The sequence below is a fragment of the Aptenodytes patagonicus genome, chromosome 4 (assembly GCF_965638725.1).
Source record: "Aptenodytes patagonicus chromosome 4, bAptPat1.pri.cur, whole genome shotgun sequence".
Lineage (NCBI taxonomy): Eukaryota > Metazoa > Chordata > Aves > Sphenisciformes > Spheniscidae > Aptenodytes > Aptenodytes patagonicus.
In genome coordinates, this window is record NC_134952.1 from 85,312,750 (window position 1) to 85,382,771 (window position 70,022).

At 48.0% G+C, this 70,022-nt stretch overlaps 2 protein-coding genes across 4 annotated transcripts; both read left to right on the forward strand.

Moving 5' to 3' along the window:
• The first annotated feature begins 5,992 nt into the window (after window positions 1–5,992).
• Window positions 5,993–27,055, forward strand: EREG (epiregulin). 3 transcript variants are annotated; one of them, XM_076337481.1, is made up of 12 exons: window positions 5,993–6,201; window positions 6,973–7,044; window positions 9,506–9,577; window positions 12,725–12,825; window positions 13,106–13,185; window positions 14,512–14,602; window positions 16,762–16,865; window positions 17,792–17,841; window positions 24,621–24,704; window positions 25,152–25,275; window positions 25,859–26,005; window positions 26,655–27,055. In XM_076337481.1, exons 8-12 carry the CDS (start codon window positions 17,796–17,798, stop codon window positions 26,713–26,715), a joined length of 462 nt encoding a protein of 153 aa, XP_076193596.1. In that variant the 5' UTR covers window positions 5,993–6,201; window positions 6,973–7,044; window positions 9,506–9,577; window positions 12,725–12,825; window positions 13,106–13,185; window positions 14,512–14,602; window positions 16,762–16,865; window positions 17,792–17,795; the 3' UTR covers window positions 26,716–27,055. The 3 variants fall into 3 exon arrangements, with proteins under 3 accessions (XP_076193596.1, XP_076193595.1, XP_076193597.1); XM_076337480.1 differs by lacking the exon at window positions 9,506–9,577; XM_076337482.1 differs by lacking the exon at window positions 9,506–9,577 and having other exon boundaries at window positions 5,993–6,170.
• Window positions 27,056–44,788: 17,733 nt separating this feature from the next.
• Window positions 44,789–52,807, forward strand: AREG (amphiregulin). Its single transcript, XM_076337484.1, has 6 exons — window positions 44,789–44,867; window positions 45,085–45,267; window positions 47,927–48,110; window positions 48,561–48,719; window positions 50,501–50,603; window positions 51,564–52,807. Exons 1-5 carry the CDS (start codon window positions 44,825–44,827, stop codon window positions 50,586–50,588), a joined length of 657 nt encoding a protein of 218 aa, XP_076193599.1. The 5' UTR covers window positions 44,789–44,824; the 3' UTR covers window positions 50,589–50,603; window positions 51,564–52,807.
• The last annotated feature ends 17,215 nt before the right edge of the window (window positions 52,808–70,022 follow it).

A 70,022-nucleotide genomic window follows, 5' to 3' on the forward strand; every position in this document is an offset into this window, starting at 1 on the left:
GTCCTGCTGTTAAGTCCACGTAAAAGCAACAGTTCACATCACAACATAGAAGTTGTTGTATAGCTGGTCCAAACCGTTTGTTAGGTTGTTTGAGTCAAATTAAAAAACTAATTTCATTTTTTTTAAATATAAACATAAAAATAGTCTGTGAGACAAAATTTCACATACTAATGAGGGTAAAAACTGTTTTAAATGCCCATTCTCTGGAGCAGTTCGAGATGAGCTGAACTTGGGATTCGAGGCGTGTCTTGTATAGCCATTTTGGCGGAGTTTTCCATCTGATAGTTTGGGGGTTTTTTGCCCTATAACGCCACCTGTGAAATTAAGCTGTAGCTCTGGGCTCAGTTTTCCAACTCGTAAAAAGGTCAGAGGTATCCAAATGCGAGGTTTTGATTCCATGTCTAACATTGACCTACTTAGACACTAATTTTTAATGAAAACTTCATGTTGAATTTATCTGGGGAATGTTGGGAAACAAGTTTCCTTGTAAAGATTCCCTAGTGATGTTTCTTTTTAACAGAATTTTGTCCTTTAATGTGCAAAAATACAGTTCGCTGTACTTTCAATACCTGATACTCCAATGTCAAGCTATGTTTCCTGGTCATGACTGACCAAAATGCAGCACGGCAGCATTGCCGTTAGCTGATTAGAGACAGGCTGATGGAGAGCTAGCCTAAGGTGGCCAACATGGGAAAGCTTCGTAGGCAGGGTACGTCGGTAAGCCCAGAGTTGAGTGCCCATACTTGCTGCCTCAGACCTGAAATGCTCCTGGAAGCCCAGTGTTTGGAGTGGCTGTTGCTGTTTGCAAATTTATCTGCCGTCACCTTCAGCTTCCCAAGGCAAGGAGCCACGTTATGATCCAGGGACTGGAGTGTTAGAGCTTTGTCACTGTCACTACATGAAATATGTTATGCTCATTGCTTTTTTTTGGATTGTTGTTTGGGTTTTTTTGTTTGCGGGAGGAGGGTGGGGAATGCAAGAACCCTTCCTCTGTCTTCCATGTTCAAGACTGGTGTGCAAAGATGTCACTCCATAGCTCCATCTGACAAATAGCACAATCAGGGTTGAGACATGAGAGGACAGGGCCGTGCTTTGCAAGAGCATCTGACTAACTTGGGCAAAGCTAATTTGTTTGACATCATTTCTGTACGTAAGACGAAGTCTGTTTGTGTCCCATTGTTATGGCCAGTCCCATGATGAACTGCATTTTAGTGACTTCTGCCAGCCGTTTGACAGGGCCCGGCAGCACATTTGAATATGAGCACTGTTCCAGGAAGCTGTCTTAATAGATACTAATTCAGAATTTAAAGGTTGCGGGGCAACAGATCGGCCTCGCAGGTAGCTGTGACAGCTTTATGTAACAGGGAGGACCTGGGCACTTCAGTGCATCCCTGCTTTGCGAGCCAGGCAGCCCAGCAGCCACCCATTGGGTGGGTGAAGCAGGCTGAGATGAGTCAGTGGCAGGCAGGGACAGCAAGGGGGGACCTCGAGTTACAGGCCACGCCACGTAGCCAGAACATGCAGTATTTGGCTAATAGTTTTGTGCCTTTTCCCCTCTATTCAAGGCTAGATAGAGCATCACATGTTCGTGTGTGTTTATTGGAGGGCTGCTGTTCAGGAAGAGAAGCACAAGGAGGACCCCCAAGTGGCCTTATCTGTGTTTGTGATTTTTGGAAACTCGTAGCATCCACAGTGTTGGTTTGTTGGGCACAAGTCTTCGTAGCTCTGGCACGACAGTTGGTGGACTTTGGCAGCTTAATCTGCCTTCTGTGTCTAGCAGTGCAAGCACTGAAGCTTGGCAAGCTGGGATTTATCATCGCTGTAGACGTGGGCAGGGGAGGGAGAGGAGCTGCTGGCAAGGGTGGGAAGGCAGATGCTACAGCTGGTCTTGTGAACGGGACATTGTGTCTGCCGTGTCCAGATGAACACGACTTAGGTATGTGTTGGTCCCAATCTTGGCTGCTTTCAATGAATGCAGCCTTACTGATGTTAGCAGCGTTGGTGTTGATCTGTGAGTGCTGAGGATTTCCCTTGCAATGGATAATGCAGGTCTAGAACAGCCAGCCTGTCTTTATACTATTATTTTGCTTATGCAGCAAGGGGAATAATTGAATGCACAATTCCCGTTTGATTAGGCTATGGGGCCTAATCTTTCTGTTCAACTTGAGATCAGACCTGGGTCCACACATAGGAGCAAATCCTTTGGTGCCTGATGGCTCTAACAGAGTGGTGGTTGTGAAAACCTTCAAGTAGGATTTTCTGCTAATTTCTCTTGCTGCCTTATTCTCAGGGTGGTGGTGAGGTGTGGAACCGTGAATTTCAAGATAAGTGTGAACGAGAAGATGAAGGCAAGTTGAGCCTGGCAAAAGGCACTGTGCTTAATGAACCTGTGAAGTCAGTCACTTCCAACCTGATTCTGTAAAACAAGTCAAAAGAAACAGGACAGAGTATTTCAAAGCAAAACAAAGTTCAGGATCCAGAACTACGTTAGGGGACAGTTGACTAGTTCCACTAATGGCAGAGTAAGATCTGTAGAAAGTCACAGGAGATGCACATCTCACTGCAGCGGCTTCTGGTTTAGCTGTGTTCTGGTTTCCCGCTTAGACTTTTACAGCTGAAAAGCTTGGCATAGCCCCTACGCGAGCGGGAGCATGCGCAGCTCCACTTAACATAGCCTAAAACAACAGCGTGTAACTTTCCCTACTGGATGTGTGGACCCCTGTTAAGTGAATGCAGGTGCCAGCAGTAGAGCTGGCTTTCCTAGTTGTTTTGCAGACCCCTTTTCAGTAGTTCATGGGCTGATGGTGTAAAGGATCTGATAGAACAAAGGCACATCTGATTTTGCTCTGGTCCCCAAGCAGGCAGAAAGTTAGTCCTGTTACAGCAGTGCCTGTAGCTCTTTATGTACTCTCATAATTGGGTATCACTTGCATGACCTCCTGTGTGTGTCCAACAGCTAGGGGTTAAAGCATGGTGTTTTCTCATTTTCCAGCTAAAAATAATTTTATAGCTCTAACGGCCCATGGATGACTTCTGTGGGGTTTGCTGCCACTCTCAGAGCAGTACCCTTTCAGGCTGTCCGGGTTTACCGGAGTGAACCGGCACACTGAAATGCAGGCAGGACTCCCGAGGAGCTGAAAGACAGGAAGTTCTCTTGCCCTTTCCCCTTGCCTTGTTAATACTTCTCTTGACTTTTTTGATGGCATGTTCATGACTTCTCATGTGCAAATACATTTGAAAGTGCTCCTCCCTCAGGCACTTCTCAGCCATCTCCTGAATTCCTTCTTCCATCACTAACTACTTTTTCCATCAAGATTACAGCAGCAAAAAAAATGTTCTCTGTGGGCTAGGTGCTCCCCTGTGCATGAAAAATGTGTGCAGGAGCCAAGAAGCAGCACGTGTTTCTTCCTGATAGTTCCCAAAAAGAATGGGGAGTGATGCAGGCAAAGGACATGACCTTACACCGGCACACACGCTCTCTGAGGCCTGCACAGAACTGGCCGTGACCTCAGTGAAACAATAAGGAGTTTGGGGGTAGTCAGACCGAGTTGTGTGGCCCCTCACATTCCTCCCTGACCCTTTCCTTCTGGTCCAGCACGGTTCCTTTCAGGTTTGTCCTTCGTGGCCTACCCACAGCAGGTGTCCCCTCTTCCCACCAGAAGCAAATGCCTCGATACAGAAAGCAAAAACCTAGGTTTACTCTGTGTGGAGGCTATTCCCTTGAACGGGTCACAGGGGAGAGCTGCAAAGGAGCATTTTAACCCCGGCTCTGAGCTCTGCCAAGGGCTGAGCTTCGCCCCACTGAGAAGAAACTGCGAGAGGTCTCATGGGGTTGGGAGGAAAGATGGAGCCTGCTGTCCTTGCTTTCCTCTCCCGTTACTCAGGGCACGTTCGTGCTGGTTTGACCTCCTCAGTTCATTTGGGCAGAGGGAAGATACTCCTGTGTGGGGTGCAACTATAAACTTGTCCAGTGCGCTCTTGTAATTCAGGTGCTGTATTCAAACTGCAGCCTGGAGAGTCTTTAAAGGGGTATTTAAGATGATTCCAAGTAGTGTTAGTTTGATTGCTTTTTAAACCATTAAGTATTTGTGAAATGCCGCAATTGAATGTCTCCACTGAAGGCTTTTCAAGAGAATTAATCATAAAGTAGGGATCTGTGATTTTCCCAATTAGCTCTGGCCTGTCTCCAAGCCCTGCTGCAGGCTATAGTAAAACATAGGTTGACTTCAGTGGATGCAGACTTAGGCTACTTCCACCATCTGAGTCTGTGGGTATTTAGGCGTTTGTCTTTGGAGTGCCGTGGGATTCTTAGAAGTCCCCATTTGTTTGTGGTGTTTTCTTTAGTAGGAGGTACTGTAAGAAGAGCAAGGTAAGAGATACAAGCCAACGTGCTATTCAGTAACAGCAACTCATAAATGTAAGCGTGCTTTGAATATTACTAGAAGATTAAAAAACCCTGGGTGGAGGAGAAAACTCGGGGGCACTTGACTATATATGGACACAGTTTGGACAGAGCCTGTTGGAATCCTGGGCATTTTTCCATCAGCTTCATGAGGCTTTGGAGCAGACCGCAAGTGGCTCGTGGTTCCTGTCACACAGGAGAATCTGAGGGCATCTGTCACGTTTGGGTCGATTCTACCTCTCCTGTTCATGCAGATGAAACCGTAGCAGAATTAACGTTGTCGATTTTGAGCTGTGACTTGTGAAGTAACACCTGACAGCGGTGGAAATGAGACTTTGTGTAGTTTCATGGGATTTTTATACCAGCCGTCCATCAGTTCTTCATGTCTACCACAGGACTTCTGGAGACTGTGTGCACTATCCATAATTTAAGTGAATTAAGGTGAGAGTGCTTATCTTCTTCAATACAGATAGTTGTATCTGTATTGAAAGAAAACATGGTGCAGATATGAGCCAAATTCCCTTTGTCTTCAAAACATTTGAATAACGCCTCATAGAAAACATGCCATTATCCTTGGAAAAACTCAGTTAGAAAATAAGAAAATGAACCCAAAACCCAGCGATGTGGAGGAGAGTTGGATCCCGTGTGCCCACTGCCGTGTCCTTCCTGAGCCCCATATGAGTGGAGCGTGGGGCTCTGCCGTGGCACAGTGGCAGATCTGTATGCATAAAGATGCAGACCAGGGCCTGCGTATGAAACATCTCTTGGCAGACCATGGCCCCAAGTGTTTCGTACATGCGTTAGGCTGGTTACAGCCTTTGGTGGCTGTGGGGTGGCTCGGACCGGTCGGTGTGCAGGAGCTCTGCACTCGTGTGTGTAAAGATACTAGTAAGGGATGCAGGGTAAAGTAGCACAGAGACTTGGTGACGCTGAACAGAGGGGCACAGAGCTGTACATCCCAGACGGTGTAGAAAAGTTCTGGACTTCACATGGAAAAGCTTTCAGAGACTGTTTATGATGAGTAACTAAAAACTGCTGACTGCTACGGTAAAACCTTTTCTGTTTCCAGACAGCATGGAAGTTAGTGATACTGACAGGTTTTTCTTCATATTCTGCACAAAATCTTTAGTCCAGTCCGTTCCACACATTAAATTCCCCCAAGGTCCTATGCAGAATGCAAAAATGGTAACTTAATAGAAATAATACAAAATTACAATTCCATATGATTTAATGCAAGCGACTGCCGAAGGTTTCCACATGTCACAAGGAATTAGATGGTGCAAAAGAAGCTTGCATCTGCTTCAGGAGGCCTGTTATTTCAGAAGCTTGAGCTCACGTATGGGTCCATCTCAAACGGTAGACCTTATAAATCTCCTGTCGCTTTTGTAAAGCAACAAGCTACCTGGGTACAAGACATGAGCTAACAGTTTATTTAGCCTGTGCTAAGGGTGAGGAAGCAGCAAAGGGAAAAAAACGTGGGTTGATTCGCTGAGACCAGCATGCACAGGATCTGACATGTCCCAACTTGCAGAGTACGTAGGCCCAAGGGACAAAGTGGTGGTCACATTTGAATATAATGATGAGACAGTTTTGCCACTCTTAAATCTCTCTCCTTGGTCAGCTTTAAATTTTCATTCTCCCACAGCGTGGATCGGGGCTGTAACATCAGGAAAAGGAGTCTGGGAGGCAGCCAGTGCTACTCCACCTCACCCTCCACGGAGGAAGCAATCTGTGAGAAGGACAGGAGTCTGGATCATGGGAGATGGAGGTACGAGTGTCTGCCTCCGCGTGTGCATTCGGTAAGTTGCAGATGCTGTGCGTGCCTCGGTGCTACCATCAGAGAAATATCAAAATAACTACAGGGATGCCGTGGGGATGAAAGTATTACAGACTGTGAAGGTAGTTCGTAGGTGCTGGGGGATGGTAAATCAATACTTAGTCCTGAAGTAACGCTTTGCATCTGTAGATCGCAAACCAGTCTCACCCTCAGCATGCACTGTGGGGGAAGCAGGCAGGATTTCAGCAGCCAGCTGAAATGATACGGAGACTCCCCAGGCCCGTCACGCTGCGGAGAAAGTCAAGGCTTCTCTGTGTCTTCCTTGGCTTTTGCTGCTTGCCTCCTTCAGCCTTGCCATCCATAAACAACTGGGGGGAGTTTCGGGTGTTACTAATTTTAATAAAGTGGTTTTAGGAATGTTTTGCCTCTCTGGGGCTTTCATAACATATACTAATGGAGGCTTTTGGCAAGAGCAGTAAAGCAAATTGCTCCCACCCTCTCTTAGCATGCGGTAAGCATGCATAAGTCTATCCCAGCAGCCACGTGACTGAAAGTCTGAATACAGCACAGCACCTGGTAAGCTGGGAATGCCCTTGTGAACACGCAGGCCTCTGTGTCCGGCACAGAAGCGCCAGCCTCTGCCCTCCCATGCTCGCTTTGCTCACGATCTCTGCCAACTCGTGCAGTGCTCCGGAGCCGCTTATTTTTGAGCTGATGGGGAATGTTCTGTCATTGGGGTTGCACATCCTTGTACCGTGATTGCCTCTAAGCCTTAATTTCTTTTGCTTTTGAGGGCTTGCATCTGACTTTCAGGCACTATTGAACACAGACGTTTGTGTTTATCTGCCTACCTGGTAAGGGAAAGGTAAGCAATTTTTATGCTTTAAATGCCACTCATATCTCCCCAAGGGCATTTAGTTATCTCATTCCTTAGCTGTAGATACACTTGTAGTGGGTGTAAGTTACAGTTTCCTCCTGCTTTATCTGCAAAGCAATCTGAAGCCCAGCTGAGTTCATAGTGCAAGACGCAGTGATTTACCTTAGAACAAGTAGCGTCAGGACTTCACACCACTGCCTTTTCCTCGTTGTTTTAAGTTAAAGAAAAAGTTTATGATCCTTTCATTTACAGCGAACACCTTTTTCAGCTGTGGTTGTCTGTGTTCAGGTGGTGCTAATGATGGGTTAGAGGTGTGAAAAACAGGCCCAACATTTCCCACTTGTGGTGGCAGCAGGAATGACACCAGAGCAGTCTGTGCCCCCACATCGGTACAGCCATGGCAGCTCTTGCAGCCAGAGCAAAGGCTGCTCTCAGTATGTCAGGCACAGAGTATGTCAGGAGCGGTCTTTCCTGCCCGCCCCTTCCTTTCACCCAAGTGACTGGCATAGGAGGAGAGGAGAAGAAAATGGGGTCCTGTCTAAGAAGGTTTTGGTGATATCGGCCCCACTGAGGTTATTCTGGGAATCAGACTGAAGTGAGACATGTTGTAGGTTTTTCTTGCTTGTGACACAGCATATGACTCGGGTCCTTTTTACCGAAGTCTGGGGGAAGCGTGTGTGCAGGGCTGAGGAGATGCGGAATGGGAAGGTCATGAAACGTAGGAAAGCTTATCTGAGTCTCCCTGGAGTTTTGTGCAGGATGAACAAGACTTGCACGTCCAGTGCCTTTTTCTGATATATACTGAGGGCTATTGGGAAGAAAAATCATTGCAAGACCACCAGGTGCTAGTGTGTATTTTGTGCCAGGCAATCCTGGTTTTATGCGCTGCTGTTCTGCCCAGTTGCTGTTCAGGATTGTGATCAGACCAAGCAGCAAATGAGGGTGATGGCTGTAGGGGACTGGAACTGGGAGACGGGAGAGGATGGAAATGTGCTGGTGACAGAGGAGATGTGCCTAGGAGATGACCTATGCGGCATCCAGCTGGGAGCAAGGGGAAGAGACAGGCTGGGTTTTAGAGTGGGCCCAGCTAGTAGCCAACGGGGATTGCTACAGGCCGCACATGCCACTAGAGGAATGGGACTGCTTTGAGAATGAAGAGCCTGTAAGGCTGGGGAATACAATACAGCCACAATTCAGGGACAGAGATGTAGCTAGGGGGCTGTCACGGCCCTCTAAAGAGGCCAGGATAGTAAGCTGTGCCCTCTTTACCTTCAGAAGCATCTTCAGCGAGGACAGTAAGCTGGATTGGCTCAGACAGACAGCTTTTACTGCAGTGCGTAGCTTGACTGAGTATCTCTGTGTGGGAGATAGCATCTTGGATGGGAGGCTGTATATGTTTTCTGGTCAAGGGTACGACAAAGATAGGTATGTGGGAGCTAGGGGAAATCAGCTTGAGTCAGAGAAGCATTAAAGTCCACGGGGACAGCGTTAGGATCTGTGTAATGTGCAGACCCCAGGGGTTTGCTAAGAAATAGCTCTTAACTTCAAAGGGCACCAGGTAGCTGAGACAAGATCTCTTTTAGATGCAACATGTTTGGAGACAGCAACGATATACGTTCTTACGAGGACTCCCTCGCCTGCCCAAATAGTATTTAAGGTTGGGTCAACTATTATTTCTTGAATGCTTTACTGGCATCTGACCTTATGCTAGCACAGTTGTAGCCTGGAGTTCTTTAAGGCACTTGTTTTGGAGCTAAGGACATACTCTCAGACTGCTTTGCATCAGTGCGCTCCCAGTAGTGGGTTAGTCACATGTGGATTAGGAGTGACACAACTTGGTGCTTCTGCTTCTCCTACACCAAGGGTTCATACTGTTGTTCTTCTGTTAGCTTCCAAGCTGGAGCTTCCCTCTGCATGAAGGCAACTCCTCCATCCTCCAGAGCTAGCTACCTAGTCAGTTAAATATGTGCCAACCTGGGTAGGCGTGCATTGTTTTTAATACAGTATTTAGCTTAGAAGGAACTTTCACCTTCTCTCTAACTCTGCTGAGAGGATATGTCTTGAGGTGGACTGCTAAAACATGAGAGGTTAGAGTTATGAATTCTTTTTGAAAGGTATTTTTAGATTCACTGCAGAAAACTTGCAGGATTATGGACAGATATCTAATTATTGACCATCAAAACACTCTATTTTGCAACACTGAAGGAACTCCCAAGAAAATTTTAGATCTTTCTGTGTGCGTGTGTCTGTGTGTGTGTCACCGTCTGCATTGAGCTGGAGTGGAAGTTTATATGAAGGGGGAAAAAAAACCCCTACCTCTAGGTGAGATGTAGCAACAAGAATTGAGAGCAGTGCAATTCCCTTGCTTTCTCTACCTGAATGAAAACTACACAGTATAAGCCTATGGAAAATGATGACAACAATAATGTATGATTTCTTTGATTTATAGTTCCCCAGCAAATGCTCTAAAGATGTAGCAACTCCACAAACAATTTGTAGAAGCCATGAAGTAGAAGCATTGGTACGTACAATTAGAGGCAATTGTTGTGGTCAGTAACAGTTGTGCAATGTTACCAGTGAAGTTTTAGTAGAGAGAGACTTATTGCAGATGGGCATAATCAAACTGGTCTATTGTGAGCTTGCAAGTACAGCTGAGGGATTTCCAACAGGATATTTACAAATTGTTAATATCCTGTTTATGAAAACCGTGTAAACAATCGAAGGCCATTGCCCAAAGGCTCTGATGTTATTTAGATCTACGTAAAAGACAATTCCAACATTTGCAATGCAGTCGGCAACTCTGATAATACGTGACATGGTAATCAAAGTTGCCCCAATGTAATCAAATGCACGCAGTGGTGCACAGCGCGTTGCATAAGAATGCTCTAGGAGAGCGGGGAAAGAGACTTGCATAGAGACGTCCCTTTTAGTTTAGTTAACCTATGCGCCCTTTGAAGTGGTTGATTTGGAAAGATGGGTAATTAGCTTTGCGTACAGCATCCCTTCCTGGAAATCTCTCTCCTGCTTCACAAAGGGGAATGTTACAAGAACAAAACAGGGGGAAGGGATGAGAAGCTGGGATGGAGACAAAAGAGCGGGGCCATGTTCTGCACAGGCTTTCGCGTCTGGCATGTTTCACCTTAGGCAGGCCATCTCCTGCGCTAACTTAATGGTCTTTGTTTTGGTTGATACCAGGCTGCTTGTGTGCTTGGTTTGGGCAGGGTAGATTAATCTGGGTGTGGAGCTGGAACGCGAGTGTGTTATGTACGAAGGGGTGACCTCTGCCGTAGGCATGCTGCAAATCAGTGGCCTAAAGTGTCATTCTGAGCATCTAATGTGCAGCCTTTATTTGGACTCTTACAAAAAAGTAGTTTTCAGGGGTGCCTGTTTTCTTTGAAAGCCCTGTAGAGGGACTGTTGTTATTGAGGAGTTTAACTAGATTCAGAGACCTAACTTGTGTTTGGCAGCTTTGGCTAATTGACCCTTATCCGTAGCCCTGTTTTTTCATGTATGAAGAACAAAGACCCTGGCTGCAGGAGCATTGATCAAGAGCTGCCAGCCCTAGCTTAGTGCTGTTCTTAATTTAATAACCGACACGGATCTATTTAAACCCAGCCCTGGCCTTTGTCCTGTCCCACTTGATTTACACGCATGCACTTCAAGTGTCATAAAGGAAATCTCCTGCATCTCTCAAATAATATCAAGCTGCAGGAACGAGGACGAGGGGGTGGATGTGTAGATACCACGCGGAAGTGTTATCCATGGAAGTGTCACAGTCAGCTGACCGGCTGCTGGCACCTCTCCCCCAGGACATCCAGTGGCAGATTCCTCTCCTCGTCCCATCTCCCATGCTCACAGCAGGCGACCAGCACCCTCCCTACCCATGGGGATGGAGACGTGGGGATGAGTTCCCAGGGGGATTTGGCCTGGGGGGTAGGCCTAGACCTTTGCCTCCCCTTGGCCCTTGGGCAAACCCACAACTCCTTGCTGAGAGAGCAGAGAAGTATGCGGGGCCTGAACACATTTTGTTTTGCTTTTTAGTCAGGTTGGACGCTAGGGTGCACTCCCAGGACGGGCTGGGTAACAACCAGCTCTGACCAGAAAACTGGGGTCTGTCTCCTTTCCTGGTGGCTGATAGCAGCCAGACCTGCATATGTGGGAGGAAAACTCAACGTTGCAGGCAGATGGTTTCCACCTGTGCTGGAGCTGTGTCTGCCCTTCTCAGCCCCACAGAGGCCTACGGTCTTTCCCTGGGGTTCCCTGCTGGTACCCGGTCTGTGGCTAAGCTAGCTAATCCATTTCTTCAGTCTGTGACCTAGGAACGGTGTCTAGGGAGGCCTGGATACCTGAGGTGATGTTCAGACCATGGGAGGGTCTGAATGGATGGTCCATGGATGGGAGGAGAAGGTGACTAGAAGATGATTTCACATAGTCTTGGTCATTCCCAAACCAAACCCCAGAGGTTTCCGCATACCATGTGACTCACGGCTCTCAGGAGCTGGTAGTACTAAATTCACTGGAGATCAAAGAATATGGAGTTTTATAGCAGGTTGGGCCCACACAGGGAAAACACAGAATGGGAACATTTTGTTGAGTGTTGCGACCCCAAAGTATTCCTCATCAGCTTCTTTCCCTTCTAGCTGCATCTCAGGAGACAGCATGGTATGAACAGCCTGGCTCCAAGCTGATGCGAGCCAGAGGGACTACCGTGGCTTATTTTTGCTCGAGTTGTAGGGGAGCTTCATTGCGGACCACAGTGTCCTAGTTTGAAATACGACTGTAGTGATGAATTGGGCACCCATGTTTATAGTTTCCCTAGGGCAGGCTGTCTCATCACCTCTGCGTGACAACAGCCAGCACAATAAAGATCTGATCCTGACAGCCTTTTTTTTGGTCACTTCAGTAATAGTAATGATTAACAGTAATTATCAGAACAGTAATGGGAGTGTCCCATAATGCTAGTGGATGGGGGAATTCCACTAAGTGCATCTGCTGCCATGCTTAGCGCTAGTTACCAGGCCAAACAAATACACCGTGGACCTGTGCCTCTTTCCTAGATTTGGTTTCTGGAATGTGTGCTGGCTAAGCTGGTTTCAGGTGAATTGCTGTTTACTCCATCATCCCTAATGACACATTCCTCACGTCGAGGGTGCCCCAGCTCCCCGTGCGCATGGCTGGCATGCAGGTGACAGTCACCACTGAGTTGCAGCCAAAATGTGGAGTCTGCGGGTCGCTGAAGTTCCGGTGGCAGTGCAGGGCCTGGAGCACAGGGGGAGTCACAGCTCGGTGCTGCTGCTTCCGATTGAGCAGGCCAAGCACAGGAGCTCTGAGGCTAGGAAATAGCCTGCAAGTCGGCCTTTCCTCTGCTCTTGCCCTGCTTTTATCCCCTCACCCGCTGCAGCAATGAAAGGGGCAAAATATGCTTGCCAAAGGCATGGAAGCCACTGTAGCTGAGGCCTGCGTAACCACTCAGCTGATTGCCAAGGTTCCCAAATTGAGCAGGTGAGAGGCAGAGGGCTCTGCTGATCATGTGCGTGCATCATGTATTCTTTAGGCTTTGGCGCAGGCCTTAGAGGCTGGCCCTGCTCCAGCCCAAGGCGGGTCTTTTCTTCCCTCTGACAGCGGCGCTCGTATACAGAATGTCCTCCTCTTGTCTTCCCCATGCTAGTGCCAGCTGTCCAGATGGAAGATACAGGAGAGGGATGGAAGGCAGCTGTGGAGAGCCCATAGCCAGGACTGACTGCTGTGGTGAAAGCCCAACAGGAGCCGGTGAGTGCCTGCTGAATCACACCAATCCCCACAGTGGTGGTTCTTGCTGTCATTTCACTGTCCCGAGATGGATGTCGCTGTCAGGGCAGAGCTATCGAGCGGATGTGCCACATGGTCAGCTGGCAGGAACACGCTTTGACATAACTATTTCAGTTATATTGGCCACTGGTCGGGGGTCTAAATGCTGCGCCCATGTGTACACGTGGTGAACCATCAGAGACGGCAGTTCATATTTGCATGTGTTCTCTCTCTCAATGGTTAACTCTCATTCTTCCTGGAGGATGAAAAATACTGTTGAAGAGATGACTTTATGAACTCGAAAGAGGTGGCAATGGACAGATCAGCACACAGGACTGATGGGTAAGGGGTTGATGTTCTGCCAGTTTGCTTGCAACCTGCTACATGCTGTGGGCAAAAACACTTTTCTTCCACCTTGGTCCTTCTCATATTCTTAACAAATCACTTGGAGTGAGGAAAAACAATTACTAGGTATATGGGCAGTGATACGGGAGGGACTTGGTTTGATAACACCCTTTACACGGGTACAAATAAAATGCTCGCACAGGTTTATTTAGCAGCAAGTAAAGGCAGAAGCCATGAAAAGATTCCACAAATGAAAAAAGCTACAAACCCCTCGGAGGCTAGGAAATCACTTAGCATGGAGCACTGAGCTGTAATTAGGAAAGGGAAAACACCAGCTGAGCATTATGAAGCTTTTCCTGCCAGTGAGATGTGTTGAGCCATTCAGGAGTTGCCCAGGGGAGAGTAATGGAAATGTCATACAAGCCAGAAGAATGAAGCTTTAAGAACTGCCCTGTAGGGAGCAATCCAGCATGAACTGGCAGATCTGTCTGCCTTTTCATCTCCATCTTCTGAGACACGTTGAGATGGATGTGGATTATCTGTTTGGGTTTTTTTTTCTTTCTTTTTTCAATTGCTAGTTAATGCTGACCCAAGAAGTTGGCTAAGAAATCAGTGAATTTGGGGGATTGTTTTTTTAAAACAGCAAAACATCTGTGTTGTCCAGTAGCTTTGACCTCACCCTGTATTTACAGGAAGAGGCATCAGCCACTTTCAGCCTTGGGGGCAGCGTTTTGAGCTCTCATAGTTTATAGGAAAGCCTGGTTGTTTAAGAACATTTGACCTAATTCATACCTCACATATATGGCAGATTTGAAACTGACCTTTATATGGAGTAAGTTTGGCTCAAGGTTTTTCCTTACTCCATTTCCTCCAGACTATCTCATCTACACATCCCAGTTAAATATATTCCCTTCTTAGGGCATTTGTTGTTCACATGTGAGCCCCATGCTTTTTACCACTTAGAATTTTCATACTTAATATTAATTTTCTGTAGTTGAAATGAAAATGCTGTCGAGTGAGCTGCACTCCAATTAGCCATCTGATCTTTTGAGAGTATTTCTTGAGGATCTCTGATGCTGTGCAAAGAAAGCTTGCTGTATATAAAAATTTCTTACACACATACTGATGTATGCATTCGTGCTGTTTTCAGAAATGCTGGCTGATTTTCCCAAGAGTTTACGAAAATGCTGCTTTTTGTTACTTTGTGTCTGTGTGTGTCTGTGTGTGTGTAACGGTGCCAAGGGCTTCAGTGCAAGACTAGGAATGATTTTCTTCCAGTTTCAAAAATGTTTTCTAACAAAAAAATGTTGATTTTGCAAATAGGTCTTATTCTCGACAGACAAAAACAATGCAGATCCATCCCCACAACGGCAATGCGTGAAACTGGATGCAAGTCCTACAGAAAGGAGCTCAAGTAAGTAGTATAGTCACTTGTCTTGTATGGTTTAAGTTATATAAAAACACATACATACAGTGGCAGTTCATTGCTATGAACACGTGTATTCTTGTACAGCAAATCACCATGAGGAAAAGTATTTCCAAGCTTAGAAAAGTGTACATTTAAGCTGTATTTTTTCTTCTCAGAAGTTGAAAAGGGTATCTTGTTCATAGAAAATCCTCTGTGTCATCAGTGATAGTGAAACTAATAGACAAAGCTCAGTCCATACCCTTGAAATAATCACTGCTATGAATCTGTTGCTCTGTTAGAAAAGAAGACATTGAAAGGCGATTAAGCACAACATGGACTTGAGTTGAGCCTATATACTTAGTAAATAGAGGCTTTCTTTAAAGGTTGTTATTAAGCCATCGCAAGGTAATAAAAGCAAGTAAGTCTTTTGCACAAGTTCTTAAGGTATTTCCTCGTATACTTGTTACACTTTGCAAAGAAGAAAATCCTGAAATGTCAAAGTGTTCTGGGGGCTATTCAGTGGTCTGATGCCAAGTGGCATAAACCCATCGTTGACTTGACTTGGGCGTGGCAGCTCACCCCAGCTGAAATTGAGGCCACTAGCTGAAATGCACCCGTGATGCTCTGTTGCCCAATCAGTGCTACCTCTCGGCATTGTACAGACATGTCACTCCGTACTCGGATCTGTGGGATGCAATGCATCTACCTTACAATGAACCTGTCAGTGCAGGAAGGCACTACACAATGTGAATAGCCTCTTGGAAAATTGGCTCTGAAGGTGTGTATCAACCTTACTCAAAGAGGCAGCCTCCACGTGGAGGGGAGGATGGTGAAAGCCGCAAGCGGGGATGCCAGATGCAGAATCACATGCCATGAGACAAAGAACATTACAGAAAGATGAAACTAAGATGTGTGTATGAGACTTGTTTTCCATGTATTCAAATCTGAAAGAGGAAATTCCAATGAATTGCTCCAGTTGTGTCAGCGTTACTTGGTATCTGGATACCGGTACAAGACTATAATTAAATGCTGTCTTTCAGAGGATAAATCATGCGGGAATTTAAGGGTGAAATTAATTATAAAGTGGAAGTTCTACAGTGATGCTGCTTTTTAAGGCATCTATGCCCACACACAGAAATGCTTTACTAATCATTGCAATTCCTTCCTTTAGTCATTATGATCCCTGAAAGAGCAGACAATAAAATCCTTAATAAGGGGGATCAGCCCAAATTAAAGAAGCAACAAGAATAGTCATGTGGCATCAAAAAAAGCTTCCAACTGCTAATCTTAAAGCAGTATACTGATTGTATGGGGGGGGAAGCCGTGACCCTAATGCTAGAGGTGGAAAAAAAGGGACTCGGAAAAAGATTCTGGCTATAACATGTCCCACTTACTTGTGGAGGACCAACTTCTGAAAGCTACTTTGACAGTGATCTTTATTACATTTATCTTGCCAACTCTCATATCAGTTGGATAATTAATAAATGGTGCTGACATACAATTCTATAGTAACACATTGCCTTTTTTCATTTCGGCATCTCCACACTTCTGTAGACATAAGAAAATGCTCCCAAAATAAGGAGGAGTATGATTTATAAGTACCAGATCTATTCCAGCTCCCTGAATTAAGGTGTTTATTACTTAGAATTTCAATTTGAACATGGAGGTGTAGTATATCATATTTTGCAGTATCTTCTACAATTAACTCTTGTATCAATAGCCGCTAATAAAATGGAGAAACTATGGATACTTGAGTCATCAGCTATTAAACTGCACCTCACTATCAATACTCAAATTCCTTACACTGAGACAGGCTTATCAGTTCTGCAATAAATTGGGTATCACCTTGCCTTTTTTGACGATGGAAAGCGGTAAGGCAGAGGAAGAAGTTTTTTGCTTTAAAAGGAAAAGAAATAACCACCATTGCTGAGCAGTTTGTTTAGATAAAACACGCTTTATATTTCAGACAAATGCGTACAGTAGGGATTTGGGGGTGGGGTATCCCTCAGCTATCTGGTGATGGAAGGTAAGCGCCGAATGAGGCCTTGTCTAACATAGCGACAGAGTGCGTGGGCTTCAACAAGATGCTTGAAAAGAATTTTTTGAAAAAGTAGCCGTAACTAGTCGACTGCTGTCTAAGTAACTGAAAGATCTGTTGTTACCAGGAACTGCCCGTGCTACTGGGCTGCAAGGAGGCCAAGGGCTGGAGGGGCAATGCGGCATAAGCACCCACTGACCGTGAGACCGTCGCAGCCGGTCCAGGTGCTAGGTAAGGTGCTGGCATTCCTGTGACCTGTGCTGTAACTGAATAGACCATTTCTGCCCCTAGCGCCAAGGCTCCCTGGCAGCAGCACCTGTGTGCCGAGGGTCACTTCAGAAATGCCAGGAGATGGGAGATTAGGGAAGGCAGCAGGTTTCTGGCTGCCTGCCCTGAGGTGTTTTCCAAACCTTGGTTTACACGCAGGCAGCGTTTGTGGCAGTGCAATGGCCCAGTGCTCATGCGTGTACAGGCAGAGCCCACCCAGGCAGCGGTCGGTTCTGGGCCCACGCTGCACCAGCTAAGTCTCACACCATTACACCTCGCACCAATGAATTGAGGGCAAGCAGAAGGCAGCGGTGCCGAGGCTGTGCAGTCAACCACGGGCATCAGTGCTGTGGCCAGATTGCTCAGAGGGGGCAGGTAATTTTGCGACCCCACATACTATTTGCAGTAATGCTTGCTAAAATAAGGAAAATCAAATGTACCCGCACAGCAGCCAACGGCTGGAGGGGTCAGGCAGGAGTGTGTCCGGCCGGGCCTGGCCTGCCCTCCCCTCCCCTCCCCTCCCCTCCCCTCCCTTCCCCGCCGAAGCGCTGGGGCAGGGGGCCGGGGTTCACCCTCCTGCCTGCCGTCGGGTCATCGCCCCCGGGCACAAGGGGACGGGAGAGCGCCCGCCCCTGCCCGCCGCGGGCGGCGCGGCACAGCCCACCCGGGGGTGGCGGGGCAGGAAGCGAGGAGGCCGGGGCCGGGCACCTGCCCCGAGCCGAGCCGCAGTTTCATCACCGGCGAGCGGCGCCCCGCCTCTCCCGCCGGCGCATAAAGGGCCGGGGCGGCGCGGCCGGCACCCACACCGCTCCCGCAGCGCCGCTCCGCCGCAGCCGGCTGCCTCCTCTTTCTCTCTTTCTTCCTCTGCCTCTTCTCCCCGGGGACGCCAGGGCGATGGACGCCGGCTGTCTGCGGGCCCGCAGCCTGCTGCTCTTCCTCGGTGAGTGCCGCCGCCGTGTCTCCCGGGGGGCCGTGGCAAGCCGCTGCGCGCCGCTCCGATGGGCGGGCGGCTCCTCTGCCCCCCCGGGGCCGGGAGGGGATCGGGCGCTGAGTCGCGGGGCTGGGGCCTTCTCTCACTGCTGGAGAATCTCTGGCAAAACGTAAAGCTTAGCTTGCCTTCAGGTGAAGCCGATGTGTTTCTTCTCCGAGATGATGTCACAGGCAGGGATGGGTGTATCTGAGTGGCTGTATGAGTTGAGGAATGGAGCACAGAGGTCTTACTCTGTGGCGTGCTGTTACGGGATGTTTCGTTGCTCGTGCGATGCCCAGGTGTGCCCTGTGACTGAGTGAAGGTGAATGTTCATTCCCCTTGTCCCCAGCTCTGCTCGCAGCACAGTCTGCGCAAGGCATAGAATCGTAGAATCACAGAATCATTTAGGTTGAAAAGGACCTTAAGATCATCGAGTCCAACTGTAAACCGAATGCTGCCAAGTCCACCGCTAAACCATGTCCCTTAGAAAAAGCAATGCAATCTGTTGTCTTTCACCTTGTCCTGTCTTGTTTGTGGTCTGGTCCTGCAGCCTTCACCTGGGCCATGCTCTGTGTGAGCTCAGTAGGTGAATCCCCACGGCAGCAGAGACTTCCTTATGGTAACAAAACAGGTTGTGGCCTCCCTCTGCTTGACACTTCTCCACCTCCTCACTGGCAGCATGTTACTCTATTGCATGACATAAGCTCCCTGAAAGTCCAAAGTGAACACGTGTATCCTTAGAGCATCGAGAGTCCTGGAGCCTGGGTGCACTGTGAAGCAACAACTGATCCTTGCCACACACCTCCGCTGGGCGCTGGCAGTGACAGGCAGTGACTGCCAAGAGCTGACCCTGTGAGGTGACTCGAACTGTGTGGGCAGCAGACATTTGAGGCAGGACCGAGACCTGGCCCACTCGCACGCTGCTTTAATGACAAAGCATATTCTCACGCTGATGGCGTTGGGCTCAGGGTCGCAGTCGATGGGGAAGCTCAGTTCCCAAGACTTTTCTTTTGGGGCAGATGTTGCCTCATCTGCTAAGCGCACTGCAGCATGAGTTTCTGTCTTTCATCTTGGCCAGGTGTTTTCATAATAGCTTATGGATCAGCTGCTGCACAGCATCTTACTTGCCAGGACAGCGGGCTAAACATCTTGTAGTCTGTGACTCAGCCATGTTTTGCACAAAACTGGCACTGGAAGGAACTGGTATGTCTTCATGGATTTGTATATGGATTTATTTATTTCCGGGGCAGGCACAAAATCTAATAGTAAGGGATAGATTAGTCATAGCTAGTTGGCATCATAACACGTGGTACGAGCACTTTACTGCCTTTCCCTCCCAGGTCAGTAGTGTAAGCAGAACTCAGTGCCACTGGCAGAAGCTGGGAAGACTGTCTGTAGCTGGCGTTTTGCCAGACTTTAAGAGGTTCCCTGCTGAATGGCTGAAGCCTAACTTTAGTGACAGTCATTGTCAGCTTTATATCCTGGCTGTCGTGGGCTTGGCGACTGCGCAGTAGAAAGGCAATGGTGGGAGAGAGCCGTCGCTCACCCCTGAGGAGCCACGGCGCTGTGCCAGCCACACGGTGATGTGGCGGTGATGGAGCCAAGCCCAGGCCCTGCCTTTTCCATGAGTTACTGCAGGAGCCTTGGCACCGGTCTCCTTGCAGTCACTGTAATGCCCACTCAGTAGGGAAGGCAGGCCTCGGATCTCCAGACTCACTGGACGGTTTCAGGAGCTGCTGACCTTATGTTTTCCTGCGTCACATTTGTCTGGCCATCAGCAAGTGGGCTGAACGTAAAGGTCATTGAGTCTGGAGATGTGGAAAACGTCGGTAGCTCACGTGTCTGGCTGGAAGCGGTAATGGATTTCTGCTTCTGCTGTGGAGTAGGGACCTCTGCCCCCACGCATGTAGTGGAAAGGAGAGCGGCCCAGGCACGGGGGTAGCATGTGAATAAGATCACTGGTGTATAGGTCTCCACAGCGGTGGAAGCAGTAGCGAGATGGGTGGGTGCACATAATATGTAATTATCTGCATTATCTCTGCTTAAGGCTAAGTCCTGGCACAATGTTGAAGATGATCGTGTGGGCCTGTAGCAATTTTGGAGCGATAGTCTTCCCACACAGGCTGGTGTTTCCAGGGCTGCCTTAGAGCTGCTCTGGCCTGGCCCTGGGCATCCATGACTTTGAACCGGCAGTTCTGAAGTCATGGGTACAAAACGTGAGATGGGGAAACCTGGACACTACTTCCCAGAAATATGTATAGACGCTTCTGTCTAGTTGCCCTAAGGGTAACTTATTTAAGTCTCTCTCTCTCAGTACCATCACGTTGGGTGCCTCCATTTAGACAATAGGCCATACATACATAGACCGCAAGGGGGTGGGGGGTGGAAAGGGCTGATAGCATCTCCTTTCACATCAGTGAGAAGAGCAACCTGTACATCTTGTGTATCTCATCTCATGAAGAGGAGCATTGGGCACCTGCCTTGATGGGCGTGGTCAGGCAAGCAGGCACCAGGTACATCTTACCCAAAACGTCAAGAAGAAGCCAGATGATGTATCCCGAGTGCAAGGGTGGGGAGATGTGCTCTTTCTGAGGTGGTTAAAATTATCGTAAATGACCGCTTCCCTTTTCCCAGGAAAAAATGCTCAGCCTACGTGGATAACCTGAACTTTAGAGATGCTGTGGTTGATGTGAGCAAGGGCTTTAGTTGCACATCCAACTATTGAATAAAAGTAAGCTGTTTGCAAGGCTTTTCTGGCTAACTCTACGTTTCTGTGATCCTCATCTAAAATACAACCACCCACCTAGCCTTTATTGGCAGAGGTGCTTGCTTTGTCTGAGATGGCCTGCAAACGTCCTTGGCTAGGTAGGGAGGTTAGCAGCAGAGAGATACAGAAGGCGATGCACTAGAGTTAAATGGTGGTAGTAGCGATGCACGCAAAGCCAATAGGACAGACTGGTTGACTTCCATGTTTCCTGCTTAGTCTACACAAAGAAGGCCTTAGACAGTCAGACATGGTCTGGGTGTCCAAAATCAGGTGACGGGGATCCACCTTGATCTGTCTCTACAGTTAAAATGGACTGAGATCCTCCAGGTGCACGTCACCTGGACACCTCTGGGCTTGGCATTGCTTTGAAAATGCCACTCACGTGAAAAGTGTAGGTGCTACCACTGTGGCAGAGAGACCAGAGAGATGCCAAATGTGAAGTAGCATCATGGGGTCTTCTTCAGATGAACTAGTACAAGACTAGTGATCTCGGTGACAGGCAAAGCCAACTCAAATGATGATTGACCTCTCAGAAGCCTGACAATTCCCCTTTAAAATGGGTGTAAGTCTCGCAAAGAGACTAGTTCTCGGTTAGATGTATCCTGTATGTGCATCCTTCATCCTTTAACTGGAAACTATAGCTGGCTTTCAGTGGGTGAACTGATAATTAGCCCTTGCATGTCATCTCTGATGAAGGCTGCAGGAAGCAAAGGCAGCCAGTCTCTGTCTCTCCTTTTCCTTTCATCCTTTGTGCAAGGACGAGTAAACAGCAGCGTTATTCCTGTTCCAGTAATAGCCACTGCTGTCGGTGTTAACCTTACAGGAATACCTGCAGTACCAGACGGTATTGCGCATGCATGCTAGTGGTGTAGCAGTAAGTGTAGCACTCGCATTCCTGTGAGGCACACGTGAATATCCACCGCCTCATTACTGTTACCTTGTAGCCTGTAGAGTATTTGCTTAGTGAACAGCGAAGGAATAAAAATATAACTACCTCTCCCAGGTCCTGTGTTTGGTGTACATCATCTGATAATTATTCTGGGAAAGGCTCTCCTTTGCCATTGTGGTGTGTGGATCCCTTATCCTCCTGCAGGATCCCCCTCCCATTGATGTCAGAGGATAAATATGGTCATGGGGGAAAGGGCAAAATATAACAGTGCAGAGCAGGAAGAACTTTGCCCGAACGCAGGAAATACTGCTGGTTGTCAGCAAATATCCACGCCTGCACCCGAGCCGTTCCGGCCTGTGTGCCTGCAGTCAGGTGGAGGAGGCTATCGGGTCAAGCCTTTGTTGGGTGTTGGAGGAGGAGGTTATTTTTAATTTGTCGCTCCCAGGTGTCTGAGTTTTGGCCTTTCCTTTAGCTGGAAAGCAGTGCAAAGAGAAAAGCTGACCTGTCTCTTTCATGTACGGTTTGACTTTCTCAAATGCAAAAGCCGGGTTCTGGTAACTCTCCAACTGGGAACTTTAGATTAAAAAGCAACTGCTGAGATCATGCTCAGATCAAGGAAGTATGCAAGCTGCAACAGAAATATGTAGGCTAAAGGAGATCGTCAGCTGGCTTCATCCATCTACTTAACTAATATGATAGAAGTGGATATCTCCAGTACCTCTAGCATATTTTGCCTTATGTTCATTACTGTCATGTGGCCCCCAGCCCAAATCTTGCCATAGCACGTCACACAAAGATGATAGCACCAGTACGTGGGGAGCAGGAGGGAGCCTCAGGTCACTAACTCTCGCTAGTCGCAGGATTTCAGCATCCCTTCTTGCAATGACATGGTGTACGCTTAGCGGGACAGAGCTGTCCTGTGCCACATCTGCTTCCTGCTGAGGGAGCAGCTTAGTCCATGGAGCACTCCTGAAATGTCCCTGTAGTTCCTGGGAAGAAGGACTGACTCAGTAAATCTTCTTTTCTGAGCATCATCTGGGACACCGGCTCCCTGGCTGAAGCTCAAAGCCCACTGTCCTAGCAGTAACTGAGCTGCCACTGTCTGTCAGCTGGTGGCCTCATCCTTCAAACACTTTAACTTTCTATCGTGACGACTCAAATTGGCCTCATAGAAGTGTTAAACTGCTTCTCCTGATGAAATCTATAGTGAGCACAGTGCTGTTTAAAAAAAAAAAAAAAAAAAAAAAAAAAAAAATCCCACCCTGAAAGTAAACTTGCTGATCCTGCCCCGTTGGAGTGAAAGCCAGGTCCTGCTGAGTCATGGTAGCAGGCGCAGATCTGTTACCGTGGCTCTCACTTTGGTGGACCTAGTCTTTGTCCTTTCTTCTAAAGCTTGGTGGAAACCTGGCTTATTAGCTTTGCAAGGAATGCGATGGAGAGGGAGGTAAGGAGAAGGAACAGTGTTTTTAAAGAAACACAAATAAACGTACAAAAAACCCCTGTCCCTCTAAGATTAATATCCCTGCTGTTCTTGTATCTAGCTGGAATAAAGCTTAAAGGAAGCCTGCTAATCACCCAGAAAGAGGTGAGCTGCAGGAAATCCATAAATCACTACTAGATTTAACTCTGAGATGTAATGAAACTTTCTAATAACTGGAGTTGAATTAGAGTGATCAAGAAATTATGAAGGCACGCTCCCTCCATTAGACATGCACGACCTGACAAGTTAATAGAGGCAAACAGCCCAAAGACACAAATTACAGACCTCTCTGGAATGGGGCTTGCTGACTAAGCAGTTCATGAGCAGGTTAGTTTGTGACCACGGGAGGAGGAGTGTTAGCCAAATGGATTTCATGGCCAGCTGGGCAAACATTGACTGTTCTTCATGGGCTAGCCATGAAGCTACAAGTACTTGTGTTGGCCTTCAAATCCTGTTCATTTAACTAGTAGAATACCTGAAGGCTGTGTCTGTGCAGCGCACTACCGCCCGAAAGATGTCAAAATGCTTTATAAGCTGAGTCTCTGAGAGAAGGGAAGGAGGGCCTTTGCTCCCCAAGAAAATGCAGCCACTGCTCCGGTAGCCAAAATCCTCAGGCTGCGTGGTGAAATCTCCTATTATGTCTGGTACCCACATCAAACCTGCTGAGCTGCAGTTTTCTTTAGCGTGGATGGTGAAGGAAGAACAGAAATGTACCTGTTTTCTTCTGGGGTTCTGCTGAAATAAGTAACACTGGCCCAGGATCCGTAAAGTGGTCAGTACCCTCTCCAATCCAGTGACCAGATGAACAGGGTTTGCTATCTCATGTTAGCTGTCTTTGCAAGTGGGCTTTTACCTGAAAAACTCCAACACAAGAGTGGGTATTAGTGCAGGAACTGTCCAGCCTTTCAGGCTGGTTACAGCAAGTAGATGGCTGAGGAAGCTCTTTGCTGCTCAAGAGCAGCTTTTCTGTTAAGCCTACCTCGAGCAGTATGTGGTCTCTGAGGCCAGTGGTGGGGTACTGAGCCTGGCTCGGCACTGAGCCTGGCTCGGCACTGACCTGGTGTGCTGAGTCACCAGCTGCGCTGACTTGCTGAGTCCTAGGAAATTCTCTCCCCATGGACCGTTGTGACTCAAGGACATCTTGATTTTGATCACCAAAAGAACTCCTCCTGCGATGGATGCTGGATTGTCATGCCTAGTTGTGGAACCCTGGCTGTGTCCCTTGCACAGGTGCCATGCCAGACTAGTCAGAAACCTAACATAATCAGAATTGGCCTCATTTCTGCCTCTCCTGTGTAATCTCTCCAAGCCTGTTCCTGCCCAGTTTCACTCAGAGTGTGGGTGAGAGGTGGTCACAGACACCGAGTTTCTGTTTGATCTCTGTTCTACGTAAAAAGTTTGTATTTCAGAGATGTTTCTTTGGGCAGCCTTATATAATATAGCCAGCAGATCTCTCAGACCTGTATTTTGTCAGCTTACAACACTGGGTTTTTCCTACTAAGATAAAAAGCTTCTGTTCTTCTTGTATTAACTTAATGAGTACACCAGCTAAAATACTTAACTATACTTGAAAAGCATCTAGTTTTGACTCTTCTTTTTATTCTCTTTTATAGGTTACCTATTGCAAGCAGTCCTGGGCACAACAGTGATCCCATTATGTGAGCCTGGTGAAATGGAGAACTGCACAACAGCACTAAGTAAGTGTACTGCATAGCTCTCTTCGTAAATAACAAGTCTTTGGTTCCCATCTTCCTTGGGTTGGCGGCCTCACTGAGGTGCCCTTGGAAATGATTTTTCTGTTGAGCAACATTGCCAACATCCTGCAAAGTGATCAGTGTTGTTGAACCACTTTTTAGCCTTCATTTTCTGTAATATTGCTTCTTCAGCGGAAGAGCTCTGTCTGAGGTGAGAACTCTGCTGTAAAAGCAGAAATAGCTCATGTGGAACTCCCAAAGGAAAAGTCAATATCACTCTGGCCTGGGAAAATCCTTTCCCTGTTCAGAAGGCTCGCCTGCTTTAATGCCTACTGCATTGGCAGTCTCTTGGTAGCGAGACTATTAGTTGTATTTGTAAAGCTGGTACATTGTTTGGGAAATACAAAGGGAAAATAAGGCTGATGAGATACTAACAAAATCTCCTTGCAGTCCAGACAGAGAACAGTCCACGTGTGGCTCAAGTTGGGATAACTAGATGTAAGCCCGAAATGAAGGACTACTGCTTCCACGGACAGTGCGTGTACATAGTGGACTTGGATGAGCACTATTGCAGGTATGGACACGGCGCAGTGCGTCCTGCAGACCTCCCTGAGGTGGGCTTTGAGGTGAACCGTACGTGGCCTTTGGTCTCGCCGCTGTTGACACTTAGCTGGAACACCAATCCAGCCAAGTGTTTAAATGCTCACAAGAACTTGAAGAGGAGCAGTATATCTATAATACACCTCAGCTGCATTTAAGCAAGTGTTAAGCACATGTGCTGGCTCCAATGAAACCTGGGTGGGGGTCTTAGACACCTGAAATTAGTCACCAACCCAACTTAAACTTGGGACACTCATTCTGATGTGCTTCCCTGTTCATCTGTATTTACGATAGTGTGAGATCCAGACCTCGGGCAAAGCAGCAACGTCTCTCCTTTGATTCAGCCTACAAAATAAAGACCCTCTAGGCATTTCTAAGGGTATTCCTCATTTACTTGAAGAATTTGCAACCATTTCTAGGACCATATGGGCTTGAGTTACATCAGTTCAAATTGCTTGTCCCTGAGGAAACAGCAGGCCAGCGGTATAGCATGCTTTGTGGACTGCCGAAGCGTAACCCCATGGCGATGTCTATAATTCTGCATCTCTCATCCTCAGGTGTGACGTAGGCTTCTCTGGTGTCCGATGTGTGCATTCAGAACTTGTCAGACAACCCCTCAGTAAGGAGTATGTGGCACTGACAGTTATCGTAGTTCTGCTTTTCCTCACCGCCATCTCTATTGCAAGCTACTACATCTGCAGAAGGTAAGAAAGATTTTCTTCATGGCTCAGGAAGGCGAGTCAGCTGTATGAGTAGTAAGATGTCCGCTGAGTACCTCCAGACAGACTGGAATACCTACACTTCCTTGACTGCACAGAGATAGTTTGATATTCAGACCTGCTAGCCTGCAGTAATAACTAATTGTAAGCAGCTGTCAGAGAGCCAAGAAGGTGGAACAGTCCCCAGCGGGAGAGCTCAGCTTCACAGATGTGATAGCTAGATGGTAACCACTGTAATTCCTCTTCCCTACCTGAAGACTCGATGCTGCGTCATCTCAAACAGAAGGTGGCCTAGTTGGGTACTTAGGGTAGTACCCAACTACCTAGTTAGGGTACTTAGCCCTATTGCAGGGAAGGATCCAGCAGGAATTCTCAACGGCAAACCTAGTAACAGCAGCAAGACTTTAATGCAAATGTGAAGTCTTCAGTGAAGAGTTGAGAAATGAGTCTCTGCATGCAAGTTATCTCAGAACTGGAAATGAGCACAGACAGAGCCTAGCTGCTAGAGGTTTAAAACAAACGTGAGGAGGTCATACAGCATTTTTTTTCTTCTTTTACACCCTCCCCTTCACTCCCCAAAAAAGCCATTTGGATCTGGCTTTCGAAAACTCACACTTGTCTTCTCTACTTCCAGGTACCGAAGCAAGAAGAGACAAACGCACACCAGCGAATACAAGGAAGTTGGTGCCCCGTAGAAGAAACGGTGGCTTCCTACAGTGTTCTGTTCATCTGGATGGACTCAGTGGCTTCCCATCTATTTAAATGTTATTTTTATTAACAATATTTACAATATTTATATCCTTTTAAAAATTTCAATTGTTTGGTGATCCAATCAGTATAGGTCAAGCATGTTATTTTCAGTGTTTTATTTTTTTATTAAATAATATTTCCTAATGAGAACCCCACCTAAGTGGTTCTGTGGGATAGAGATATATTTTTATAAAAAGTCATGTTCTTACTCTGAAGAGTAATTTTATATTTATTCTTGTGAATATGCTCAAAACAATTCTACTCCTTGAAATAAAAGTTCTAGACCAAGTCAAAATGTCTGTGTGGTTTGATTGAAGTGAAGCTTGGCATGGCTTGGCTGAGCGGGGTGTTTGAAGCCCCCGTAGTTATTTTTGGAGAGAGAAACTATGGTATTGCTAATAATATGTATCAATGCACCTCAGTTCCAATGAACATAGCTATTAGCCGGCGTAATTGGAGGCAGACTTAAAGGAAGAAAGAGCACAGCTCCTAGCGCAGCCTACCCAACATGTACTGCATGACAGCAGCATGGATCTCGGCTCATCCATACCCTCAGGAAAGTTGTGCTGGGTATATTTTGGATTACAGCGGGGAGGCGGCAGCACAAGTTGATTGGTCTCTGCAGCTGAACGCAGTAACACATGGCAGCTCAGGGTATGAGTGTAGCTACAGGAAGAAAGCTCCCTCAGAACCAGTACCAGCACTCGAGTCCCCCCCGATAACATTTGCCATAGTGTCTATCATACAGCTGGGAGGAGGGGAAAGGAAAGGTTTTGGGTTTGGGCTTAATGCAGGTATTTTGTTGGCCTAAGATAATGATAATGATAGAATGGCCTACTGGGTTTAGCTGCACCCCGGGCGTGGCTCCCTGTGAACAGGAAGGATTCTTGCGGCATCTGAATCATCCCCGTTAATCCCATCACTTCTCACACTTTCAGAAGATGTGAGGAAAAAGCACAAACTTCATGTCATTCCCGGTCTTTGCCAGAGGTCCGTGCGAGCTGCGTCGGCCTGCGTTGCTTGGTGTTTAGGGGTGTGAGACCTGTGATCTCTTGACCTGTGCAACAGGATCTTTGTAAGGAAGAGTGGGGGGACCCGAGACATCGCAAAGTGGGAGTGCTATTTCAGAAGCTCTCGGTCAGCCAGAGGCCCTCGTGGAGGAATAAACCGGCTTTTTCCCTCTGTCCTTAAACTGCCCTCCTGTATTAGATGCTCTTGAGATCAAGCAAATGAAAGGGGGGATCTTATTCTCAGAAGTGGCTTTCCTTGCTTTTCTGCTGTGTGTTGTCCAGTAACAATTTTCAGCTGAGCTTGTAGCTAGCAGGGCTTAAATCTGCCTTGCATCATCTGGTAGAGTAAAGCCTGTTTGTGATTTGCCATGAAAGGGAAACCGTGAGCTTGTCCACGCACAGCAATCCAGCAGAAGGAGGCCAGTTGTGACAAGTCGTTTGGCTGGCAGTGGTCTTTGGGAACGTAGCTGTTAGTCTGTCTGGGGAACAGAGGGGCTGTGCATGGGAACCGAGGAGGGTCCCTGTAGTTGGGGCTGCGAGGCAAGGTGGAAAGGCTTGCCCAAGTGCTCTGCGCTGGCCATGTGGCCTGTACCCCTTTCTTTGGAAAAGATGAGTCATATGAAATGATAGCTCTGCTTCTTTCCCAGCTTGATACTCGCTTCCTGACTTGGACTTACTTTCCCTGCTATCTTTCCTCTGATGAGCACCAACCATGGCAAAGGTGTGGTCGGGCAGAGCTGGGGTGTGATGAAATAGCTCTGCCCGGAATCTGCCAGTTTTCATTGTACTTCTCTCCCCAATGGGGAGTGCATGAGGTGAGGAGAAGGAGGGATGTCTCCTTAGGAAAACAAAGGCGCGATCTGAGCAGACAGACAGACAGATGAAAGGTCGCTCCAGCAGCACACAGCAGGAGAGCCCAGATACTCCAGGCTGCTGCACGTGAGCTCTGGTTGCAAGGCTACAGCCTGGGATTGAGTTTCTTTTTGTGCTGCTCACCCTGCTGCGTTTGCTACAGACCTTCTAGCACACACTGCTCTCATGGTCTTTCTCTGGCAGATATACTACCAGCTTCTGAACGTTGCAGCCGCAACATCATTTCTGTTTGCCACAGGCCCGCAGGTGAATGAAGTGCAATCAAGACCCAGGCCTGCTCAGCCAAAGTAAGCGATGCTTTGTTCATTGCCACTTCTCAGGAGGAAAGCTTGACCAAGCGACATTGACCAAAGACAAGAAAATCTTCCAGATCAGGTATGGCGACGTAGGGGTAGAAGGGACCCCCTTTGCATGTCCTTGGAGCTGCAGGCAAGCTGGCTCTCGCTGTTTGACTTGAGGTCTATCGCAGAACAGCCCGTGTTGATCTGACCATGGGATATCTTGCCCATCTTTTTCAAACACTGGGTTATGCTGTAGGGTTTGTGCTCGACGTGCTGGGTCTGTGCAGGTAGCCTGTGGCTACCTTCTGCCATCTTCTGAGATAACTTAAGTGCTCATTTTTGGCAGTGCTACAGACCAGTCCTTATCCATCCCTCGGTGCAGGTCAGTCAATGTTTAAGATGGGTCTGGCCGGTAGAAATTTTTCCCTGGACTGCCTGGTCCTTTGTGTCTCCCTTCAGCATCGAGTTAGAAGGGGATCGTCGGTCATTCCCAGTTAACTGGGTTAACTCTGTGTCACAGGGCCCTTATTAGCTGCTCTTCAGCTTTTCACTTCCTCTCTCCTTCTCCTGTAATCCAGTTGTCACACAGGAACTTGTTCTGCCAGGTAACTGGTGACAGCTAATGGCAACCCCAGCCACAGCCTCGTTGTTAGCGCAGCCTTTCCCAGTGGGCAGACGGGGCAAAAATCGAGTCTTGGAGCCTCCTTCCATTCTTGCTGTGACCCAGTTAGGATATGTGGTGACACATCTTTGTTTCCCCCTCAGGCTTCCCCGCCTGTCTGTGAACTGCTCTGGCCAGTCCCTGTTCACCCTCCAGAAACTTTTCCTGGACTCCCCAGAGAGACTCAGCCCAGAGGCACGCGCAGCCCGGCCACGCTTTTGCTCCTACTCCCACATGCTGCCCTTTCTGCTCCTCTGCTCCACTTGGCAGGAGCGTCACAAAAGGGGAGTCCGTCCTCTCACCCCACCTTTTGTGAATGATGACCCCATGTATTTGAGGTCCCATTACTAGAGCTCCAGTGGCCAAAAGGCTTCAGACTCTACCCCTGCCCTGCTCGCTGCCAGCCCCTCTCTACCTGAGCAGTCACAGTAGCTAAAGATGCATCTTTCTGCTGCAGCGCTTGGATCCACATGCCCATTGTTGCACTTGCAGAAGTTTCAAATTGCAGTGAGCAACAGCCTGGGGTTTATCATGCCTTTAGCTATTTGGGTCAGGCAAATCTAAGAGGAATAGTCCACTTCCAGGCCTGTGCAGGATTTGTTTGGTTTTTTCCATCTGTCTTAACTTTTAGCTGACTGTCTTGATTTGGCTTGGGCTTTCTCCACCTATCCTGTTGCTCATCTTACTCCCAGCCCATAACAGCCCTTCCAGACCCTGTGTTTTTCTCACTCCTGAAGATGATTGAGCAACTGAAAAGCTTGGGGCCACATACCAGCCTGCCACCTCAACAGCTTGTGTCGGCTGGACGTAGATTGCCAGTCCAACAACCACGCAGCCAGGTCCTGATGACACACCCCAAATAATTTGTCTCAGAGAGTGAACCTCCCTCATTCTTTCCATGGTTTCTGCTGGCACCACCTCCATCCCTCTGGTGCAGCTCTTCCTCACCCGCACCGCCCACTGTCAGAGTCACCTTTGGCCGCAACTCTCTTTCCGCTGGTGAGAGTGCCTGCGGTGTGCCTCCGAGGTTGCCCTGCCTAAGCCTTCCTTACCAAACTGCTTTGCCTCCTGCATGAGTGTTACAGGCTCCTGCCAGGGCAGTTCTCCCATGCCCGTGTCACGCTGCATCACGGCAGAGTAGGTGTGTGAAACAGACGGGGACAGGGACTGGAGGCTGGTACTGGAGAGACCCACCTGATAGCGCAGCCATCTACACGTCCTCAGGGCCACCACTGTATTGCTGTGCAGTTTTTCTGCCTGGGACACTTTTGCTGGTAGCTCTCTGGAGGACGGAGCAACCACAGCTCCCATCAGCTGCAGCGGTGCTCCATTTGACATCTCCCTATCATTTCAAAACTTAACCAGTCCCAGACCTGCCCTGTCAGTTAACCCTGTTGTGGCGTTCTTGCCCAAAAATGTCTATGTTTTATCCGAAACCCATTCCAGCCTTTTGGGATTCAGGCAAAGGACAACTGATGCTTGCTTTCAAGCCTGGGGCTGTCTGACCTAGAAAGCAACGGCAACAACTCCTCCCTTGGTGCTCTGTAGAAGGACGGTGCTTTTTTGAAGTCAGGTTTACTGTAAGCTCTCTGAAATGCTCTGCTTTTGCACAAATGTTACTGGTGTTAATATTTCCCCTGGTCACAACATATCCGACTTTTGTTAAGAGGGCATTAGAAGAAAAATCTTTCCAAAAGCCGCAGCCAGCCACAAAACTGCAAAGAGATCAGAATGGGAGTAGTCACAGTAACTTAAGTCATCCATCACCTTACCACTTCTCGAAGGAGAAACTTTTTCAGCATCTGTGGTGTGCCCACTGTTACCAAACCTGGAATTACCGTTACCACAATGTCCGTGGCTACCGCAGGGGTTAAAACCAAACCTCCTTTAGTACGCTCTTTATCCGTGGCCCACACAATAGATGACACGGCAATGCATTTAACTTGGGAGGCTGACCTTTCTCTCTCCAGATGCCGTCTTGCCAGTTGCGTGCTTCGTGGTAATGTCACTAGAAGTGCTTTGGCAATCTCAAGCCTTTGTGAGTCATGTGTCCCCTCAGTGGGTTTCCTTGGAGTGCATCAGCAGGTCGTGTCACAAGTTTGCCAAGAGCTGAAGGAAGCCTCCATGACGGTCTTGGGTTACATCACAGAGGCAGAGGACGTTTGGACAACTGGTCCTAGTCCCTGCTGAGGCAAGCCTCGGATTGCACAGTGCATCTGGCACCTCATCTCGGGGCTGCTCATGAGAAGGGCAGGTATGGAGCACAGAGAGGAGAGAGAGAAGGTTAAATGGGCTGGAAAGACTTACAAATCACACGCTCGTTGCAAATCTGGGCTGGGTCAGTAGCAGTCATCCTTTCTGTTTATGATGAAGAAAGGATGGATGGATGAATGGATGGATGGACCAATGAACAGATGGAAGAAGGGAAGAAAGGATGGATGGAAGGTGTTCTATCAGTAAATGTAGAAGTTTCGTCTTGCACAAATAGTCATCATTATTTTAATCAAGCCAGTGCCAAACCTAAATTACTCCAACAGTCCCATTATATAATTCCATCCTGTATGATTAAAAGCTTTCCCAGCAAACTGGGAGATTAAAACAACTGATCAAAAAATACTGAGAAATCTCTCTGCCCTACCCTGATGGATGCCACTCTGATCCTTCTGACCCAGTCACCAGAGGCACCTCTTGATAGGAAAATCCAGTAGGAATTTAGGAGACGAGATGCAATAGTGAACAGGCACCAGCCCCAACTGGGAACCACCATTTGTCCGTGGACATTTGTCAGTGGTCCCCAGTGGTCCTGTGATGGTGGCTCTTTCCATTCCGGTTTGTCAGGCTGGTTGTCGATGCCCTTCATTATAACGGGAGGCCGAGGCAGTTGTACAAGCCACACAAATGAGGAAGAGAAGCCAGTTTAGCTGCCTCTCCCAGAACTGCTGTCATTCAGGCAGTAGAGGCGGGGAAATAGGGGTTAATTTCAGGAGAGAAGACTAGCTGATGGGAGGCGGATATCCATCTGGATACACACAACAACAGGGAAATAAGCCTTCAGGTCAGTGCTGAGAAGGGGGTAGTGGAAACCAGACTGAAGAGTCGTAATAAGGGGATGGAAAATCAGGGAAGAAGAGGGTTTACATGAGGGCAAGAAAAGATAGTGAGACTTTTGACTGTAAAAAGGACACAGTATTGAAGTCAGGAGGAAACAGGAGAACTCAGTACCTCAGAAAATCAGTGCACCTGTGGCCTCCCAAACATTTGGAGCTCATTCAGGAGAACCACCTGCTCAGCCCACCCATGCCAAGAACGAGCATCACTGAGACAGCAGAGCAAGGCACAGCAAGTTTCAGCCCCTGTAGAAAGCTCACCAGGAGGACATGAGCATTTAAATGAGGAAGGTCAAATATTAGAAATCAGACTGGATTTACAACGGCTGGAAAACCCAGCAGGGTGAGTCCAAGCCGTCATTTTCAGGGATCCTGGTTTCTAACTGGCTCCTCTTCTTCTCACTACTAACATGTCTGTCTTTGAAATGGGAGGAACCCCCAGAAAAGGGTATTCCCAACCCCACCCTCAGCAGCGGAAAAGGCTCAGCTGGGGAAGGGTGGCTGTCAGGGCTACCAGTGCCCGGTCACCGCTGCTGGCTTCCCCGGCCAGCCTCCTGCCGCTCTGAGCAGTGCCCCTGTCCCAGGTGATGCTGTGGTTACTGCTCCTTTGTCCTGACTCACGTAATTCCTCCTCAGCCGTTGCCTTCACGACTACATCCCCGTGCAAATAGCCTGACACTAGCCAGGCAAGTCAGCCGCTCCACTTGTGGAGATGCAGGGCTGTCTTTCTGCAGCAAAGTTTTGCTGGGAATTTTTCCACCCGAAAGATTTTTCTGGTGGAAAATACAGGTTTTGAAACAGGCGAGTAATCTGACTTGGGATTGTTTCTTCTCCCAACTTATTCACCTATTTACTTAGTTTTCCTTTCCGCTGGCGTAACTGAGCTGGGATATTTCATTTCAGCCAGTTCATCACTAGTCAAAACTTGTTGTTTTTTTTCAACTCACCCAAGTTGTTTTGTTCTGATGAGCTGAAATCAAGCAGAGGGGAAAAAAATCTGTTCATCGGTCAGTATTCCTGAATGGTTCAGTGCCCCGTGACATTTCTAGCACTGGTTTCATTCCCACCTAGTGGTCACCTCGAAGACTACATCCCCCACTTCCAGATCCCGATTTCGTTGCGAGAGGCATCATGAGTGTCATCCCACTCTGGTGTGCTTGTGGGGCTCAGATACCGGACTCGGTGCAGCAGGGACGGGGGGTGGGAGCGCAGCCTCCCTGCCACGTCTGGCTGTGGGGAGTTAGCTCAGAAATTTCCTGTGGAAAAGCAGCGTTTTGTGCTCATCCTCAAAACAGCAGAGAACATTCTGAGCTTAAGAAAACCGATATTTGGTGTGCATCAAAGATAGTGGAAATTAAGGCTTTCAACATTTTCTTAATGCAAAATTTGGAGCATTGCCAACCCCAACGTGAAAAAAATAATTATGACATTTTTGGCGTAATGCCCTGTTTTGGAATAGAAATAGAAGCTGGAAAGCTAGACTTCCCCAAAGGGGCAGACACGTGGCTTTGGTCAGTCCCGATCTGAAATGCATGGCATCTCTAGAAGGCTCTCACCGTTCTTTGTGCGTGCTGTCCTCAGAGTGGTTAATCATTACTGCAAGGCTCAGTTTCCTGATATTTACCAGCGAGGTCTTCCTTTCTTTCCAAACCAAAGGCTAGCATCAGCTGCCAAAGAGCTGTGCAGCCACTGAGAGTATTTTGTCAGCCTGGTCCCTCGCAGCTGCGGGTACCCTGCCTGCCTTCAGCGGAGGCTGGAAGGGATGCCAAGTGATACGATGGATTTTATTCACCCCACGGCCGCCCTTCCTGCAAATTCATCAACTTCAAAACGAGCTGCTCAAGCTCATGCTCTGAGAATGCGAGAGTCACTGTGTCCTCCCAGGGATTCGGCAATGACCTCAGCCCTGACGCATTTAGCCCACTGACGGACACCCAGGATGGCAAGATCTCTGATTGCTGCGGCGGTAGTTTGGCAGTCATGGGTGGCAAGGAAATGGCACGCGTGCAGTTTGTGGCTCTGCTAGCGTGGGGTGCAGAGGTGTGTCAGAGAAAGCTGTCTCGGACTCCCCTCTCTTTACTGATGAAGTGATGCTTTACCTGTCTGTCTCCCTTGCAGATTTTCACCTGCGGTGCAGCAGGGTGTCACTGTTTCCCGCACCAGAGCTCAGGGGGCATGGAGAGGCTGCGTTTACGCCCCACTCGCTGCACCGAAGGTCTGGCTCCTGGGATCGCCAGGCAAGGGACAGCTGGTTTGGCAGTGCCATGGAGCACAGGGACGGCAAGACGGGTACGTGGCGCCTGGCAGCCACAGGCAGCAGACAGACAGGCAAAGCCCAATCAGTCTGAAAAACCTCGCAGAGACCCGGGGTCAGACTTTGGGGAAGGGCTGTGGGGATGAGAGCAACCACCCCAGCAGGGCTACGGGCACAGGCATGACAGCTCTGCCTCTGTGGGCGCAAGCCGGGAAAATATTGACTCTGCGTTTAGCAGTGGGGAAGGGACAGAGCCTGTGTGAAAATGGCTTTTTGCGGAGGCATTTCTAAAGTTGAGTGCAAGGCAGCTTGTTGTTGTAGGTCAGTAGGGCCCCGAGCAGACTTGGCTCTCCTCCTTTCAGTTTCTTCCAAAACCCTTAACGTGTTTACTTACCGTGTCGCTTAATGCGTAGCACGTAACACCTGCAAAGTGAAGAATTTGGCATTCGCAGGGGACAAGATACTCGAAACGTGACTCTTGAATTGACGCTGTATGTCAATTCTGAGTTTTTGTACAAAGTCTTGTGCATTTTTTTCATCTCAGCTCCTTCTTTTAAATGTTTTTTATTTTATTTGCCACCACTCTGCTAATGTGGGGAAAAAATGGCTTTCTGGCTGCAATGCTTAGTGACCTGTTTCGGGCATGTTAAGACAATATGTCTTTAAATCCTAAAATAATGTAAGTGTAGTGAAATGCCATTGAATTTTCTCTCTTTTTACATAGAAACATGTTAGTTCCAGGCAACTTGAGCAAACTTGGGAATAACCTTCCGGAGTTAAGAATGAATGAGATCGTTCATTACCAGTGAAGCAGGTAAATCTTGAATAAAGATTTCAGAAGACACTGGGGGGGGTGGAGGGGCACAAATCCTGTTACCAAAAGCTCGTACGTATTGTACATTAAAGGGATCCCTGGGGCCGATAAATCCATCCTGCCCTTTTGTAACTCAGAACAGCATGACCCAGGTGAGAGGGAATAGAGAAAACAATCTCTTTCCCTGCCAGGCAGCTGATTTTGATACAAATCCCTCTCTCTACCAGGATCTCCTCTCAGTATCTGCTCTCCAGCACTAGCTCCTGCACTAGTCCAAAACCAGTTTACTTCACCTGCTGTAGCTGAGTTACCTCTTACCATGGCAATGGAACAAAGCTGAGCTCTACGCTTTGAGGAAAGCCTTGAGTGGTGGAGACGGAAACGTTCAGCCCTGCATTTGCCACCTCCGGGTTCCTCCCTCCCCATTCGAAGCAGACTTCTGCTCCCGCTGAAACCTCCTGGGTGAAGCCCACAAGGAGAGGAGGAGCCATGCAAACACTGGTGCATCGGTGACGTTGAAAAGCCTTTTAGGGGTGGAATGAGACCTCTTGTCAGCAAAGCACGGCCCATGCGAGCGGGATACCTGAATCGAACTCAAAGCAGAGACTCGGTTTTGCTTCAGAGGGGCAGAGTGTGCCTCCATGCAGTCAGACTTGGGTGGACCCAAAGATGCCAGGAGGACGGTGTTGTGGTGTGCCAATGTAAACTGGTTTCTGTCCAAGGACTTCAAGAATAGGGTTTTTCCTACGTGAAGGCAAACCTACCTACAGAAGGAAATGAGACTGTGCCTAGGAAACCTCCTTCATAGCATGAGTGTGCAATCTTTATGCAAATGAGACCTTACTCATACAGTGTGTCTCAGCAGTCCTCTCCTGGGAAAGCACTGGCCCCACGCTCCATCCTGCCAGGGACACACACAACATGCAAGGAAGAGGGGACACGAGGTGCGCTGCCAGCACAGGTTTCACTGACGGATGGACATGTGTGACTGGAAGCAGCCTCGCAAAGCACTTGCTCGCTGATCCCACTTCAGCACGTTGAAACGAATGCACGAACTGCCAGGACTGACTTATTCCAGTGGCACCTTTTTAGTTTGCCAAATCTCATGCTTATTTGCTAGCACCCTGGCACAACTAAAGGCAGCCGACGTCACGAGGGCACAGCACTTGTAGCCAAAAGCAGGCACTACCAGCAAACAATGGGATTTCCAAGGAAGCGTAATAAACATGCCTGTGAAATAGAGTGTTCTCCTGAGCTTCTTTGCTTGCTCATGGCCTGTGAAAAAAACAAAATCCAGAGTGATCTACGTAATCATTGTTGTGCGTAGGAAGGCTTGCCTGGGCTTTGTTCTAGGGAAAAAAATCTAGCTTTGGCAAAGGTGAGAGGAAAGGAGTTTCTAATTGCTGTAGGCTTCTCTTTGTGATTCATTGTTTCTTCACATACGAAATGATTTCAAATAGGTAAAGAAAATTCACCTCCTGATGCACCGATGGGAAGGCACTAGGCAAAAACTCAGCTGCGGTAAGGCGGTACCAGATGCCCTCCTCTTCCTGATGGTGGGATGAATCAGAAGGAAAACCGTTCACATCAGGGGAAATACTGTGAGTCTCGCTTATGCCGAAGACCCTTTGCTCTGCTCCAGCTGCAGGGAGCTCAGCAACGCAAACCTGTGCATGACTTGGACTGACAGTAAAGGGTCCCTCCAACAGCCGGACGAAGGGCCTTTCGTGGGGAGCCGGTGATCAGCCCCAGACAAAAGTCATATTGGCTCAGAGAAGAATCAAGAACTTCTTTGTGCACCATTTCTGCTCAGTTTGCCCCCACCGGGTCTGAATTTGACCTCTGCCTCATCCTGCCCCTGTTAATCTAAGATCAGAGAGAGTTGGGGGCTCTGGATCCACTTTCTGTCAGGCAGGAGATGGACAGGGCCTGTGACACCCAATGACCGTGGTGGACATGAGGGCAGGGGCATGTGTTTGATTCTCACGTCAGATGATAGGACTTGAGCACCAACAAACCAACGAATGCAGCAGAGAGGAGAAACGGTCATGCAGCAACAAAACGGCAGCCCCTCTCTCACGCCATGGGCTGTACGGGTCTTTGTAAAGATGCCGAGACAAAAAGCGTTCAGTTTGGATGGGAGAGGACCCCTCTTGGCCGAGGGGATTTGTCCGGGTTCCTGCAGGAGATGGATTTAGGCAGCTCACAGCATTTTCCTGCTGAGATGAAATCCTTTCACACAGGAGGACGTCCACGCTCTGTTCACGTGTGTGTGTTTACCTGCCTCACCAGCTGCTCAACTTGGGAACCAGGTTGAAAAAACATTGTGCAAGGAAGGTTATAAAGTAAAAAGCTAAGACTTTAGCTGCACTTCCAGGAGAAAATTCCCAAGCAGTCCTCACATGTCCTTTATTTCTCTGTTACTCTGGACACTACTGGAAATAACATGCGACACAGAAGAAAAACATCACGCTATTTCTGTCACATGTTGCCAGTCCTCATGTGAGACTGCAATCCCTCAAAACGTGCAGTACCATATAATTTACTCACATGCTATGTGCTTTCAAGTGAGTTGTGATACGCATCTCCAGGGTGACTTCATACCCAAGCCACTAACGTGAGGAAAGGGATATATTATTCACCCCACTTAACAAACTCAGTTAGTCAAACTACCCACTGCAACTTTCATTGGCGCCAACACGCTTTAGGTCAGACGGATTTTTGTGGCCAAGATCTTCTTAGGGGAGCCTTAAAGGTAACCCCAAATTGTTGCTGCTCCATCTGTATGAGACCATCTCAAGGAAGTTTGCCTTGCTTTGTGTCTATAAAAGATTGTTCCTCCACTGTTAAAACTAGCTGTTGTATTTGCCCTGATTGTAGTACACAGTGCTCCTTAAAAAGAAGGCTGCAGTCAGCATGTGACAATTAAAAACCACCTGTGCCTACAGAAAGTCACTTTATTATAGTAAGCAAAAAAGTAGTCCAGAAGTTGCATGGAATGAAGAAAACAGAAGATTCATAGCTAATGTTCCAGGTATTAGAGGTAACCATGTTTTAGCTTTTAAAACAACCAGGTAGTGGCATTTTGTTTTGTGGCGGCTTTTTTTAATACAAAGATTTCTGCTCTGGCTCTTTTTCAGCTCAATCTCTAAGACACTAGAGGAAAAAAAGCCTATATTTTCCCAAGTATAGACATCATTTTTCCAACAGCCACGCTGCACACATAATTACACACATTCTCAAAGTTGAGTGCATTCTGTGATTGAGCTGGGAGACCACCAAAGCTTAATGAACAGCAGTCATGCAGCTTTTGCTACCTTGAGCGCAGCTCCACATCTAAACATTTTCTTCTCTTCTTTATAGAATGAGTACTTTCGGAGCACTTGCAGAATAATCCAGTAGCTGCGTACGCCTTTGGAAAACGATGAGGTGGGTGTTCTCCTCTGTAGGGACCGTGCTGGCTTGCAGTCCTGGAAACATTACAGAAAAGAGAGATGATCTGATGATTTTGCCCATCTAACAATGACGTGGTACTCTGAATATATAAAATAATGTGCAGTGTAGGGGAAATGCTATTGTATTGAAGGTAAAGGCCCACAGTAATTTTGCTTGGGTAAATCAGTGTAATGGCACTGACTAGAACAGCTGAGCTCTGGCCTCGGTTTCTTTAGGGATTCCTATCTGAAGCACCTACCCCTTTCTATCCCATGGCGCCAGGCAAGCATCATCAGGAGGCTGGTTTTGCATTGGGGTACCGTGGGGAGCCTGCCTTGGGGGGGACGTGGGTAGGGCCACGAGCTGGCCCTCGCCAGGGAGTCCTGGGGGAAGTTTCTGCAAATCACCCAAGGAAATGGAAGGAAGGGCAGCAGTTTTCAGTGCTCTCCAGCATGGCAGGATGTGGTATTGGAGAAGGAGATGGTTAGCTGAGGGACAGCTCCCCATTCTAGTGTAAATCCAGTATTGCTTCACCCAGCTTGCGGCTTCAGGCCCTTACAATTACTGCTGGGGTCAGAATCTGCCCCTGAGCATTTGCAAATTGAGCCATTGCACAAAAACGAGTGGCTGAGCGCTGGAGGGTGAGTTTGGTCAAACGAGAGCTACTCGGTGCATGCTGTGTGGAAAATGGAGCAGTCAAAGCCCAGGGCAGCACACTAACAGCAAGCAGCTTCCCAAAAAAAACTAGCACGTGGCAGGACTGCTGTCCCGGACAGGCTTGCAACATGTTCCCCATCACCGTTGCAAAACTGAGCCCAGCCTGTCCTGCTCAGCTGTATCTAATGCCAGTGCGCAGGCAACAGGAGCCACAACGTGGCCCATGATATTCTGCAAATTATCAGGCCTTGTTCCCTATTGCCTACCGTTTGTGAAAGCCTGTGGAAAGCAAGTGTAAAATCCCACCGCTGTGATTTGATAGCATTAAACTTCTTAGCACCACGGTATGTTTCATCAGATTAAGCAGGGATGCTCAGAGTTGCTGGAGTTTCCGTTGGCTGAGAAGTTACCCCTTAGATTTTCAGGGGCACTGTTTTTCATTTGTATTGATATAAATGAGAGAAAAATCCAGATCTTGTCGTTGTGGGGACCAGCAGATTCTGTCCTTTTTGGTTTTCTCTTTAGACATGCGCCAAAAGATTTTGCAGTCAAATGCGTAGTGACTGAAAACACATGCCACTGGGCAGACTTCCCCGGGGTGAACAGCTGATGCAGTACAAGTACATAAATTATTCCCTTTCTGGACAGGTTTTGCTCATGCAATCCCTGCTTCAGCCTAAGTCTCGGGAAAAGGAGTGGAGCACAGGGAGAATGTCACCATCTTAGAAAAAAATTACCTGCTGAGGGCTTTCACGGCAGGGATGCATGGCCATCTGAACGCCTGCGTATCTCAGAGGCTAGCAGAATCGGTACCGATTTCCAGAAGGGCAGTATCTGGGCCTTTCCCTTTCCCTCCTTGCCAACACCCCGGCTACGCATCTACATCCTCTTCATTACAGCAATCTTGATTTACATCAGCAGGAATCGGAGTCGCACATGCCTCACTTCAAAGCTCCCTCCCTGCCTATGAGGGAGCTGCTGATAGCAGAAGATACTGGCATCTGCAGATCACAAGTCAAGTGAAAGTCTGGTGAGCTGCCCAGACAGACACCCCTTCGGTTTGAGTTATTACCCTTTTCCACCTGTTCTCAACTGGATGGATGAGAAAGGATAACTCCATGTTCAATCACCCAGGTCAGCTGTGCCTGCCCTTGCAAAATAAACATTTGATGTCAATGAAGAAAATTAATGGGCAGGTGTTTCAGATACTTCCTGTCCCTTCACGCATTTCTCGGAGGTTTTATCAAAAGTAAAGAGAGTGAATAACGAGATCGCAGTTGGCACTCGGACTCTTCTGGAAGACACAGTGCCCAAGCGCGCTCCGCTAAGGCCAGGCAGCTGTCAGGATCGATGTCACTTCGCCTCTGCAAGTCCCTGCCTATGCCCCTGATTGCCATGGCATGGCTGGGGAAGGGACAGGCTGTGTGCTGGCCATCCCGTCTGGGGTGAGAGCAGGGTGGCTTTTCACCCTGGGCCCCGGGGTCAGAGCAGAAGGAAATACAATCCAAATACTATGCCAGTCCAGGGGCTCCCAGCACAAACCAGAGCTGGCAATGTGCAATTTCACATTCTGGGCACAGCCTTCCTTTTTAGTCATCTCAAGGTGATGGGCCACGGTCAGTGAAGAGGACAGCAGGTCCCAGGAGCTGCCAAGCAAAAGGAGAGAGCGCATTAACGTCAAGTCAGCAAAATTTGCTGGGATTCACCACAGAGCAGGAGATGCTGAACCGCTGCCTCAGGACATCAGGTCCTTGCCAGGGTGGCCTTGTGGCCCCGGGGCTGCAGGTAGCCAGATGATGCGCTGCCCCACAGCGGGAAACACAGCCACAGCCTTCATTGCTGGGACATTTTCTGGAGATGAGCCTGGGAAAAGAGAGGCAGACTGACGGAGAGAAACCTCCCCTCCAATGTGGCCACGGTGCCGTATTCCACAGACGTGGCCGGAGACCAGAGGGGAAAAAAGTTGGCCCCAACACCACCTGCGCCAGGTGCTGTCTGAGTCCGGGCTGCACTGAAGGTTTTCAGGGCTAGCAAAAAGACAGTCGAAGCACAGGAAGGGCCAGCCCAGCTCCCGAGGCGTTCATTTCTGCCAGCAAGGATGGGGCAGTGTACCACAGGCCCATCTCCTCCCACTGTGCCACTGGCCTGTGGAAAACAAAGTCTGGCTCAGGGCAGACGCCAAGGAAAGACTCTGGCTGTGCCCGTGCATGCAGCTCTCTGCACGGGCTCCCTGCTAATCTCTAAGGTGCACGCCATTGGGCTCGCCAGCTTTTGGGGAAGCTCCCTGTCCTCTGGGACCGGCATGATGGACCAGCCAGAGCAGGCAAGGGCACTTTGAGCAGCAGCCCCAGCCTGGGTGTCCTGCTGGAAAACCCCAGGTGCTGCTGGGAGCGGTGGCTCAGTAGGTGGCACTCTGCATCCACGGGGAGCCAGCACCTTCCCAAAGGTGAGCCCTGCCCTTGCCGGCCCAGCAACCTGCCCCTCTGGCCCAGCCCCAGTGGGACAGCCCACGGGGGTGAGCCTTGCAGCCCCCTCAAGGCTTCTCCTCCTTTCACCGCTCCTGGGGACATCCTCTGGGAGCTCAGCCTGGGGCCAGGGTCCAAGTGTCCTTCCAGCCCTGGAAGAAGGACACGGCCAAGCTTAGTGCCTCCTCCCCAACAGCACACAGCAGAGCTGGGGCTTGCGGCGGGATCCCACCCTGAATGTCCTGAAAGACATGGCCTCTGGAGGGTGTCCTCTCAGAGAAGCAGCCAAGCAGGGCTTTGCCAGGACGCCGCCATTTGGGAAGAGCTCCCCTGATGTCCCACCTGAACCTCTGTGTGCACAACCGGTGGCCATCACCACCTTGCTGCATTTTCTGCACGCTGAGGAGCAGTGCTGGTTGATGCCAGGCTGCCCCCTCTTCTTCAAGGAAGCAGGAGCGGCAGGAGGAAGTCGGCGAAATGCCTGACAAATTCAAAGCACGCCGAGCCAAATTCCTCGCTGCTGCCAGTCAGTGAGACGGAGCCATCGGCTGGAGATTGGAGGAGAGAGGGAACGTAGTGAGTCAGTCGCTGGATATGCCGTGTTTGGTCTCTAAACAGCGCAGGTAACACGGGCAATTGCACTCAAGTCATTCAACCTTTCCCCCGCTAAGCTTCTCCTTTCAGTTGCTTAGCAGTTTGCCAAGCGTAGCGCACAGGGCTGAAATTTTCAGTGCTCGGTATATTCCTCCGACTGAAGTTAAAAAAATTAATTGAAAATGTTTCCAGTGAATCTCCGATAAAAAACTGGGAGACATACTTCATTATAACAGCTGCAAAAAAGAAAGTTCAGCAGGGAAGCTGCTGAACTCAGCTGCGGGGCCTTGCTGAGGGAGCAGGCCTTGAGCGCAGCAGGTGGGGGGGAAGGAAAACTCCCAGTTTACAAACCTCCCTTCAGCCATTCTCACACTACCAACACCACGTTTTGACAGAAGAGACCCCAAATCCCTAAGTCTCTGCCTTTAGAGAGACTCCACTCACACGCACTCGGCCTCTGCTAACGCCAGGCCCTGGGACTTACGGGGGTCTTGTGGGAAGGGAACTCCGGTCTGAGGGGGAAAGGAGGGCCCCGGTCAAGCCCCCGGCTGCCCCCAAATGATGACAGAGCTGTAGCCCAGGAGCTGCTCAGCGACCGCCTGCCAGTGCTGCAGCTGGGCCAAGCGCTTTCTGTCCCGGGGCTGCGGCGGCTGAGCAGGATTTGTCTTTTCCCCGCTGTAGACGCTATGGGAAAAGGCATGGGAAACGGGGGGAAACGCAATGCTAAAAAACCCCAACAGTAAAGCTGTCAGGTAATAATCTGTTTTAATTGCACTACGCGCAAAGGGGCTGATGGAGGTTTGCCGGGGCCGCCTGCCGCAGGTTAACGTCTGAGTGACTGATTCAGCAGCTTCTTTTTCAGAGCTCTTGGGCATCGCTTCTTGGGATTGGCGTGAGCTGGCAAAGACGGCACCGGGAGCCGCATATCTCCCTCGGAAGAGGGGAGAAGGTTTAATGACTGAGCAACTTGGATCCCAGCCACCTCGAGCAAAGGCTCCGTCAGCTTCCTGAGCTGTGAGTAGCGTTCCAGCCCCTCTCAGTTAGAAGAGAAGGTCGCCCAGATCCTCCTTTCCCAATGTTCGGCAGCACTGCCACTCGCTGCCCTCCTGCCCCGCCGCGCCGCGCAGAGCCTTTGCGGCGACCGGAGCAGAGGGGTACCGATCCCTTTGACCTTGCCCCCCCTCAGGGCTTTTCTGGGTTCCCACCCTACACCAGCACGTTACAACCCGCTGCCCTAGTTTTTCTCCCCTAAAAGTAGGTCTACTTCACTCTTTCTTATGCAACAGCTCAGGAGAGGCGGCGGTGGTAAAGCGCCCTCCGCTAAGGGCTACCGTGGCAATTATGAGCCAAAGTGCCCCCGAGGAGCACATTTGCCTCTGCCTGGATGCATGCCCACCCTCCTTTCCACTAGTTACTCAGTCATTACTCATGCACCGCTCCAGCAAACACACATGGACTGAGGCGAAGCGTGATTGCCAGATTTATTGCTGGAAAAAATGTCTGCCGTATCTCACCTGCTTCCTCGCTGAGGAGCGGGGGCAGAGCGGGGGGCAGGGCAAAGAGCGGAGTGACCAGACAGGTGTGCCGGCGCAATAAACTCCTTGTGTCTCTGTATGCAGGGCCCTCCATGGCAACTCCGTGCACTATTACCCATCGCCAAGATCCCTGCGCCGCAGCAGGAGAGCGGCAGGCGCGCCAGCGCCGCCCGCCGCCCGCCGCCCCCCGCCCCGCCTCACCTGCCGCCCCGCCCCGCCCTGCTGACGCCGCTCCACGTCCGGGCGCGCGAGCGGCGGCCGCCTATAAAGCGGGCGGCGGCGGCGGGCGGCTCCTCATGGAGCGTTGCGCACCGCTGCCGCCCGCTGCGACGCCCGTCTCCCTGTCGCCGCCCGCCCCGGGACCGCCAATGCGCGCTGTGGCGTTGATCGCCGCGCTGGCCGTGCTGGCAGGTGCGTGCGGGGCCGGCGGCCCGGCGGGAGGGGAGCGGGGCGAGCCGAGCCGAGCCGAGCCCCGCCCCGCGGCTGAGGGGGCTCCCGCGGCTGAGGGGATCCCGCGGGGCGGCGGTTGGGGCCGGCGGTGGGGAGGGGCGGGGACGGGGGGTGTCGCGCGCCGTCGCGCGACGGCGGTTGGTTTGCCCCCTGCCCACGGCGCCATTTCCCCTCACAGCGTGCCGGTCTGTCGCCGGGTCCTCGCCCAACGCCACGGAGCCGGAGCGGCGCGGGGGCACTGGCCAGCGGGAGCCCGAGGCCCGTGAAGGAGAGGCCGTGTCGGGTCCCGACTATGAGGAGGATGAGGAGTATGAGGAGGCGCTGCCTGTCCATCAGTACATCGTGGACGACTTGATCCGAGGTGAGTCGGCAGCCCTCCTGGTGCCCGGGGACAGGGCCAGGTGTGAGGTGGGCTCATCAGCTCGGCAGTGTCGGGCCTGAGGGCTCTCTAGATGTGAGCACCGACTTCCTTCTGACTTGCCTGTCTTGTAAGGCTGCTGCACTTAACTCGTAGACTACAGAGCAAAAGCACGCTTCTGCTTGAAACTGTTGCATTAAAAACAGGCTGTCAGGGATGAAAACTTAGAGTGAGTGTGACTAGGGTGTGTGGAAGCTGCAGGTTAACTGATTGCCTGCTGTACTGCTCTCCTCTAATAAACCTGACAGGAGGCCTGTGATGGGGCAGCTACCACCTACTTACCGTGGAAGCCTCAGTGGGGTTTATGGGTGCTGTTTGGCTCTAAAGGTGGGTTTTACATCAGGTTGCCTTTCTTGCTTCAGGGGTTTCCTGGGTGTTTCCTTATGGTGGCTTATTTATGTCAGAGTTGTCTAAAACTTTTTGGGAAAGCGAACGCTTAAACCTTTTAAGTGGCTGCAGGAAAATTTATTAAGTATCTTTGAGGCAATGCTTCACTGTCAGTAGCTATTGTGTGAATTTATTGCGATTTGTCCATTTGTAAGCTGTGAGGAGATCTGACTAGCCCACTTGACTATGGGGATGGGAGGATTTTGTTGGTTCTGGCCTAAGTGCAATTGTTATACAAGCCAGGTACTTACAAGTGATTTGGACCTCAGTAGATGTTAGTAGGCTGGTGCTGTTGCCCTCTTAAGATGGATCTGGCTACTATGGTTCCTGTGGGAACATCTGAGACTGGAACGAGACTAAAGGACCTCTTAGGTGAAGGGGAACCATGCTCCGGATGCTCAGTCTGGGGAATTTGCAGACCCTTGCTGGAGTTCTTCATGAGTAGAAGACCTCCAGGGAAAACAGGCATGTCAGAGTTATTGAGCAGTTGGGCCTGTAAAACTACTGGCTTGGTGACTGAAGTGTTGTATAACTGCACAGAAACCAGAATTGTAACCAAAGGTGGTTGGTTTGTAGACCAGCTCTTCTACTTGGCATGAGGTTTATCTGTGGAGCCTTCAAGTTGTTATGATTCAACTGCGGATGGCTTTCCTGGCCATGCAGCTTGCAGACAGGGACACGGAGATCAAACTGACAAGCTGAGCCTTGAAGAGGGAAGAATGGAAACAGCCTCAATTATTAAAGTGTGAACCTAAGCATCAAGTCGAACTGGACGGAGGAGGGGCCTCAGCTGTCAGTAAGCTCACACTTCTAGGGACAGGAAACCTTGCTGCAGGAACAATGTTCCTCGTTTACATATTAATATAGCTTATACCATTTGAATCAGACTTCTGATTGCTGAAGGCATTTTTGCTTTTAAGTAACTTCAAGCCAGGCTTGTTGCTCTGGAAGTTAAAACGATCAGCTGTCTAGACAACAGTAAACTACACCTAGTTTCTTTGTGCAGGCTCTCTTCTCGTCACTAGAAATACAGGGTTATGAAGTAGTTGGATCAAGTTGTGTCCTATTGTAGTGATTGCCTATATGCTTAGTGCTCTGGATAAAATATTAATACTCTAAAAATTACTTTGATTAGGTCTGCAGAGCACAATAGAGGAATTGAAGAGTATTATAGGTAGCTCTACTGTTCTTAAGACCTGTTCAAGCTCACCTGGTTAACTGTTACTCTTGAATAGCACGGTGTTGCACTGAGACGACTTGCTTTATGGCTAGCAGTAAAGGGATGGCTTCTTTGGAGATCCGGTGTTTCACCAACTTGCTCTAAAACAATGCTATCGAGCTTTGACTGTTGCATGGAGCAGCTACAGAGCTTATGACCCGTAGTCAGTGACTGGCTTTAGCTTGTTCTCCCCGGCGAAAGGAAGATGATTGCCCTTGCTTAAATCCGAAGGCTAGTAAGTCACCAGCATTTTAAACTACGCTCTTCTAGAGGTTTTGTCTTAATTGAGATAATGAGGGGCAACAGTAAGTGGCAGAACAAATAACCTGACTCTTGCGGACTATCCTGCTTTCACTCCTTTGGTGTACTCGGCATCACTCTCAAAGTAGGAGAACTGGAAATGAACTATCTTCTGCTGAAGACAGCACTTGCAGGTTATTTGGGAGAAACAAGTATGCTAACTGGGATAGCAAGCTGTCTTGCCTCTGCAAGTGCCCAGAACTATCTAGTGAGTTATAATGCCTTTCATCACTGATGCAAATGGAGAGTTGAGAGCGATGGAGGCTGTTAGCCTTGTATCTGAGTCGATACAAAACTAGTGGATGGCTTGGCTCAGTGTGAACTCCATGTTCTTTACAGGTCTTTGCTTGAACCCGTACAGTTTCGCTCAAGTATCTTATGCTGTGAAATGCTGCAGTCCTTCAACTCTGCTCTTCATCTTTGGTGGCTCTCGCAGCTCATCTGCTCATACTGCTTTTGGTCTGCATTGCACAGGACTTAATGGTGGCAGAGTTGTGCTTAATGAGCTTCTAAGCTTGCTGCCTTTGTGCTGGGTGTGAAATTCCCAGCTGCATGCTCACTTGCATACTATGCTTCCTGGTCACAGGTTCTCCTGCTGTGACCGTCCCCCTACGCCTCACCAAATTCTGTAATTCAATTTGCACAGAACCTAGCTTTTTAGCTGTGCTAGACTAAGTCGTCTTGTCCTTTTTTCAGTTGAACCTGTGATTAAACCCAAGCCAACAAAGAGGGGGGGTGAGAAGAATGCCAGCAAATCAAGAAGGAAGAAAAACAAAGGGAAAAACAAAAAGAAAGGGACTCCCTGTGAAATGGAATACAAAAACTTTTGCATCCATGGTGAATGCATATACCTAGAACATCTCCAGATGGTGACCTGCAAGTAAGTCACTTGTACCTTGTGAGTTAGGTGTGATTGGCATGAGCCGGTGGCATATGAGGGCTCAGAGGAAAAATCAGTGTCAACTTGGCATAGATCCATCTCCTGTGGTATTTTGACTGAGAATCTTTCTGCCATGTAAATTAAGTGATGATGGAATCTGAGATGCATAACAAGCCACTGAACTCATCAGTTGGTCATAAACTCAAACCAAAAGAATGAAAAGGCGTGTCTTCCTGGAACATCACGCCCAAACTAATCTCGACTTGTTGAAATGCTGACAAACCTTGTGCTAGAGCAGTGACTGCATTTCATGAACACGCTCTAAAGGGAGCATCTTGAGATTCATGGGAAACTCTGAAGATGTCTAAGTCCAGTTTAAATGTGTGTGGGTGTCCTTGACTCCAGACAGCACCGGAGCTGATAAGAACTTGTGTTAATGTTTACTTGCAGGTGTCATCAGGATTTTTTTGGCGAGCGCTGTGGTGAACAGTTCATGAAGACTCAAAGGAAGAATGATGTGGCAGACTACTCGAAGACTGTGTTGGTAGTGGTAGCTGTCCTGCTCTCAAGCATCAGCTTCATTACTGTACTTATCATTGTGATAGTGCAGTAAGTATTATACTCTTTGGTGTCTGTCTAGCTCAAGTGTGAGTGGGGCTTGGGTCCAGTAGCCCTGAAATGTGCGTGGCTCATCTGAATCACCTGTGTGGAAGACATCCAAAAGGGCTGTGTTCTTATCCCAGCTTGGATATGTCTTGAGGGTAGAAGCAAGGTCTGAGAACTTCGTAAGTGACTAAGTGTTCACTTACCCTCTCTTGCTATTGGCTGCGGGCAGCCTGTGACCTTTATATTTTAAAACAAGAGCCTTTCTGCTCTTGCTACAACCAGGATAGTTGCAGTGCTGCAGAACACCAGCAGGAAGTGGAGGAGGAGCGTTAATGCTGACACAGCAGTGCCTTCCCTAATCCTTGTGGAGAAGCCTGCGAGCAGTAATGTAACAGCCTCATGCATGGCTACTACCAACAACTGGGTACACAGCTGGAGGGAAGGAAATGGTGCTCCAACTGTCCATTTTTTAATGGAGGTTGCTGGGCTTAAATACTTGCGCTGGGGGAGAAGCAAATGGGGGAACAAGTGCTGTCAGTCCCAAATACTGTACCGCTTGCTGTTAAGATGGAGGGAAAAACCATTCCAGCCTAACCAACTGCTGACAGTTCAGTGTGGTGGGGAATCAGAATCTGGGGTCCTGTTGTGAATAAAGTAAAAGAGCTTTTCTGGGTACATGTTTCAGGCCTTATATCAAACTCTTCTTTGTACCTGCTAACAAGCGGTGTGCAGCAGCTTATGCCTGCCTGTGCCTTTGCGTCTTGCCAGTGTGTTCGCCAGGAGTTTGTGCTGAGGTTAATAGTCAGCATGGGGAGCCTGACTGCAGGGTTTCCTGAGTATTGGAGCAGTCCTCCAGTTCTGACACTGCTGCTCCACCACAGTAGGGCTTGGGATATTGTAGGTGAAACTCAAAAGTTCAGTCTAATTTTAGATCTTGATGAAGTGCATCAACTGAATTGGGTACATGCTATACCTTTTCCTGCAATTCAGGAAACAAGGTGTGCATTTGTGATTTCACTGTTGCTTCATAGTTAGATCTGAACTTGAGGAATGCTGGGATGAGCACTTGTTCTCTGAACACTGCCTCATTCCTCGCTGCAGGAGAGATAACCAGTTCTGTAGTGCTGTAAGAGCAAATGAACATTGTTAGTTTCTGGAGCGAGCCATGGAATAGGATTGCATTTGTTTCATGCTCTGAACCTTCACAGGCTGGAAGCATGAGGTTCATTAATCTGTACCTTCACCTGGAGAAGCTACATGGTCTGTTTGGAACAGTTACTAGAAAAGACTGGAGAAACTGGGAGAAAATCAATAAGTAGCTTGGTTATGATGTGTTCAAGGGACACATCAAGGGGACAGGGACTTCAAATACTTGAAGTCCACAGGGCTCTGCTGTGGGGAGCAGGAAGGCAGTCTGGTCTCTGCAGCTGTCTGCTAAAGCCACCAGGAAATCAGTCCCTCAGAAAGTCTCCCGGTGCTTTGCTCAGTTCCAGCAATAATCCCTCTTCATCTTGCTACCTGTTCGGGCTTAAGCCAAGAAGCCCTGGCGCTGTGAGGCAAAACTGCCGGTGCCTAACTCAGGGGCTCCTTGATGTTATCATCAGATACCGCTTGATGCCGAATGTTTAAAAAAAGTCTTGCTTGAAACTTCCTCGTGCTGAGGAGTTTCTTGAGGATTCAAAGGATGTGAGTCTAAATGCTGCAGAGGATGTGGGGGCTGCTAACAACAGGATGTTCATCAGGGTTCAAAATGGTTCGACCTCTAACATGCCGTAATTCCACAGGGTCAGGAAAAAGTGTCCTCAGTATGAAGAGAAAGAAGAAAGGAAAAAACTTCGACAAGAAAACAGAAATGGCCATGTTGGTGTGTAAATGAGGAGAAAGCAGGTATGAAAGCTGGCTTGAAACGCCTTTCAGTCCTTCCAGGCTGGAATTACCATCTGAGAATTGCATGCATGTTTTGCAAAGCTAGTGTTTGCTTCTAACACTTGAAGTGCCTTGAAACACGTAGGTTACATGTGAACAACTGGCTCGGTTTTCTGGTTTCCCGAAACCACCTGCGTTGTGTGAGTTCAACAGCGCTGTTAGCTTTCTGTGTGCTGTCTTAAAGGAAGAGTGAGGATAGGAAGCTGTACTGTGATAAGTGGACTTCTGATGGAGGGGAAAAAAAAAAACCCACAACCCTAATGTCTGGGCAGAGGCAGGTTTAGTGCAAGAAACCATGGTAGATTTCCATCATGGAAGGTAGTGCAGCAGCCAAGTGGATCATCACCCCTCATAAGAAAAGCACTGAGCATTTTCATGTCTTCTCTGCAAGGCATCAGGAAGTTTCTGGTGCTTAGAGACTGTAGATCAAGACAAAGCTGCCAATTCTGTGAGCGCCATAGATAGCCTCTCAGTCAAGTTACTGTCATAGCAACTCAGTGCTAAAGCTCCTTGGCCTAGGTGGATCATGCCTGGGAGAAATCTAGTGGATTTTAATGAGAAAGCAAGTTGGTCTCTTCTGACCAAAAGTGTACCTAACAGCAGTCTCAAGGACCCTCATTGAACAGGAGTTATACTACAAGCTGAAGGAGGAAACTGTAAAGGATAGTCCTGAGAAGTTCTGGCAGAACTCGGAAGTTTTTCTTTGCCACATGTCAGCTACAGACCTTGTCCAAGCTTTGTCCAGTGACAATTGGAATGTTTTGCTCAAAGCTTACTTGAAGCTGAAGAGTATCTAGCAGAGTGTCCTCAGGTGTGTGCACATACTTAACCTACCTGCCTCAGATGCAGGTTTGATGCAGTTCTAGCACAGAGAGCTTGTGTCTTGGGTGGTGATTAACGTGCCTGGTCTGCCCCTTACAGAACAATTCTGATGTGGCCACTGCCAAGCTGCAGGGTACCTCTGGCTACCTGACACATCCACCTGGACACTGTGCGCTGGAGCTGTTGCCACTAAGCCCTGATTCATCAAGACAGAGGCTGCTGCAAGGAGATGTCAACATGCCACTTGCTGCTGAATCGCTTGCTGGGGAGGACAGTTACCGCTACATCTTAGCACAATAATGTGGAAGGAGCTGCCACTATGGGGTAGAGGACCTGCTATCAAGGCTTTCTAGAGACGACTGCTACTGAGCCCTCTCTATCAGTGCTGGAGCTCCAGTTTCCGCTGTTGTGCGGACGGACTTTCTTCTGTTAGCAAGTCTCCTTTGGCAGCTCTAACCCTAAGGGAGGGAGCTTGTTGCAGCTTTCAGGGATGGATGGAGGGGAGAAAACTCCTTTCCCTCTGCAAAGTTAAAAAGGGAAGAGCTCTGAATGGCTTTTCTCCCTAGACCGCAGTGGATGAAAAACCTAATTCTGCTGTCACTGTGCTCCCTGTTGATATCGGCTTCAAAGAACTTCATTTCTCGTTCTGACTTGCGGGGTGTTGGTGACAGATCTTTGTCAGCCACACCTGGGTTCTGTTACTGTATGTGTGGAAAGTAATCCCTCTGAATTCAGTTGTGTGAGTGGAGCTATCCATTTGCGTGTGTGCTAGCCTGAGTTAAAATTAGTCTCTTCGGGATGCTGAGACGGTAAATGCAAGAACTGAAGCTCTGTATCTGAAGGAAAAGATCCATGCTCAAACAAGCTGATAAGCCTGGACCCATCTGTTATGAACACAAAGCTACTTCTGTTACCCAGGTACTTGATGCTGCTTTAAGCAGCACTTAAAGTATAAAATGCTTCACACAGATCCAGTCAGCTGAACTTGACCAAGAACCTGTTCCTTTGAAGAATTAAATTCGTGCACTGACACTCGGCAAGCAGTGGTCTCTTGTGCTCTACCTTCTGGTGCAAAGAACTCAACTTACCTCAAACTTTTCTGACCCCAGTGTCCTTGGTTTCTTGATCTGTCCATGCAGTCCTGAGCACAGAGTATTATTTGAGGTCAGTTTCTTCTTGGAAGAGTGAATGTGTTCTGTATAAACAGAGCAGAATTCTTCTGGTAGCAGAGAAACACCATTAATTGTCAAGTCATATCTGTAAATGTGTAAATATTTATTACTGTATTTAATATTTAATGTTTCCATAACAAACTTATTTATTTTATAATTAAACTTTTTACATAACCTAATCATGGTAAGATTTTTTTTTCTTGCTCTCCAGAGTACATGTAAACACTTGAAATTAGAGCTTGTTTTCTCCTTAAAGGACAAGTTTCAACACCTAAGAGCACAAAGCAGGGCTGTGAAGAACTAGAGCCCTGTGTGAAGTATGAGCTTGGTGCTCTCACAAGAGTGCAAGTTGTTTGTAAACAAAAAGTGCAAATGCAAGTACCTGTTTCAGTAGGTAGTCCATTTAATTCAACTACAAAGGAGTCTTTTAGTTACTGGATTAGGAAGGGGCTAAGTAAGCCACCTTACTGGAAGCAAAATCTGAAACTGAAGTTTGAGCAAATGAGTAGCCCTTTGCACTGGACTCAAGAGCTGGGAATATTGAGGAGGGGAGAGCCTTTCATCTCTTGTATGATCAGAGAGAATTTGGACAGCGGCTTGAAACTCGGTCTTAAAGTAAACAAGGAAAAGCAGAGTACCCTTAGGCCAGTGACTCCCTAAACTGAAAGGGACCCTTGGTCTCTACAGTCTGCTTTGAATTTCTTTTCTTCCCCGGGTAGTTATCAGTCCAACTGTATGCTGGTGTTCCCTTTAAGCACTTCCAGCAGTGAGCTGGGGTCTAAGTTCAGAGTTGCCTGAAAAAAGTGAGTGTCAATGGGGTGAGTTGGGCTTTAAAGCCACAGTTATAAAGAAGACGATTGAGAAACTTGTTTTGAGGCTCTTCACTCAAAAACATCTTCAGTAGGTGTTGCTGGCTGTGACTTAGCTGGAAGCAGAGGAAAGGGAAAAAAAAAAAAAAAAAAAAGAACAACCAGTTACAGTTCAGACCCCAGTTGTGTACCCAGTGTAGGAGAGTGTAGTCCTGTCCAGAGTAGCTGGGATGCATTTCCCTTGGCCTCCTGACTTAGCGAGGTAGTTCTCAGACTCTCACTCTAAGAGCAGCCTGTATGGTATGTGGCTGAGGGACAGGTAAATGTATTGCAACATTTCTTGGGGAGATTGCAAGACTTCATTCCAAGGAACTTGCTTCATTACCAAAGTAAACAGCGCTTCTCCAAGTGGCTTTTCCACAGACATTTGCTATTAGTGCTCTGGCAAGAAAAGCTGTTTCTGTAAGTCATGCCAAGCTTTTTGCTTTGGAGTAAACAAGCTCAATCTCAGTGGTAACCGAGCCATAGCCTAGTGAGACTGGGGATGGCTTACAACTCCCATTTAAAAGCCGTGAGACTCTTCTTCCAGAAACTCTTCAATCTCTAGTCTTCTTTCTCAAGTAAATATCGGGTTTTCTACTTCATGGGCTAAACTAATGCTAGCGTAGAAAACTGAGCTGTTTTCCCTCTTCCCCCCCAGCTTGAAAGCCTAACAGGAGAGAAGCTACTAGTAGTTACTTGTATATTCCATCTGTTGTATGTTTTTCATGCTCTTGATTACTGAGTGGACTGGAGCGTTTTTTCCAAAACTAGGCAGTTAGGAACTGGAGAGGCCCAACTGGGCTAATTCTGGGAGGTTGGACTCTTGAAAATTTGAGTGTCAGCTGGTATTGTCCTGGCTTGGACTTGAACTCGTATCAATAATCAGGAAGGAAAATCATTGCTGAGTCTCCTTAGTTGAAAGTTTGGAGACAGGGGAGGGCAGGATTCATAGAAGACTTGTTCCTCTCGAGGGATTTAGGTTACAGCCAGATTTTCTGAGAGGTCGGGCAGCCAGCAACTCCCTCATAGAGAAGACTTTTGTTATGGGTCAGTCACATCCAGCATTGCTGTAGTTCTTGTTAGTAAGCAGTGATTTTTTTTTTTCTACTTGAGCTATGGCCCTGACTGATAACAGCTTGCTACCAGCTTCCTAATGTAAATTTGATACACGAGCACCATCAAGACCTACAGTGTCCGGTGGGTTGGTTGCTTAAAAAACAAAAAACACAACTGATGGATGTAACTATATGTCTGGAAGTCTCTTGCTGTCCAAGGATGCTACGCTTGTGTGACAAGCAAATCTGATCTGCTGCAGGGCAAGGCCAAAGATAATTTTTATTGTTGATCCTGCACAGCCAGGTCTGCTCTTTGAGATACATAGGCATCATCTGGCTTTTAATCTGCTCCCCTCACCGTGGAGTTACCTTAGTTCCGCTAAGCATGCCTGTGTTTCTGGCCCCACATCTTAGTAGTAAGTTATGCCTCCAGATTTTTCTTGACCTTCCAGTGGCAATGTTACTTTGACAGGAGAGCTTCTGTGTCCTTGTTACTTGTAGCTGTCTCAGCTGAGACCTGGAAGAGTAGCCTGATGTTCTTGCACAATTTTCTGCACACACAGCTGATTTTGCAAAGTATTTTCGATACCCAGATCAGTATCCAAGAATTCTGGTAATGTGAGGGTCATGTCTGCTTGCACAATTCATTCCTCTTTCCCGAATATTTTCTTCTCTATGATTATTGCCTTTTGTAGAAAAAATGATACCTCCTCACGGTGTCTTTCTCCGTTATGTATTTATGGAGCTTTTGAGTGTTTTGCAGTTGTCTATGACCAGAGTAGCTTCCTGTCTACTTCTGGACTTTGCTTCCTTCCTCCTGCCCTCCTCCCAGTATGCCTCTTTTCCCTCAGAGCAGTAGCAGATGTTACTTTGAGTCTTGGCCTGCTGGATATTATAGGAAGGCCAGTTCAACTCTGTGGCAATGAAAAGATACGAGTTTAAGATGTTTTCTTTTCCTTGGTAAATCCAGGTATACATGGACATCTGTGAAGTTGTTTGTACTGGCAGTGGCCGCAAGTAGATGTTGTGCAGTGGTTTGCCTAAATCCACCTTTGAGTTGTTCCATGCCATTTCCAATAACTGGTATAAAGTTTTGAGTTCTTAAAATAACTTCAGGCGTTTTTTATATCAGTATACTTACATAGCCTGGTAGTGCTACAAATACTTTAGTAGACTACCTGAGCAAACATCTGAAAGCAAGGTTGTTAACTGGGACAAATGCTTGCCTCTTTTTGAAGAGGTTTTCTCAATGCACTAACGGTATGTCTCACTTCAGTGAACAATCCTGCAATCACTTGGCTCTTGAGGCGTTATCTTTGATAGGAAGAGATGGCTTCGCGTTCTTGGTGACAGCTGAATGCAGTCGGTGAGCGTGCTCGAGGGGTAAGGGCCAGTTGTCGGTGTCAGTGTTGAAGTCTGTTCACATGAGATAGATCAGCGGACAGAAGGGTCAGACAGCCTTTAATAAGCAAACCTTGATTCCTTCTCATTTTGTGAACAAAGGTGTACATACCTATCGTTCCTCTGCTGGTTACGCCTTCCTTGAGCGGGTAATCCTCATTTACTGCAGGTCTGGCTTTGCCTATGACTCGCGAGTTTGCTCGGTTGAGGCAGCTACGCCTGTGAATGTCAGAGGGAAACAGCTATTGTTTGCTTACTGTGGATCTAGGCCCAAAGCCAAGGAAGCAGGATTTGTGCCTTTTTCAACCAAAGGAGACCTGCGAGGTGGGACATCTTAAGTCCAAGGTCAAGAAATGCTTTCAAAATACATTTTCCTAGTAAGGAGAGTAGCAGTTTTTCTTGAGAAAAAAACCAAATTTTCATTCATACGCTTTTTGTGTCAGAAAGACGTATCTTTTTGCATATAATTCAGAAAAAAGCCACTTCTCAGCTCGCCATTTTTTGACTGAAATAATGCAGCCTGTTCTGTTTTTTTGGGGACAAAAAGCAAAGCTAAATAGCCTGACAGTGTGATCTACTCCAGCATTTTGAATATGTCTTAACCTAGATGTCATACCCTCATTCCAAAGCCGTACATGCTAAGTCAGATAACACCATCATTACTTCCGCCTGCCTTTGGATTCTTGCCTACTGATGCTTTGGTCCAGACCTTGGAAAATAGCTTCCTCCTTTGAATGTGATTTTCCTTACACAGCTGGCAATGAATTTGTATTTGGGTATCAGACAGCAGTCACTTACAGACTGAATTAGTTCATGGGTGGTGCTTGGAATCTGCTAGTTTTCCGGAAGATAAGGACGTACATGTTTTAGCATCAGTTATGTTCTTTTTGCTTAGGAACGGAAATCTCTTCAGCACTGCAGGTAACTTGTTAAAAAACAGTGGAAACAGAAATGACTTTTAGGTGTCTAAAGTGATGAATGTATTTTAAAATGTCTCTATTAGAGCGTCCACAGCTCCAACTGTCAGTGTAGGGTCTGAGCACCTCAGAAACAATCCAGATCGTACGATGTGCTGTAAGATCTGCACTCCACTCCTTATTTCGCTGCTGGGATGGTAAGGTGAATTGTTGGTGGTCGAACAAGAGCTGAAACCCGGTAGCTGTCCCAAGTTTTAGCCAAAAGACTTCCCTTCCTCCTGCATCCTTTGCCCTCACATTTCTAAGCAGTGTGATTTATGTTCAGAAATGATTAAAGGTGCACACAGAAAACGCAGGTAGAAAGAGTTGCAAATGAAACTTTCAAATGTAATTTCCATAGGCACGGAGTTAGCGTGGCTCCCGTTGATAGCTGTCTGTATTGCTTTCATACCGTATCTGCCGCCTGTGGATCTGGCTCCTTTCAGTTAAAAGGTGCTTTCCTGTCTTAGGCCCGGAGATGATTACTCGCAGGGATGAAAGGCAGACACCTCTTGGGTGGAGCAGAGCGGAACAAAACCAAACCAGGGCTTAGGGCAACAAATGTCCTGTCGGGTCTTAGTCCCTCTCATTTATGATGAAAGCTTTTCAAGAACATGAACAGTAGCTATATGTCTTAATCCTGTTTAGATGTTCTACGCAAGCGCTAGCATATTGCCTGAAAAAGTCAGTAGCAGCTGGGTTTTCAGCTGGAAGGGGGACTGAGGTGGAAGGATAGAGTAGCAGAGTAGAGCAAAAGGGGCCAGAATAAGTACAGGATTTTACATTATGACTCCCCAACAAATACCCCTGCCATGGAAAAATAGTAACTTCCCTTTCAGTTTTAAAGACTTATCTAGGATAATTCCCATGAGCTCTGTTATCATCTGTGAAGGAGCTCTTGAAGTGCTACATTCAACCAATATCTCTCTCATACCACTACAAATATTAAGGAAATGCATAGTAAGGAATATTAAGGCATAGTAAGGCATATTAAGGAATGGCCTCTGTGCTGTGTAAGTGCATAGCATAGTGCCAGCGTTTCAGTGCCTTTTGTAGGCTCAGCAGTAAGTACCTCTTACCTGTCTGCAGGCTTGATGGGATACTGACACAGCGATGCATGCTGTGACGTGGATAAAAACATAAACCATTTCCAGGCCTTTGAGAAGCTTGTATTAGCAGCAGCAATATGAAGGAAGGGATCCCCTTAGCATGGCTGCACGCTTGTTTTTCTCGGTCACATTTACAGTCTTTAAGTTTATAAGATACCACATAGAAAAGATATGTTGCCATTAGCTACATAGCCATGCCTTTAAAAGATAAAGTTAAGATTTGAAAGAAGACATGAGGTCCGCAGACAAAAATGCTCATCAGTTTCAAACCTCTAATTAGGTGCACAGAAACTGCTGTTGTACATACAAGCTTGATGACAGCACTTGCAAATAGGTAACCAAGGGAATTTTGTGTTTGCAGTAGTCTCTGCAGATGCAAGGGTAATTCTGCTTGCAGTGGAAGATATACAATGATTGCTTTTATGCCTAGTCCTTGGTTTTCTGTTTTTAAAAAAAGAAAAAAACCCAGGATCAGTAGCACTTCTTCTCCTCTGTTCTATGTCCATCCCAGCAGTGCAGAGTGGAATTGAACTGGTTTTTCTGTGGGCTGGCACGATTTACATAAGAAATCACTTACTGCAATGCTAATGAGCAAGCAGTGCAAGACTCAACAACGTGTGTCTGTTAGCAAAAATATCGCAAGAAAAGTTGGGAAGGGGTGGTGAACGGTGATGTTGGGGAGCTTGTTAGCCATCCGTGCTGTCTAATCTCGGTCCCAGTAGCATCAGCATGCGTTTTGTCATTGATTTAGCAGAAGCTCAAGGAAAACAGCAGTGTTCAGAAGATCCCATCCTGTTCCTGGGGTCTGAAAAATTCTGCTTTAAGACATAATTAAAGCATTTCATAATTCTCTTTGTCGAGATTATCTTGGCTTGTGCTAATAGCTGCTTTCGTTCAGAAGACATACATACGTAACTGAGGCCTTCCCGGTGCATCTGGAATATATTTTAAACACATGGTTTGAATTTGCATCTTTCTCTCTGTTAAAACCCTGTTTCTGGTTTTACCTGGTTCTGGAATGTACTTAAGCCATGCTCACCGTTCAGCTACTTCATCTCCAGGATGCGTTTAAGTCCACGCTCTGCTGCAGAGCGTGTCACATAAAGCTGTTACACACTGAATCCTGAGTGGGAGTAGGATGAGTGTTGGCACTGAAATAATTCTGTGCTTTACCGTCTCGTACCGATGTTGCGCAACAGTCTCTAAATGAGTCCCACTCGTACATCCCAAGCGATTGCGCTACAGTTCAACACTATGATTCAACATCCACAGTCTCGCTGGTGCTGGGGAGATACTCCACAGAATGGTAAACTCGCAGCAAAACAAGGCAGCTTGTGTTTTCTTGGGAGGAGCCAATTAATAACAAACATTATCTTCATCAAGTGTTCCCAGCTGTAATGAAGGCCGAAGGCCTTTCGTCCCCTTGCTCAAATTTCTTCACAGCCGTCCCCGGTCTCGATTCAGCTGCGAGCCAGTCTGGAGGGAGCTCTTTGGAAAGCAGCCAGCTGGTCTGCCAGGAGATTGGATCCAGTTGCATCATCATGGGAGCCGGAATGCTCCTGGGGCTGGCGGGACCAGTCCTGACTGGTTTTCCCAAAGCTCCTCCCACAGGAGCTCCTGCAAGGACATCCACTTACCGCACCAAAACCTGGGTGATCCAGGGATCCTGAAAGTAGAACAGCTGTAACCTGGCAAAAGCAGGGAAGGGATTAACCCTTTCCTGGGCTCCAAGCCCGGTGACAGAGTGAAACGGTAAGTGAAACAGCACCAAAAATGCTACCAAGCCGTACTGTCTTTCACCGTCACGGCTACAGAACTATCACAGACGAACATCTACCAAAACAACGATGAGCCAGGCCCTTGTTTAGTGGAAGATGAAATCAATTGGTCTGTGCTGATTAACAGCTGATGATACAGATAACTTTATGGAAAGCACTCTAGCCTTTCAGCAAGCATGTCTCGGACCGACTGCTTTGTGCAGGGTTATCAATGCTCATGACTTCACTATGAACCTTTCCATCAGCGATGGAGCTTCAAGGAGGAAACAGTTGTCTTTTTTGGTCTTTTATATTAACAGTATGAAGCTTTGGAGGAGCTTCAAGTATTTTGTACACGTATTTGTATGCATGCACATCAAATCTAAGTGTCTACAATTGCCTGGTACTGTGGAGGACTAGACGAGGTAGTCCCTTCAGGGGCCCAGTCCCTGGAGATGCTTAATGGTGTATTGCATAAAGGACTGGCTCCTGGCATGGAGGCATGGCCTGAGAACCTAAAGTTTCACATACCTATTTTGAGCAAGGACGTTTATGACCCCTAGGGCCAGAAGGGATGAAGTTCAGTGTATGAAGTAAATGTTACCCTAAAGACTTTTGAAAATAGCAAGACTTACTTTATTTCCTCTCCTGATTTTTAGAGTCAACATCATGATTTCGGAGGCCCGTCTGCCAACTGTAACATGGCTTAAGCTGGCAGCCCGAGACCATGAGTAAGAAGCCATCTTCGACCTCAGTAGGTAAGTTTCCATCTCCCATCCAGGCAGCACAAGGGCATGATATGGGCAGACATTCCAGCCCAGCTGATCTCAGGTGCTCTGAAGGAAGTAGGACAGGCAGCAGACAAACCCTCAGGCCTGTTTATGAAATATTCCTGTAGCTCCCAAAGTGGAGAGTAGGGAGGCTCACACTTACCAGGGGAGGAGGAAGCAGGGGTTGGGGGGAGGCAGTTTGCAACTAATGCCACAACCTATGCAAAAAGAACCCTGACAATTGCTTCTTCACCCCCCTACCTTGTTCGTTACTATTGGAGAAGAAGCCTTATAGTTGCTTCTTCACCCCTCTACCTTGCTAATTACTCTTGGAAAAGCTGTCTCCAATGCAAAGCATCTGGGATGACTTCGTAGCACAGAGAACATTGATTAAACAGATGGTATCACCCATGAGCACAGCTAAGCCAGCGGCCTCGTACATGTCTTTGGGAGAAACAGGATATGCTACACAAGAGAGTGCTTTGCATTGGGTTGCTGTGCCGACATGCCTTCCACCATGACCTGGTGTGGCATGTCTGCCTGGCCTCCCAGAGGACACTCACTCACAGCCTCAGATACGGTGCTGTGGCTCACGTGGCTAATTGCAGATCAGAGTCCTGGCCGATGTGATTGGGGCCACAGGGTACAATGACAGGGCACTGGGCAGGAGAGAGCCACTGGAGGTGTTTTTTCTTCCTCTGCGCTGCCCTGCCAGGAAGGGTTCATCCTGCCTGGAGTATAGCCTCCTGGTACCTCTTGTTCCTCCTTGCTGTAGTCTCTATCCTGTAGGCAGTGCGGTACCACTGTGCGTGTGAATAGCTGTTCCCCACCAATACATGTGCCCTTCTGAGCTGTGAATTGCAGTATGTTTCCCCAGGGACCCCAACCCTCTGCTTTCCCTTCCTTAGGCAGCTGAGATTGGTGGTGCTTCACACCTTTTAGCATCCTTTTCTCACCACCCTTTGTCAGATCTGTGAAATGTACTATGTCTCCGCAGAGAATCTGCACAGCGAAGTGGGGAATTCATCCCCAGCATGGACAAAGACCTGACACTCAGCTCTGTGTGTGCATTTCTAACTTCTGTGATTCATTTGTGACCATTAAGGACCCCATTAGTGTATTAGCACCGCCCTGATGTCCTGGCCCAACTGCAGTGTGATGGTAATGCCTCTCCTGGACCTCTTTGCTGTCTCCTTCAGGCTTACACTCTCTAAGCTCTCTTGTCCGAAGCGGTGTGCTCTTGGCTGTTACTGTGAGGGGAAGGTTGGCTGGAGGTGCCTGCAAGATGCAGGCAGGTTTTGCAGTGTCTGGGGTGTTACCTCACCCTATGGAGCCTACCTCGATTAAGCAACCAAGACCTCATCACACTGGCAACAATAGCGCTATGTGACCTCCTTTCAAAGCTGTAGGAAACCAGCAACAGGGCATTGACCATTGCCTCATGCTTCCGTCAGCCCGCACAGCTCCTCAGATGCTAATGTAATTTATAACTTCCAGTGGATAAACCAGGATTGATCTGTCCTCTGTAAAGAATCTTAGACTGATCAACTCTTGTTCATCGAGCCTTAAAGGTTCCTCCAAGAAAATCAGAAAATACTAGGAGCACAAGAGTTAGTCTGGAGATTTCAGCCCACTCTGCGCAGCCTCCCAGAAAGGTTTCTTTCCTCCTCTAGCTAGGCGGGAGGGAGACAAATTCTCCGTTAGTGAGGTGCCCTAAATACAAATCTGATTCTTCTCCACCTCCCAGCTGATGAGGGGTAAGCTACAGCTTACAAAGCGGGCACTGAGCCAGGATTGGCAGGCCAGCCTCCCTTTTCATATCGGCTTCCTGATGCAATCTCACACCTGCCTCCCAGTGCTGGTGCAACCAAAGTGTGGCTGCCTGTGCTCACTGCTGAGTCTAAGCCATATCAGTTACACCCATGCGCAGTTCCAGCTGTCAGAGCTGAGCCCCCTGAAGAGAGGGCCCGGTTGAAGGTCTCAGTCAAGTCAGGCCTTTTTCAGAGGTGTCTAGTGCAGCCCTGTATGATTTTTGGTGAGTCACCGGAAAGCAGGAGGTAAAGAGAATGTGCCGTGAGAAATGCCATGCAGTCATTCATTCCCAGCCTACCGTTGTGGGTTTGTTTCTTTCTGTGCTACCAGGACAATGTGTAGAGTCTCTATAACTGGTTCTCACCCTTCCACTATTTCAGGATCTAGGTGTATCTACTTAGTAGCAAAAATTTATATAGGTTAATTCCCACACTCCCAATGAATGAATCATTAAGGGAACAAAGTGAGGTGCCTCCTTTAAAGTATCACTGCCACCTGCATTATGAACATACGCCCAGGTTTACCTGTGCATATTTAACCCCTTATCAGAGCAAATAAATGACAGTCAGCTCTGGCACTGGCTGCACCTCTGACATGGACGGCAGGAGGAAACACGTTCCTGCACTTGAAAGTGGTGTGCAAAACTCCAAAGAATGCTGAAAAAGAAAACGAAACCCCATACAGGATTCATTTAACTATGCAGCTAGACCTGGCCAGAGGTATGTCCCACCTCCCACACCCTTCGGTTTCCAGACACGTTGAGGAGGAGCAATACCCTGCAGAAATGCTTAGCATCTGTCAAAACTGAGCTGGAAAAGTGTACCTCCCACCAGGAAAGCCCGAAAGCCTCCTTGCTAATAATTGGTGAGCAGTTTGAGTGGAGCAGCTGACGGTCAAAGCCAAAGGATGCAGTAGCTTCCAGGGAGAGCAAATTGTTTCTTCCTGAATGCAGGTAAGAACAGCATCCCCTTCAGCTGAGAACTGCAGATTGGCCTGAATTGCAAGGGGGAGGAAGGGGGACGGCTGTATCTCCTGTGTGTTTTTCCCACTTGGTTGGGTTGTCAGTATACAGTCTGCGAAGAGGTGTGCCCCAAGGATGTGAAAGGAGATAAGCCACTGAACTGTATTAGCACATGAAAGAAGAAACAGTGGGAGCTTCCAAAGGATGGCAAAGGTTCAAAACCTGCTCACAGAAGCACATAGTTGTGGATGATTACTGCAGCACACTCCTCCAGCCAGAGGTGTGGCAACGTAGCGTGAGATGAGAACGTAGCAGAAAGTGAGTAATGCCAGTGCCATTCTTACTAAGGAATCCTATTTTTAGTACGGATTGGCTTGGAATATAAATGGCTTTAAAATCAAAGAGCCAGTGAAAGGAGAACTCCAGTGAAAGGTGCTGACTGCAAAGGCAGAAGTACAGCCTCCCTCTGAAGATGTCCCCAAGACACACAATGGCAGAAACCGAACGGTGTAGGTTCTTTGGCCCAGTGCTCTGTACTTGCACTGTCCCACTCCCCTTTCTTTCAGGCACTGTTAGAGGCAGGATCCTGGACTTTTCTTTTAGTCCCTGCGTTCTGCAAGCACCCGGTGAAGTGCTGTGCAGCCAGGGACTCCTCTTCGTCCAGCGGGGAGATAGAGGCACGACAAGACATCAGGCAGCAGACCTACACAAAAGGTGGATTGGTGTCCTTGTGTCTCTAGCTTGCCTCCAAAGGAAGAAGGACAGAAATCCCATCTTTTGTTTCCATCAGTGAACTAAATATGGAGAGGAAGCACTGCGGTAAAATTTTCCCACGCGCCCAACACTGGATGCTCTGAAGGGTTCGGTCGCCTGATACCTGCTGAGTTGCTGGCACTGAAGAGAAGATAGTGCCTAACTCCTTTTGCATCCCCAGCTACTTAGAAAATTAAGTCATGCAGGAACGGTGGCCAGTGCTGCTATCAAATGATTTGCAATGCTTGGATCATTGTAAGCAAATTACTGTCTTTTGGGTGTCAAGTGTGTTTCACAGGTTGGCTAATTCTGGCAGGGGCGACAGGACATTTGCCAACACGTGTTGTGTTATAACAGGTGCAGTCTTTGTAAGGCCCAGCTTACTCAAGGCAGGAAAGAGACTGAGAGGAGTGCTGCAAAAGTTTCTTTCTTTCTCTGGGAGAAGAGGTTTGCCTTGGAAAGGCTGTGACATATCCTGTTTCCTGTGGGTGACAGCCGGAAGGGGTCAGCTACCTGTATTGATCCAGCAACAGTCACAGCTAAGGCTGTTGAATTGTTATTACTATGTAAATACTGTCTGTGTGGAAAGGAATGCCGCCACATGCGTTGCTGAAGTGCAATGCCATTAGTCAGGGCTGTGCTGGAAGTAGTTGGATCAAACAGTCATTCCCATCCCAAGCCGTTCTCAACACAGACGTTAAAAGCCAACTCCAGCAATCTCCGCTTCCCCTTGCTGCCCCTCTGTGCCTTGCACTCAGGAGCCCTTCTTCCTGCTCCCTCCATCGCCTCCCCAGCGCTTGGAGCAGACGGTCCAAAGCCTGGGAGCCCATATTTGCCTGAAACGTGTCTTCAGAGGAGGAACGGAGATTTCAAAATACTCAAAGTTGCTGCTGGTTTGAGACCAACTCCCATGTTTGTGGCATACCTTATAGGCACAGGGAGTCATGGCCTCTGCGTGTCCCTCTGGGATGCCCTGGGTCTCCACAGTGCAGCAAAAGTGAGACACCTGCAAATGCTCTGTATAGGTGTACGTAGGCTTTCTGCAACTGTGGCAGGATCCCAAGTTAACCAGAGCTTCGAGGTGGCTCTGCCTAGGCCTTCTCTGTATCACCAGCTCTCCAAAGAAGACCAACAAGTCTTTAAAACTCCAAAGCTGGTTATATTAGAACATAAACTAGAATAATTAACTTCAAGTACAAAGGGCAGGTTGAAAATAAGAACTGTTATTGGCAATAACACCTCCCTGCTATGCACAGACACCTTCTGTCCTTGCAGGGGCTTGCTTTCTGCCAACTCAGTGGCTCTGGATTGCAGTAAACTGCACAGTCCCTTCTGCCCCACAGGAAAAGCAAAACCTCTCTTTTGTATCTTTGGGGTATAGCTGTGAGGCCAGTCCTCTGGGCAGTCTGCCTTTTTCAAAGAGCATAGCACCCAAATGAGAGCCAAATAAATAAAACATACTGTCTGTCACTGTGACTCAGAAATGGATAGTCTGGCTGGCGGTCTGTACATGTGTTGCAGACATGGCTGTGATTTCTGGAGATCTGATGCCCTGACTCATCTCTAGGACATCTAGAAATCGTGGGCAAATGTCCAGAGGCCTCACGTTCTACCTGGACACCATTTATCAGCAGAAAAGGAGGAACAAACTAGGGAAACCCTGGTAATTTGTGGGACCTACCGTGTCCTGCATGCAGATCTGACCTGCCTACTGCTCTGGCTGTCACTTTGACTCAGTTAACAGACACAGAGGTGACTTTGCCCTTCTGGTTCTTCATAGTCTTTTAGTGCAAATAGCAAAACACAAACTCTCTCCACTGTCATGAGACAGTCTCATGTCTGAGATCCAGGGCACCTTTCGGAATGGATTTTGCTTTAAGAGCAGCTGTTCAGATGTTGAAGGTAGAGGGATCTAAGTGGTGGTGGAGAACCGCTTTGGAGAGCCTGTGGTGGAAAGGGAATGGCTTGGGGGCTTCTTGTTTGGTTTTTCCTTTGCTGTACAGTATTAGAGGTACCATTTGGGATTTCTCTCCTTTTCTAATTGGTGGGACATGGAGTAAAATTAGGAAGTTTGGTCTGATGTGGCACTTAGCAACTTCTGGCTGGGCAGTGAGGAACCGTAGCCTGACTGAGACCATGTGATCAGGAACTTGTTGTTACGTGCGTAAACTGTATGTGGTTATTGCCATTGCTTTTTCATCGACCTCTGCCCTTAGACGGGGGGAACTTCTCAGAGTGAGGGCTCTCTTTAGGAGTTTGCAAAATGGCCACCGTCGCTGTCAACAAGGGGATGCTTTGCTCTGGTCTGTGCTGGTCTTCCTTACCTGCTTCCGTGAGCCCTGTACCGAGTACAGCCAACGTGATGTGCAGCGCATGGGTTAGCAGTGAGGACCCTGAGTGACCTCCCTGCTGTTAACACATGCAGCTGCAGGAGATACTAAAGTTCACGTGAGAAGGTTCAGGTATGCGAAACAATGGGTGTGATCTGAAGGCTTGTGTGTTTGTTTTAGAGGTAAAGAAACACAGTTGAATACTTAAAAGTGCTCTCCTTTGATTAACATATAATCTCACATGGGGAGACTCTGCAGGGGAAATTCTGCCCTAGGATCAGCGAACAGGTTTATTGGTAAAGTGCCTAGCTGCTAGTCACTGGCCATGATTACAGGCAGGAGGTATTTCAGGGAGAATACTGCTTTGCTTTCTTCTGATGAGAATGGCTGTCTAGCAGATCTGTGAAATTAGTCCAGGAAGAAAGAAATGTTGCAGAAAGGTCTAACTTCACCCTTTTCAATCCAAAAATCTTTTATTTAGTCTAAAAATGATAATTTAATTTTTACCCAAAAATTTTTTTTTTAATTTCTTGTAAAATAAAGAAATTACTCAAAGAAACAGAATGTTTTGTTCTGAGTAGAAGACCACGTTTTTTGTTTGACCTGGAGTTTTGTCTTTGGGTGTGTTTTCATTTGGGTGAGAATACAGGGGAACATCCACTGTGAGGTGAGAGTTCTCCAGGCTGCCCGGTGGGGACAGAACACAAAATATGTACGCGCAGGTACCTACCCACTCATTCACTCGGTGCTGCATACAATTTGAAGATATCTTTGTTTTCAGTAAGGTGACCTAGGTGTATGGCTTTGTCCTTGCTGCTTATCCACGCAAACACACCTCAAAGTAAAACACAAGTGACTATAAATGGTTTGGGATCCTTTAAGACAAAATACAGATGCAGTGTAACCACATCATTTGGTCCAAGTGTCACAGATGACAGAAGAAGAAGTCCTACTGAAATCTATGGTTAATTTTCAAAAGCCTGGAGCACACCCTGAAGTCGCTAACTGTGGTGTTTTCCCACTGATCTCAACAGGGCAGAGTTGGGCCCGTGCTGAAGACTCTTGAAAATGCTGCTCTGCAGTTGTGGATCTGGTCCCGTCACCTCTTGTGAACTCAGTAATGTTTCACCACTGTAAGAGACAGCAAGGTCTGGCAGCGTTAACGCTCGTCTCCAGCGTTAAGTGCTTAACAGATACCGGTTAGTAACTAAATACACAGCATAATCGCTGCAAAGGCCAAAGCTCTTAATAACAAGTATTGTCAAAGATTTATGCAGTTCTTTTTCTCTGTTGGGGAGGCAGGAAAGTGCAGGTAGATAACTGCGCTCATGTTGGAGCAGTTTGGGCTTACCTGGGCAGTTTGCAGTATATGGAGTCCTGATGTTCATTTGTTCTTTGTTTCCCCCGTGATTGTGTCTGTGTGCAAATCCCCAGGGTTTTCTTAAGAAGTACTCCAGGTATGAGGTGAGTGAGAGGAACAAGCCCTGCTGGGAGGACAGAAGCAGGATACAAATGGGCTCTTGGTGAGCCCATGGACAGTGAAGAACTGCTGTGAGTCTGGGTGTGGAGGGATTATGTCAAGACTCTGAGCCAGGGCTGGATGGCACTGAGAAGCAGGGAAAGCAGGAATAGAGTTGGTAGGGTCTTGGTGAAGCCACCTGACAAGTATATCTGAGGTGGAGCAATAACAAGCACCGTAAGGCCAGCCCACAGAAAAGGAATATATGATAGTGGAGAGGTGGAGACTAAGGAGATGGGCAGAGTCAGGAATGATACCTCTGCATGTCAGCGCGAGGCTGCTCTAGTGCTGAGAGCAGATGATTTCGGTCCCGTAAGTTGTGCTTTTGTGCTGGCTTAAACTTGGAGAGACGGGAGGAGAACGGTGCTTTGTGCACCAGCAAGTTCCACTTGGAGATGCCAAAGCATTTAGTTTCTGCTGGACTAACGTGGATGTGGCAGTGCTGCTGCAGGGCTGCCTGACCTTCCTCTGCTCTAAGGGACAAGCTATGCAGCCAGGCCATGTTACTTACAGTGCTGCAGCCAGACAGCTACAAGTGGTCTGAATGTCCTGCAAAAAGGAGATCAAAAGGCACTGTGACAGCCCAGCTGCAGGTTGAAATAAGGCTTTGGTCCTGGTCGAGCGAACCATTTGATTTGGCTCAGACTAGCCCCAAACAAATATTCTGGGAATATTAACATTTTGTGAGGCGCTGAAGGAATTGCTTGGCTTCCTTTTTTCCCCTCCCTCCCTTGTCTATTTACAGGAGAAGGTATTACTCAGGAGAAAGGAATGAGGAAAGTGCAAGACATTATCTCCTGATATAAATGACAGGACCCATCCTAGAGAAAGACTCATGCTCTTCCATGGAGGTGGTTGTGTGGGTCTTGGGAGAATAAGACATGTTAATAATCATGGCTTGGGCTGGGCAAAGAATGAGCTCTGAAATCCCCAGCCCCTTTCTCCGTGAATGGGAAGAACCTGAAATTTTTCAGAAATGATTGAAAAGTGTTGTGAAGTGAGGGGCCAGTCAGAACATGGGTGACGGAGCGGGCAGGCCATGTATTCTTGTTTTAATGCGGGCAAGTGTACAGGAGGTGGGCTTGGCCTCACTGGAACTTATCCAGGGTGTACACAGTACTCATCGCTTCTGAAGGCTAACTCAAGTTGCACACAAGTCACATTTTTTGTTGCGGTTTTACTTCCCCAAGCTCAGTAGATTCTGCACTGGCTGGGGACTCTGCATTTGTCCAGGTTTTGGGGTTTTTTCTCCTTCTGAATCTGAAATCTGTCTGCAAGGGAATTAAGCAGTAGTACCTGTGTATCTTAGTATGCATGCATGCATGCACTCTCCCATACATGTATGCGGACGTGACTCATCTGTCGCAGGCTGAACCCAGTTAAGGAAAGGCCCTGTGTGCACTATAACGACCTGGACACTTTCTTCCCCTGTAATGGTTCAGTTCTTCTGCAGAGATGCTCGGGCTTGCTTACAGAGACAGTGGGGAGGTGCTACCCCCATAGGATGCCAGTCTTCCGGCGTGCTTGGGACTGGCTGGCCTCACCCCTCCAGAACAGCCTCCCCAGAAACCACGCAGAGCTGTTGCTAGCTAGAGTGAGCAAAGTCAGAAACAGGTCCCTTGGTTCCTTTATCCCGGCTTTACTGAGATATTTCAGGCATTCATGATATAATGACAGTGTGCTGCAGCCCAAAGGTGTGGTGGAAAATCTGGTTAAGCATGCTGGCTGAGCTGCTCTGTGGATCCTCAGCTGGGACATGCTGTAAGGCACAGCTCAGCACTGTTAGCACAGGAAAGACAAGAGCTGCTTCTCTCTCGCTTCAGCCTGAAGAAAATGCATTTTTCCATTTTGATTTTTTCCATCAGTTCTTGCATCCCTACATAAGTGCTTGAGTGTGTGTTTGTACTTCTAGCTATTAGGTGCTATCTTACATTTTTATTATGATCATCTCTTGAAGACCCATTTGGGATCAGGGGTGCCTGTTGTACGAATCCACTTGTTTCCTTCAGATGTAGCTTTTGGAGGCAGGTTATTCTCTCTTGGCTGCACGGCCTTTCTAGCATGTATTCACAGTCCTGCTCTGGGGTCTCTGGCAAATTGGAGCCCTGTGAT

Excerpts from the sequence above, each read along its gene's own strand:
- EREG (XM_076337481.1), top strand. The coding sequence starts at position 17,796 with ATGGACGCCGGCTGTCTGCGGGCCCGCAGCCTGCTGCTCTTCCTCG. Across the intron at positions 17,842-24,620 it reads CAGCCTGCTGCTCTTCCTCG|GTTACCTATTGCAAGCAGTC; the intron begins GTGAGTGCCGCC and ends TCTCTTTTATAG. Across the intron at positions 24,705-25,151 it reads GAACTGCACAACAGCACTAA|TCCAGACAGAGAACAGTCCA; the intron begins GTAAGTGTACTG and ends ATCTCCTTGCAG.
- AREG (XM_076337484.1), top strand. The coding sequence starts at position 44,825 with ATGCGCGCTGTGGCGTTGATCGCCGCGCTGGCCGTGCTGGCAG. Across the intron at positions 48,111-48,560 it reads CTCCAGATGGTGACCTGCAA|GTGTCATCAGGATTTTTTTG; the intron begins GTAAGTCACTTG and ends GTTTACTTGCAG. Across the intron at positions 48,720-50,500 it reads CTTATCATTGTGATAGTGCA|GGTCAGGAAAAAGTGTCCTC; the intron begins GTAAGTATTATA and ends GTAATTCCACAG.